General features: G+C 40.3%; 1 protein-coding gene across 1 annotated transcript; it reads left to right on the top strand.

Moving 5' to 3' along the window:
• LOC109837223 (B-cell receptor-associated protein 31-like) lies at positions 16330-42570 on the top strand. Its single transcript, XM_020405374.1, has 2 exons — positions 16330-16977; positions 41917-42570. Exons 1-2 carry the CDS (start codon positions 16692-16694, stop codon positions 42285-42287), a joined length of 657 nt encoding a protein of 218 aa, XP_020260963.1. The 5' UTR covers positions 16330-16691; the 3' UTR covers positions 42288-42570.

Raw genomic sequence — 63098 nt, 5'->3', positions numbered from 1 at the left:
GGGGTATGTCTCAAAAGACCTCTCTCAACTATTTTAATTTGAGAAATCCATTTAAGTTTGAGGTTACCGCAGCCCTCCCAAAAAAACCCTCCAAGTTTAGAAATTTAAGAAATTCTCATGAACTCTTTTCACTTTACTCCCAGAAAACTGACATTGGTAGGTCTTGCATGTCACATGACAAGTAGATGAATGAGAAAAAACCAAAATACCCCTCAATCATAAAAATTAGTTTTTTTTATATATATAAGAGAAAAGAGGAGAAAGAGGGCAAAAAGTATCGTAAATTAAAAATACCTCTTTTTTACCGGTTGGGGGTTTCTTTCAAATTGAATAGGTTGATTTTTAAAAAGGTATTTCAATTAATTCAATTATTTTACATTTTGAAATGACATCAGGGGGAAAATATCTTTCAATTATTTTACATTTTGAAATAATTTCATGGGATTTGGTTTGGTGAGTAAAATGTGAAAGATTAGTGGGTTTTGTGAGACACCCCATAGTTAAGGGTGTTTTCTCAAATTCCAAGGCTGCGTGGGCTTATTTGTAATATGCCCAAACTTTAGGTTTTCTTCTCAAATTAAAAAGTAGAGAATGATTTTCTTGAACATCCATCATAGTTGAGGGGGGTCTTCCAAAATTAACCCTAAAATCATATGTGCAAAATTATATTTGTGTCAAACTATTTAAAGTTGATGAATAAATCTTCCTCTTAACATATTATTGATGAATTTATCAATTTCTTATTATTTATTGATTTGATATAGTGTCTTTATTGATTTTTGTAAAGAGGGCTTATTGGTTTCACCCGTGTCTCTCTGTAATATATTAATAGAGCAGAAGACACTATAAAAACATATAACATGTATATGTTTTCGGAGAAAGTTACCTTCATTGTAGAATTCATTATAATATGGATTGCTTACAAAGAATTCAAAATATTCAATAAAAAAATAATCATTATAATATGGATTGCTTACAAAGAATTCAAAATATTCAATAAAAAAATAAAAGATTACAACTTTTCAAAAATAACGCAAGATCCGTTCCAAAGAATTCAAAATATTCAATAAAAAAATAAAAGATTACAACTTTTCAAAAATAACGCAAGATCCGTTCATCGTTTCTTGCTTGTGTGTGTCTTTAACCAGTGACGGGGATGTCGATATCCGTGGACTACCTGACAGTCAGATCAGATCCAGAACTCCGTTGATTCGCGAGGGAATCTAGAAGCAGAAGCGCTTATCTCGACAACGGCGAGATAATTACTCTTCTTAGAATTATCACAACGGGATAATCCTAAGGATCGGATGCGGGCGGTGTAGATCTGAATAAGCTTTCTCTCATGTGTTGAAGAACTCGATCAATCTTCGATCCGGCAGGGCTTCGCCAATTCTCCAAAAATCTAGATCTGAAAAAATGAGGGCCTGAGGCCTGTATTTATAGTCTCTGGGCGGTTAAAACAACATAACAACCTCTTTTTGGGCCTGGAGACACCCCAGGGTGTCTCGTTTGGGCCGAGACACCTCAGGGTGTCTCAATTCAGGCTGAGACGCTGTTTTTGCACATTCGTCCGTTTTCACCGTAACTTCTTCATCCGAACTCGGATTTGAGCGATTCAAAGTGCGTTGGAAAGCTGACAAGGAGTTCTATAAGCTCCAATGATTATATAATCAGTTGAACAAAATGAGACACAGAGGGTATTTCGCCGTTTGTGAACGATACGAGGTTCCCGATCAATTCATGCCTTTGTTATTCTGAAATTCCGTTGGTTTACGCGGTTCGTCGACACACTTCAAGTGTTCACTGATATCAGTCAAACTTCTGTGAACCGGATAGTGATGTTCATCGTCGTTTCTTAACACTGAGCTGTTCGTGGAGACCTATAGGCAATTTTCGATGGCTACAGTATAAATTAATAAAATTAAAAATATTTCTATTGGAAAAGTATTCTCTACGACCCAAAAAAATAAATATATTATTTACATAAATTATCCAAAAATTATCTCAAATTCTTCTCACTCTATCTTATTTTTCCTGAAAAAGGGTATTCTAATATGCTTAGTCCATGTCAAATGCCAAAAGTTTTTGTAATAAAATGTTAACATTAGATGACCTTGCCAGCTAGTGCAATCTCTGCAATTCCTATAACAAAGAGATCTTTTTGGTGTTCACACATGAAGCGTTGGCTTTTTGTTATATCCTTTTTTATTTTTTTAATTATTGTTAAAGAGGAGAGATATTATAAATAAGACTTTGATGGTTAAAATATCTAATTTAAAATTTAAATTTTAAAAATTTGTAATAAAAAATACTCATGCACTCATTTCACTAGCCAACTTTTAAATTCTCTTTTTGTCATAGAATATTATGAACAAAGAGAAATACTGTAAAGAGGAGGTTGGTGATTAAATTATCTAACTCTGAATTTTAAGTTTTTTAAATGAAAACATCTACCTCCTTATTCTGAATTTCTTTTAAGTTTCAAACTATTAAAAAAAGCTTCAATTCAAATTATCTAATTTTCTATAATCTATAAACTATAAGTCATTGCTATAAGTCATTAATATGCTCATATCCATTAAAGGATGGAGTAAGTATAAAAGATAGAAACGAAAAAACAGTAGTTAAAAAACTTTCTTTTCAATTAAATTTAGGAGGTGATGCATGACTAAAGAAGAAATCTCGAGAGATCAAACATCAGATATTAAGAAAAACCAGACTTCTACTATCCTGAACTAATAATGTGAGTTTTGTTTCCGCTACCCGCTCCATATCACTTATTTTATATATAATACTCACCCGTACAAGCAAAGGCAAATTACTTGTATATGTTAGAATAAGTAATCACATACCCTCATCGATGACGTTCTCAATATTTATAAATAATCTTATTAATTTTGAACTAAATTGAGCTACTGATAGTATATACCATTGGTTTAAATGTAGTTCACAATTAATTACTACTATCACTATAACAAAAGTTGTGAATTATGATACATTATTTGTCTCTACGCAACATATTTTTGTGTCACACAAATAGAGCACGACACATACGAAAAGTATGATTAGAGCATGTGTGGAGAGCATCTTTCTACACATGTGAGAATGTGCCACAAAACTCATCATATATATGTCAAGAGTAGTGACACATATATGTGTCACAAAACTCGCGACACATATATGTGTCAAGAATAGTGACACATAGTTGTGTCTATAAAAATATAAAGAGTAGCAACATTCAAGATTATAACTTTCCAGAAGGTCACCCATCGTAAGATTACTCTCACCAAAGCACACTTAACTATAGAGTTTTTTTAGCTTATATACTATCATAAACGTTTAATCATCATTATAATTAAAATTTAAGCCCATTAATAGATCATCTTACAACCTATGTTAGACTATTAGCCTTTTTCAATTATATTATCTAATGACACACATATTGTTGTGATTTGTTACACTTTTTATTCGTGTCACTATCGTTTAACTCTTTGCAAATAAAACGATAATTTTATATGTGTCATAAAATAAGTGTGGATAGGTACAACTTTTGTTGTAGTGTGTATCAAGTTAATTTGTAATGAATCAGGTTCCATTTTTAAAATTGTGCATCCCAACAACACGACGCACCTAGGAGACTCTTTTCTCTCGTGCTTTCTATTACCGTTGAATGATTATGCACGATAGAGGAGTTTAATTTGCGAGAGGTACTGCTCCAAAGAAAAATAAAATAAAAATTAAGTCATGGAATCAGCGCTCGCAATTCATGAAGGTGCTATTGAATTTCCCTATACCAGCTGCTTTGAAGTGTGAAAGGACTTGGAATCTGATCAGTGGGGTTGCCCGGGGCTTTGTGAGTTTGAATATGTGAAGGATAAAATTTGATTTTGTTAATTTTGGATGATTAATTTCCCCATCAGAAGATCGAATTAACCGGCACGTCCATCGGCAGATCTAGAAATTTTATCCTGAGATGGACAATAGGTATTAATTTATTTAAACATAAACAAATGATATTGCAAATTAAACTATATCACCTGATGCTTTTTTGGGTTTCTAGTGTTGTAGTTTTGGGCTTTTAGTATTAAGTCCATTTAGCTTGATTATTATGAATTTGGTTAACTTAACTTGTTATTAATTAGTGTTTTGAGATAGGTGCGGTGAAATTTTTGTTGGGATTTTGTCTTTGATTCTTTGTGTAACTTCATGAGAATTAGATAGGGTTAGACTTCTATAATGATTAGGAGTTTAGGTTCTATCATGATTAGGAGTTTGAGTTCTATCATGATTAGGAGTTTGGGTTTTATCATGATTAGGAGTTTGGGTTTTATCATAATTAGGAGTTTGAGTCCTATTCTAATTAGGAAGTTAGGCTAGAGATAGAGTTTTGGTTTCCCTATATATATTCTTCTATTGGTGGAGGAAAAACATGAAGAAAAAGTAGAGATGTAGTAGATGAGAGAGAGAGGGTTTCGTAGTCTTTATCCGTACAAAAGATTATAAGGAGTGGGCTTTGGAGAAAATATGAGAGTTGATTATGTATGTGAGGTTGAGAGATTAAGAGACGAGAGTTGAGTAGTTCCTCTTATAGTTCTCCCTGATACATAGTGAATTTCTCGTATTGTTGCCCGTGGACGTAGGTCGAAGTTGATCGACCGAACCACGTAAATCTCGGTGTTCTTTTCTTCTTGATTGTAGTTGTTCTATCTTGTTGATTGATGTTGGCTTTCGAGTTACGCATATCGTGGTAAGTGGGAAGATTGAAATTCCCCAACAAGTGGTATCAGAGCGAAGATGATGGATCCGGGAGCGAGTTTGCAAGATAGAAGACAACGCCCTGCAAGATTGAAAATCGACGTTACAAGAATCAAGATGAAAAAAATGGGAAAAAAAAGAGAAAGGTTACTGTAGCAGAATACTATAGAGTGACGGGCACTGTTCACATGGGGATCCAACGGTCCATATTGATTTGTTAGCCGATTGAGGATTTGGAGGCGGATTTTGGTGATCCAAGAGTCGTTCCTAGGGTTTTTCAACGTGCTAAGTTTGTTTTTGGCATCGGTTTCATCAAATTCAAACTCTACGGTGACTGATTTGAATTTTGATTAGAGAATAATGACTTCTTCGGGTTCGAAGTTTGATATTTCGCTATTTAATGGCAAGACAAATCTGATGGTAGATAAGGAGCAGAAGTTGGTTGGTGTGTATACTTGAGGAGGACAATGCCATATTAGGTGGAGCTTGCAAGCAGACACGACCGAGTGACATACATGAAGATGAAGATGGTGGCGTTGGACTTGAAGATGGTGAGTGCCCATATTCAATCCAAGCCAAGTGATGGAGGAGATAAAGACATCCAGCTCGTAGTGTGGAGTAGGAGAGGTGCACCGATATGATTTAAGACGAGCGATGCAGGTGGAGCACAAGGACAACAAGAGAGGTGGAGGCGTCACGGCGAAGCAGAAGATAGTGAGGATCATAAAGGCATCCAATTGGAAGTGCAGGTATTCTGATTTGAAGTGCGAAAGAAATAGAAGACTCTAGCGGGAGAGACAAAGTTTCAAGACGACGATGATATATCTTCAAGGGAGTTTGGGAATCAAATCCAAGGTGGAGATTATTAGGTTGTCTTTGATTTTTTGTGTAACTTCATGAGAATTAGATAGGGTTAGAGTTCTATTATGATTAGGAGCTTGAGTTCTATCATAATTAGGAGTTTGGGTTTTATCATGATTAGGAGTTTGAATCCTATTCTAATTAGGAAGTTAAGCTAGAGATAGGGTTTTGGTTTCCCTATATATATTCTTCTATTGGTGGAGAAAAAACCATGAAGAAAAAGTAGAGATGTAGTAGATGTGAGAGAGAGAGGGTTTCATAGTCTTTATCCGTGTAAAAGATTACAAGGAGTGGGCTTTGGAGAGAACGAGAGTTGATTATGTATGTGAGGTTGAGAGATTGAGAGACGAGAGTTGAGTGGTTCCTCTTGTAGTTCTCCCTGATACATAGTGAATTTCTCGTATTGTTGCCCGTGAACGTAGGTCGAAGTTGGTCGACCGAACCACGTAAATCTCGGTATTCTTTTCTTCTTGATTGTAGTTGTTCTATCTTGTTGATTGATGTTGGCTTCCGAGTTGCGTATATCATGGTAAGCGGGAAGATTGAAATTCCCCAACAAGTGGTATCAGAGCGAAGATGATGGATCCGGGAGCGAGTTTGCAAGATAGAAGACGACACGCTACAAGATTGAAAATCGACGTTACAAGAATCAAGATGAAAAAGGGAAAAAAAGAGAAAGGTTACTGTAGCAGAATACTGTAGCATGGCGGGCACTGTCCACATGGGGATCCAACGGTCCAGATTGATTTGTTAGCCGATTGAGGATTTGAAGGCGGATTTTGGTGATCCAAGAGTCGTTCCTAGGGTTTTTCAACGTGCTGAGTTCGTTTTTGGCATCGGTTTCATCAAATTCAAACTCTACAAGAGAGAGAGGGTTTCGTAGTCTTTATCCGTGTAAAAGATTACAAGGAGTGGGCTTTGGAAAGAATATGAGAGTTGATTATGTATGTGAGGTTGAGAGATTGAGAGACGAAAGTTGAGTAGTTCCTCTTGTAGTTCTCACTGATACATAGTGAATTTCTCGTATTGTTGCCCGTAGACATAGGTCGAAGTTGGTCGACCGAACCACGTAAATCTCGGTGTTCTTTTCTTCTTGATTGTATTTGTTCTATCTTGTTGATTGATGTTGGCTTCCGAGTTGCGCATATCGTGGTAGGCGGGGAGATTAAAATTCCCCAACAATTTTTAATATTTATTGGGGAACAAGATTGTAAACTTTTTTTTGGTCAATGAAGAACTTTATTTCATGTACCAAAGTATGTAAGTTTTGTACATCAAGATACTCATCAAAATAGATAACAAAACAAAAAGACTAACACTAGGGTATATCCCCATGAACTTCCATCTTGATCTTTACAGCGAGATCATCCAGTCTTTGATTTCAATTGGCAGAGAACTGTTGAGAGTAATGATCATAATATCAATTTTTATCTCTTTAACCAATCTTGTCAAGATTGTAAACATTACAAAGGCTTAGTGCAATTTGTAAAATTTTAGGAAAGCAATGCACTACTACACATGTATCCACATCCGCCTATGATATATATCCAGATAAACATTGATGAGGTGGAACACACAGAGATCAGAGTCCCTTTCACATAGATTCAGGCGAACATTAAGTGATGAGAAGGAATACAAGAGATCAAGCTCGAGTCACTTTCACAAAAAAGTACTTTCTTTTGTTTTAAAACAATACCAAGAGGAAAATCTGATGGTACTATTTTGTTGGTTTCGACTGACTCGCGTGACTACAGGTTGAAGCTAGTAGAGGTTCAAATGGAAGTTTTGATCTGGTCCTCTTGATGATCACTACACCAAAAGCACAGATCGCACGTATAGAGAATCCTACAACAATGTGTTTTTTTTTTTCCTTTTTCGAAGAAATGCAACAATGTGAATTCAACGAAAGTATTTAGACATGTTCAATTTTTCTTAACTAAGCAATGTGGGGCTAAAGAACAAGTCCATCTAGTTCAAGTGTAATGTCATGGGAGCATAACTGAAATGATACAACTCATTCTCATATGAGCAAACGGTACAAATCCTAGAAATTCTACGACTAGAAAACCTTCTAAATAATAACCAAAATTAAAGTCTGCATGAAAATTTGCCCCCCTAGTAGGATATAAAAATAAAACATTACTTAACTAGCCTTCCAAAAATTAAGAGATAATGCATAACATTAGAAACTAAAAGTAACTAGAATTGGTTCAAATTTTGCCTTTTTCGCTTCAATCGCGCTGCCTTCGCACAATCCAACTACTCCCAAAAAATATCGGTTGTTGCCTTGGCACGACCTGATTTCTTCCAAAAATCACCACTTGCTCTACACAAATATTGATCCCATTTGTTAAGTTAAATATTGGGTATTGGGTTAATGGGCTGTTACCCGTTAACCTTAACCCTATTTGTATGGCTATATATATTTCTCTTGTTATTCTCAATAAATAATTAGGGTTTTCTCTATTCTCTACATGGTATCAGAGCATGAAACCCTAGCCGTCACAAATCTTCATTCAAAAACCCTAGACGATTGTATCCCTTAACATTTCAGTCATAGAACTGATAAGAGGAAGCCTTGACATTTCAGTCGTAGAACTGATGAGAGGAAGAGTGTCTATCTCACGTTGTTGAGATATTTCACTTTTATTCTTGTTTCCTTCGAGAAACAAGAATATAGAAATTGAGCCTTTGTGCAAACAAAAACCAGGGTTCTCTCCCTCAGGTGATCTCGCCTACGCAGCGTGAGGGCATGACTATCTACCACTCTGTCTCTAATCCTGCTCCTGATCTGCTCTTAGTTTATGTTTCGAAAACGGATCTCTACTACTAATCTGCCTATTTGACTACTATTTGTCTCCTATTGTTGCTCAAAAATAAAAATGACTACTACTTCGATGTCGGACATCTCCTCCTTTACTACTCCTTCTATTGTTGCTGGTGAGACCTCTGCGCCCAAGGTAGTCTTGGGGACTACTATTAAATTGAATGGTGCAAACTATCTGTTCTGGACACAAGCTTTCCGCATCTTCATTGGCGCTCAGAGCAAACTACCACATCTTCTTGCATCTCCACCACTAACCTCAGATCCCACCTACAATTCATGGCTCTCATCTGATTATTGTGTTATGACTTGGCTTCTCAACAGTATGGAAGCACAGATCAGTAGCAGCGTTATGTTTTTAACCACTGCGAAGGAGATGTGGGACAGCCTAAAGATTATGTACGGGAACGAGAAGAATGTTTCTCGTGTATTTGAAATTTATGAACGACTGTTTGCGCTCAAACAAGGAGATAAGTCAGTTCCGGAATTCTTTGGTGAATTGAAGGGACTGATAGACGAACTAGAGATGCATCAGCCTGTAGTAGCTGATGCAGCGATGCTATTAGGGTATCGTCGTGATCTGACAGTATCCAAATTTCTTTCTGGGTTGAACCCTAATTTACAGTCCCAGGTGAGAGGACAGATATTGGGTGGAGATACAATTCCCTCACTGACTGCTACATTCTCTAGAGTCATGCAGGTCTCTACTGGTGTTACTTCTGATACTACTACACCATCTTCACCTACGATGGATCAGTCTGCCATGTTCTCTAATCGAGGCAAAGGCCGCGATCGTGGTCGTGGTCGTGGCCGTGATTCAGGGGGAGGACGTGGTTCCTTTGGTGGGAGGCAAGGTGAATCTGATAAGGGCTCACGACAGTGTGGTCATTGTGGGAGAACCAATCATATTTCTGAGAAGTGCTGGGAGAAGTTTGGTCGTCCTCAGTGGGCCCAGGTAGCTGATACAGAGTCGACTAACTCATCTATTTCTGCTACTACTTCTGGTGGTCCAGCTGTTACTGCTCCTACTGTTCAGATTTCTCAGGCAGATTATGAGAGGTTGCGCCAGCTAGAACTCTCTCAGAATATTCATTCTGCTACTCATGCATCCTCTTCAGGTATGGATGCTTACATAGCTTCTTCTCACAAACCCTGGGTACTAGATTCTGGAGCCTCATCTCATATGACAAGTATAAAGGATCACTTTGTATCTTTACATCTTTCTGATAAGTTTCCTTCTATCCGCATTGCTGATGGTACTCTTTCTCCAGTTCGTAGTGATGGAGTAGTTCATGCTACTTCCTCTTTAAAACTAATTGATGTGTTATATGTTCCCAAATTCCCTGTTAGCCTATTATCCATTAGCAAGTTTACAAAACAAAATAATTGTAAAGTCACATTCTTTCCATCTTATTGTGTTTTTCAGGACCTAGCAACTGGGATGAAGATTGGTTCGGGGCATGAGAGAGGAGGTATGTACTATTTGGACGACAGTGTGCCAGAAGCTGGCCTTGTTGCATCACAGTCCGACTCTACTTTATTGTGGCACTGGCGTCTGGGTCATCCTTCACTATAAAAACTTAGATCGGTAGTTTCTGTTCAGCCATCTATTTCCTATTTAGGTTGTGAGTCGTGTGAACTGGGTAAGCACCATCGTGCTACTTTTCAGAGTCGAGTCGATAAACGTAGTAGTTTTGCTTTTGAGTTGGTTCATTCCGATGTCTGGGGTCCTTATCGTGTTCCCTCTGTGCAAGATTTTCGATATTTTATTATCCTTGTTGATGATTTCTCTCGCATGACGTGACTTTATCTGTTAAAAGAGAGGTCAGAGGTCTCGCACGTTATTGAACTCTTTTATAATGAAATAAAAACTCAGTTCTCTACTTCTGTTCGTATTCTTCATACTGATAATGCTTTGGAATATATGAAAAGTGATGTTTCAAAATTTTGTGCTCTTAATAGCATTATTCATCAGACTTCTTGCTCTCACACTTCACAACAAAATAGAGTTGCTGAGAGGAAGCATATGCATATTCTAGATGTTGCTAGAACACTTATGATACATATGAATATTCCAAAGTATTTGTGGTCTGATGCTGTTCTCACTGCAAATTATTTGATTAATCGCATGCCTTCCTCTGTCCTTGATGGTTTAATACCATTCAATTGTCTTTATCCTGATAAAAAACAATTCTCTGTGATTCCCCGTGTCTTTGGTTCTACGTGTTTTGTTCAGGATTTAACTGCTGGTTTGGATAAGTTGTCATCTAGATCCATCAAATGTGTTTTTGTTGGATACTCGTACTCAAAAAGGATATAGATGTTATCATCCGTCCATCAGGAAATATTTTGTGTCTGCCGGTCTATCTCATATTGAGACCTCTATTTCTTCTGACTTGGATATCCCTATTGCTCTTCGAAAAGGTAAACGGTCTTGCCCGAAATATCCTATATCTCTTTTTGTCTCTTATGACCGTCTCAACCCATCTTTTCGTCAGTTTGCCTTGTCCTTGTCCACTGTATCTATACCTAGGTCATATGAGGAAGCTATGTTAGTACCAGCTTGGAAGCAGGCCATGGATGAGGAAATGAATGCACTACTTTCTAGAGGGACTTGGGACTTGGTTTCTCTTCCTACTAGAGCGACTGTGGTTGGTTGCAGATGGGTGTATACCCTAAAATATCACCCTAATGGGTCTATTGACCGTTATAAAGCTCGCCGGTTGCGAAAGGCTATACCCAGACATATGGCGTCGACTATTTTGAAACCTTTTCTCCCGTTGCTCGTCTCAACTCCATCAGAATTCTTCTCTCTCTGGCTGTTAATATGGATTGGGCGATGCACCAACTAGATGTGAAGAATGCTTTCCTTTATGGTGATTTGGACGAGGAGGTTTATATGGAGCAACCTCCTGGGTATGTTGCTCAGGGGGAGAATATTATCTGCAGGCTGAGAAAGGCCATCTATGGGTTAAAGCAGAGTCCTCGAGCTTGGTTTGATAAGTTCAGCAAGGTTATTTCTAATGTTGGTTTCCAACGTTGTCAGTCTGATCACTCTGTCTTTCTTCGACGCACAATAACTGGTTTGGTTATTTTAGCCGTATATGTTGATGATATTCTGCTGACTGGGAGTGACTCTATTACCTTAACTGAGACTAAGGAGTATCTAAACCGTCATTTTATCACTAAGGACATGGGAAAGCCAAAGTATTTTCTTGGGATTGAAGTTGCAAATCAAAAACATGGCCTGTTGTTATCCCAAAGGAAGTATGTGCTAGATTTACTAGAAGAAGCAGGTCTCTTGGAATGCAAACCTACAAGCACTCCAATGGAGGCAAATGTTGATTTGTGGTGTGATGATACCTCTCTCCTAGATGATGCTGGATGATATAGGAGACTAATTGGGAAACTAATATATTTGACAGTTACCAGACCTCATATTACTTTTGCAGTAGGTGTATTGAGCAGGTTTATGCACAAACCTAGAGAGGTTCATTGGACAGCAGCTCTGAAGATTTTGGCATATGTCAAGAGTTGCCCTGGCAAAGGATTGTTATATAAGAAGCATGTGCATACTCACATTTCGGCTTTCTCTGATGCTGGCTACGCATGAGACATGGGAGATCGAAAGTTAACCTCAGGATTTTGTACTTTTGTTGGAGGTAATCTTGTGACTTGGAGAAGCAAGAAACAAGATGCAGTATCACGATCTAGTGCAGAGGCCGAATATAGAGCAATGGCTCACACTGCTTGTGAGATGGTGTGACTAAGAAAGTTTATGACAGAGCTTGGTTTTGTTCAGCCTGGACCCATGCTAATGCATTGTGACAACCAGTCTGCTATTTATATTGCACAGAATCCTGTGTTTCATGAGAGGACAAAACATATTGAAGTTGACTGCAATTTTGTCAGAGATGCTTGGGAAAAGAAGATAGTATCTCTCATATTCACTTTGTCCTCACAACAACTTGCTGATATTCTTACCAAGGCTACTTCTTCAAAGGTGTCCTCTACTATATGTGACAAGCTGGGCATGGTAGACATCTATGCTCCAGCTTGAGGGGGAGTGTTAAGTTAAATATTAGGTATTGGGTTAATGGGCTGTTACCCGTTAACCTTAACCCTATTTGTATGGCTATATATCTCTCTTGTTATTCTCAATAAATAATTAGGGTTTTCTCTATTCTCTACACCATTATTATTTGAGTTTTTCACTTCTGTTGGATTCATATCCTTCATCGTCAATCTCATACACTATGGTGCCTTTTCCATTCATATGAATTGATTATTTCTCTAATACAAAGTAGCAGGGAAGCCACTATTTTTTATTGTTAGGGAATTTTAGTCTCCCCGCCTACTACAATCTGCGCAACTTGGAAGCCAACCACAATCAATAAGATATAAGATAATCACAATCAAGAAGAAAGAACATCGAGATTTACGTGGTTCATTCGACCAACTACGACCTATGTCCACGGGCAATAATACAAGAAATCCACTATGTATCAGGGAGAATTACAAGAGGAATCACTCAACTCTCGTCTCTTAATCTCTCAACCTCACATACATAATCAACTCTCATATTCTCTCCAAAGTCCTCTCCTTACAATCTTTTGAACGACCAAAGACTACGAAACCCTCTCCCAATGATGTAATCTTTTGTACGGACAAAGACTACGAAACCCTCGCCTCTTGCACAATATTCTTGAATCAGGCTACGCCATCTGCTAACCTTAGATTACAAGAATATTGACTATCTCTCTTCTCCTTGGTTTTTTTTCTCCAACAATAGAAGTATATATATAGGGAAACCAAAACTCTATCTCTACCCTACCTTCCTAATTAGAATAGGATTCAAACTCCTAATCATGATGAGACCCAATCTCCTAACCATGATAGATCTCTAACACTATCTAATTCTCATGAAGTTCCCAACAAACTCCACATTGGATTTGATTCCCAAACTCCATTGAAGATATATCATCACCGTCTTAAAACTTTGACTCTCCTGCTAGAGTCTTATGTTCTTTTATACTTCAAATCGAATCACCTACACTCTAACTGGGACATCTCGTGACCCTGATCACTATCTTATGCTTCGCCCTGGCGCCTCCACCTCTCTTGTGTGCACCAAGAGATCTTTGTCACCTCTGACATTAGAAGTAAATCAACCATGTTTCTCCTCACAAACTAAAATTGACAGTAGCCTTCCCCCACTTGCCTGTCCTCGTACTCCACCTGCATCGCTCGTCTCGAATCATATCGGTGCACCTCTCCTACTCCACACTACGAGCCAGATGTCTCCATCTCGTCCATCACTTGGCTTGGACCGAATATGAGCGCTCATCATCTTCAAGTCCAATGCCACCATCTTCATCTCCTTGTGTGTCACTCGGTCGTGCCTGCTTGCAAGCTCCACTTGATCTAGCACTGTCCTCCTCGAGTCTACACACCAACCAACTCATGCTTCCGCGATGGCTCTGAATAATTATATGCTGACAACTCTACTACTAGAATCACGTCTGATTCTCTATATCAGTCTCATCCGTCGCATACTCGTTTTCCTTATCTACCATACTACAAAATTTATCTTGCCGTTGAATAGCGAAATATCAAACTTCGGATCCGAAGAAGTCATCATCCTCTAACCACAATCAAAATTCAAACCAGTCATTGTAGGGATTGAATTTGATAAAACCGACATAAAAAACAAACTCAGCACGTTGAAAATCCTAGGAACGACTCATTGATCACCAAAATATGCCTCTAAATCCTCGATTAAAAGATAAATCAATCTCAACCGTCGGATCTGTGTGAACAATATCGCTATGCTGCTACAATATTTGCTGCAATAACTTTCATTCTTTTTTTCTCTCTTCATCTTGATTCTTGTAACGCCGCCGATCTTCACTTTCGTATGACGCCTATCTTGTGAACACGCTCCCGAATCCATAATCGTCGCTCTGATACCACTTATTGGGGAATTTTAGTCTCTCCGCCTACTATGATCTGCGCAACTCAGAAGATAACCACAATCAACAAGATTTAAAATAACCACAATCAAGAAGAAAGAACATCGAGATTTACGTGGTTCGGTCGACCGAATCACGTAAATCTTAGTGTTCTTTCTTTTTAATTGTGGTTATTTTCTATCTTGTTGATTTTGGTTGGCTTCCGAGTTGCGCAAATCGTAGTAGGCGGGGAGACTAAAATTCCCCAACATTTATCAAAATCGTTGACTATCTAGTGAGTGAATGTAATTCATTCTAAATCTACCCCCTCACCATATCCCCATGAATTGTAATCATTTCTAATTGTCACTTAAGGGGCTGTTTGGTTCGTTTCCTAGATATAGGGAAATACATTTCCATGTACAAAAACATAAGTTTTGAGTTTTCCAAACTTTTCCAAGAAATAGATTGTTTCGCTTTGGTTCGCACAAAAAAATAGTGGGAAACCAATGTATTTATTTTTCTTGTGTTTGGTTCGCATGGAAAAAAAAAAAGGGAAAATTTTTGTATGTATGGCAAAAAGCTGACGTGGCTGCAGTTTTCGTCGATTTCACAAGGTTGAGGAAGGAATTGGGGGAAAGAAAAAAATCTGATGTGACGGCTATTTTCACCGAGTTTCTCTTCTTCAACCCTAGCGAACCAAAGATGGGAAAAAAAAAAACAACGGAAAACTTATATCCTACGTGGCCACGAAAAATCTGATGTGGAGGCGATGTAAAACTTTTCCACCGAGTTAAAAAACGAACCAAACAGACCCTAAAAGACAAAACATACGATCCACTTAATAACACGATCCACTTAATAACCAATAATCGTAATAAAGTAGGGATCCTCAAATGTATTTTTTATAGTGGGATAATCCGAAGTATACTAGTTAATCGATGCCAATCCGTCATCAATTTCGAGGTGTCTGTCAAGAGAGAAAATTCTCATTTGTAGTCGTAAATTGCTTGTTTACGTCAACTCAATTTAAGCTACATTAAGAAATAATTAATCAAGATATACAAGAAATATTATTACATGCCTACATTTTAGGTATGCACTAAAATGATTTGGCTAATGTTTGTAAAGGAAAGGCATAATTGGAGTCGGTATCAGCTAGCTTACGACTATTGAAGATGTGCAAAAGTGCAAATGTGGACACGAAATTGTAATCAGCTGCAAGTATTCTTTCATAATTAGAGAAGAACAATGAACCTGCAAGTAGGGGTTACGACTCATTTCGATTGGTTCGGGTTGAATTTTTTTTTTTCCAAACCGAACTGATTGAAACATCTACTTTTCTATATTGATAGAATGATTCAAAAAATCACTATTTATGCTACAATAAATGCTAGATTAATTATGAACCGTGGATCGACCCCAAGTCCATCTGCTCACAAATCCTTGTACCGCGAACAATAAAACAAATCTCCCACTATTTTTTGAAGTTATTGTTTATACTACAGTTTTTTTACTGCATCATAAACTGTAAATCAAATCAAGTGTATTAAAACTTAAATCCTCCTTTAGATATAAATGAGTATATATGATTTCATAACTAAAAATATTAAAACTTAGATCCTCTTTTAAGTATAGAGGAGTAAATATAATTTCTAATTTTAAGCATACAATAATCGAATTAAATACATTAAAACTTAGAAGGAGATACGTTTAAAACGCAATACTTAAAAAAAATAGAGGATCATGCTTTGAACGTGATGCACACTAGCATATTCTACAAGGGAATCCGACCATTCAAATTTGGTTGCTCTGATACATTGAAGCAGTTTACACCGAGTAATCACGCATCGGATCACTTAAGAATAGTGAAAACCCCGATATACCCCTGCATTTAATCGGGAGGTTGCGGTAAGCCCACCGGAGGAGTATGGGATCCACCGATCCAACTAGGAAACTGAGCTCTCTCCATCCCCTCTTCCCCTTTGGATTTCTCCCTCCCCCCAACTTTTGGCCTGCAAAGGAGTCATCTTTACGATACCAAGTCAGTTCTTTTAGAAATCTCTTTAGGCCACCCTCTTCTTTGAGAAATTTTTGAGCTTCGGGGGGCTTTTCTGTAGATTCAGGAAGTGGGTTCCTCTAAAATTTTGATTTTTGGCAAAATTCACCAAGAAAGATTCGATCTTGGCCAAGAAGGAACGCGCCTTACTGAGAGTTCCAATTATTTCAGTTCAGAGGACGGCTTGAGGTCCTCCTATCTCAAAGAGTTAGGGTTTTTGTGAAATTTTACGGTTGGGGAGATGATCCAATTGCTGTTTCTTGTGCTATTTGCCGAGGGGGCAGTGGCATTGCTGCTTATGGTGAAAATTGGGCCCCTGAGGGAGTTGGCAATGAGAATGCTGGATCAGCTTAAGACTGGGAAGGGGCCGGCGACAGTGAAAACATTGGCATGCACTCTGTCTGTGATTTTACTGTCGAGCGTTGCGAGCATTGTGAAGATCCAGAATAGAGGGGCGAAGCTGGGGACTGTCAGTCCCATGGACCAAGTCCTGTGGAGGACTCACCTTCTCGAGGCTTCTCTTATTGGTAATGCTCTCAAATTGAATTTTGATGAATTATAGTGATTTGATTTGACTGATTCTCTTGATAATATGTTATAAGTAGGAATCTTGAAATTCTGATAGATTGTTGTTTAGACTAGAGCTATGTATTGTTTTTATATTTTGTTACTATTGTATCATGAGAATTACTAAAAGTGTGTTTGGCAATATCTCAAAACTGGGCGAAGTTCAAACATGGCTCAGTTTTGAAAGATTTTTTGTTTGGCAAACAACATGGCCAGATCTGGCCCTGTTTTTATAGGCTAAATAGTGGCCTTAAACTGGTTTTTATTTGGACCAATTCATTTGGACCAGGGGTGTGCTGGTCCAAATGAAAACCAGTTTAGCACAAAACTGGGCCAGGACTGGTCCTAGCCCAGTTTTGTGTAGTTTGCCAAACTGACCCTAAGTCTAATGAACTCTTGAGACTCCGCCACGTCTCATGATTAACTGGCCGCGTCCTATAAATTTAAAAACCCGACGTGGTTTTAGGAACATAGGCGACTTCTCTAACATCCAAAGTCACAGGCGAAAGGCATTTTTAACCTGGGATCCGCCGATGAACCCGAATCTAAGACGAAAGACGTCTTCTACTAAGGGCCTCACTAAGGAATGTCTCGAATGACTCCTTGGATTATGCTAGCACTTTAACTGTTCTATCACTGTCACATTAAACCCAAAGATGATTAATTCAACTAGCTGTCGACACATATAAAGTGTTGTCTGATCAGCTGACTGCATTGACCCGATCAAATTACTATGTCCTTGCTGACTCTCTGCAAACAGTGGGCAATCTCCACCGGTCTTAAGGTACACAAAAATTATTGAATAACACCATGAGACTAGATTCTGCAAATTTGCTTAATCTATTACTAACTAGAATGTTGGAGGGCTTGTCGAAGGAACTGTTAGAATTGAGAAGTTAGAGAGTTCATCTATTCCATTCATCAACATGAGTTTATATAGGGTTACATATGAGTAATAGGCTAATGGGTTAATGGGTCCTGACCCGATAACCCAAATACTAATTCTAACACTGTACATATGAGTAATAGGCTAATGGGTTAATGGGTCCTGACCCGATAACCCAAATACTAATTCTAACACTCCCCCTCAAGCTGGAGCATATATATCAACATGGGTCCTGACCCGATAACCCAAATACTAATTCTAACACTCCCCCTCAAGCTGGAGCATATATATCAACTATGCCTAGCTTGTTACATAAAATATAAAACACCTTAGGAGATGTAGCTTTAGGTACCGTTTGGCAAAGGGTTAAGTGAAAGGTTAATGAGACTTAACCCCTTCTTAACCTGCCAAACACAACAAATCTATATAAGGGTTAAAGTGAGTTAATGAGACTTAACCCCTTCTTAACCTGCCAAACACAACAAATCTATATAAGGGTTAAAGTGAGTTAACCTTTCATAATTTGTCAAACATAAAAAATATAGAAGGGTTAAGTTAACCCCTCTAGAGGGGTTAAAATGAGTTAACCCCTCAAAATGAGGGGTTTACTAATACTCCTATTTAGATGGAATAAGAGTTAACCCTTCTAATTATAAAGAAAATAGTCAAAATCATTGTTATTCCCAAACACTAAAACTGATCATAAGGGCTAAAATAAAACTTATTTAACGGGTTAATAATTTAGTCCTTTGGATTATCAAATGAGATAAGTACATTAATCCTTCTCTTTAACCCCTCTTTATTAACCCTTTGTCAAACGGGGCCTTAGTGAGAAAGTCAGCTAATTGTTCTGAAGATGGAGTGAACTGAAGAGAGATCACTTTCTTTTCCCAAGCATCTCTAATAAAGTTATAATCAACTTCAATGTGTTTAGTTCTCTCATGAAATACTGGAATCTTTGCAATATAGATAGCGGACTGGTTGTCACAATGCATAGGCATAGGACCAGGCTGAGTAAAACCAAGCTCTGTCAACAGCTTTTGCAACCATATCATCTCACATGCAGTGTGAGCCATAGCCCTGTATTCTGCCTTTGCACTAGATCGAGAAACAATATATTGTTTCTTGTTCTTCCAAGTAACAAGATTTCTTCCAATAAAGGTGCAAAATCCAGAAGTAGACTTCCTATCTCCTATGTCTCCCGCATACCCAGCATAAGAAAAGGCAGAGATGTGTAAATGTCCATGTTTCTTATACAATAATCCTTTTCCAGGCTAACTTTTGACATAAGCCAAAATCCTCAGAGCAGCAGTCCAGTGAACCTCTCTAGGTTTATGCATAAACCTGCTCAATACTCGCACTACAAATGTAATATCAGGTCTAGTCACAGTAAGATATATCAACTTGCCAATCAATCTCTTGTATCGGGCCTATCGGCCTGCATCATCTAGCATTGTTTTAAATATCCCCGACATGGCTCGATATATCCCCCGATATATCATTTTACAGGGTTTGCCGCAACCGATATGGTCTTTAAATATCCTTTACCGCTTTTTGGCTATTTTGAGTGATAAATCCCCGATATGGCCGATATATTAGCTGATATGTGGACCAATATATCTTTTTATATAGCTTGCTGCAAAATAATATACCGTGTTTGGAATTTTTGGGTGAGATATCAAGATTTCCCCATTATATCAAATGACATTTTGCCCTAAAAAAAGCAGATCGAATGTTGCAACGTTGCTTTGCACTTTTGTTTGTTTTAGAAGGTTGATTAGTGATCCTAAACATATATTATTCATATTTTGTATGCTTAAATTTCATTACATATGTTGTGATTACATTTTAATGCATTATAGTATGTATACAAACATTCATTATGACATTCCGATATTTACCACATATCCCCGATATTTCCCCGATATCCGCAATCTGATATGAATTTTGGTCATCCGATATTTCCCCGATATCCGATATTTAAAACCTTGTCATCTAGGAGAGGACTATTATCACGTCACAAATCCACATTTACTTCCATGAGAGTGTTTGCTGGCTTACACCCCAAAAGGCCCATTTCTTCTAATAAGTCCAATACATATTTTTTTTGAGATAGAAACAAACGGTCCTTTTGATATGCAATCTTAATCCTAAGAAAGTATTTAGGTTTTTCCATATCTTTGGTCACAAAGTGACGTGAAAGGTACTCCTTAGTCTCAGCTAAGGTAGCAAAGTCATTCCCAGTTAGCAGGATGCCATCAACATATACTATCAGAATTATCAGACCTGTTGTAGTGCGTCGGATAAAGACCGGAGTGATCAGACTGACATCGTTTGAAATTGACACCAGATATAGCAATACTAAATTTCTCAAACCATGTCCGTGGACTCTGTTTGAGATCATAAATCGCATTTTTAAGCTTGCAGACAGTATTCTCCCCCTGAGCAACATACCCTGGAGGTTGCACCATATAGACTTCTTCCTGCAAGTCACCATACAGAAAAACATTTTTATCATCCAGCTAAAACATTGTCCAGTCTAGATTAACAACCATAGAGAAAAACAAGCAAATGGAATTGAGACGGGCTACGGGAGAGAACGTCTCAAGATAGTCGACCCCATAGGTTTGAGTATATCCATTATCAACAAGAGCTTTATAACGATCAATCGAATCATCTGTGCGATACTTCAAGGTATAAACCCACCGACAGCCAACTACAGTAGCGCTCGTTAGATAAGATACAAGATCTCAAGTCCTTCTAGAAACAAGGACATCCATCTCCTCATCCATGGCCTGTTTCCAAGCAGGAACTAACACGGTCTCCTCATATGACCTGGGTAGAGATATAGAGGATAAAGACAAAAAACTGACAAGAAGAGGGAGTGAGACGGTCATAGAAAACAAAATCAGATATAGGATGATTAGTACAAAACCGTTTACCTTTCTGATGAGCAATTAGAATATCTAGATCAGAAGGATTAGAAGGAGGCAAACCTGCAACGGGAGATGACTGTTCGGTTGGAGCAGAGAGAGGGACATAAACTTTTGGACGACGACAATACGTCAGTAATAGCTGTGGTGCAGGTGGCACAGTAGAGGCATCCTGTAATCCTGGAGAAGATCCATCAGCAGAAGGAACAGAAGCAGGAAATGGAACAATAGTAGGATCACTAGACGGAAGAGGCACAGATGGATTGATGGGTGGAAATGAACCAGCCGAAGAGAAGTATGAAACTGACTCAAAAAAGGTAACATATGCGGACACAAAATACCTCCTGAAAGATGGATTATAACACCGATAATCTTTTTGAGTGCGCGAGTATCCTACAAAGACACACTTAATAGATCGGGGAGACAATTTATCCAGTCCTGGAGACAAATCCTGAACAAAACAGGTACATCCAAAAACACAAGGAACCACAGGAAATGTCTGTTTATCAGGATAAAGACAGGTGAATGGTATTTTACCATTAAGAACAGAAGAGGGCATCCTATTGATCAGGAAACATGCACTGAGAACAACATCAGATCACAAATACTTTGGAACATTCATATATATCATTAACATTCGAGCAACATCTAATATGTGTCTATGCTTCCTCTCAGCAACTCCATTTTATTGTGAAGTGTGAGAGTATGAAGTTTGATGGAGAATACCCATATTTGCGAAAACGAGAGATATCATTTTTCATGTATACCAAGGCATTATCGGTACAAAGGATGCGAATAGAGGTGGAAAATTGATTTTTGATTTCATTGTAAAATATTTTGAAAACAGATGAAACCTCAGATCTCTTTTTTAAAAGATAAAGCCAAGTCATGCGAGAGAAGTCATTAACAAAGATAATGAAATATCTATAACCTCTCACAGAAGGTATACGATAAGGACCCCAAACATCAGAATAGATTAACTCAAACGCAGAACTGCTGTATTTATCAACACGACTCTGATAGGTAGCACGATGGTGCTTACCCAGTTCACAAGACTCACAACCTAAAGAAGAGACAGAAGACTCGATAGAAATGACTGGTCGAAGCTTCGATAACGATGGATGACCAATACGTTGATGCCATAGTAAAGAATGATGAGACTTTTCTGCAACAAGACCAGTAGTGGGCGTATTGTCATCCAAATAGTACATGCCTCCTCACTCATGCCCCGAACCAATCTTCATCCCAGTTGCTAGGTCCTGAAAAACACAATGAGAATGAAAAAGATGACTTTACAGTTGTGTTTTGTGAACTGGCTGATGGACGGTAAACTAACAGGAAACTTGGGAAGATATAAAACATCAGTATGAGTCAGTGATAAAGTAGCATGGACTACTCCATCACCAAAAATTAGAGAGTAGGTCCCATCATCGATCTGAACCGATGGAAACTTGTTAGAAAAGTTTAAGGAAACAAAGTGGTCATTTATACCTGTCATATGAGAAGTGGCGTCAGAATCTAATACCTATGGTCTGTGAGGAGAGGCAATGTATGCATCCATACCTGAAGAGGATGCATGAGTAGCATAATAATTATTCCGAGAGATCAAGTTGACGCAACTGGTCAAACTCAGCCTGAGAAATTTGAATTGTGGAGGAAGAAGTAGTAGTAGTGAAAGAAGCAACTGAGATAGTATCAGCTATCTGGGCCTATGTAGGACGACCAAACTTTTTACAGCACTTCTCAGATATATGGTTAGTTCTTTCACAATGGTAGCATTGATGCAGATTCCTATCTGAGTCAATTTGTCTCCCACCAAAAGAGCCTCGTCCTCCCCCTATGTCGCGACCACATCCACGACCATGACCTTGACCTCTGTCGCGTCCGGAGAACATAGCAGACTGGTCAAAAGACGGAGTAGACGGAGTAGACAGTGAGGTAGCAGTATCTCCAGTAGTTACCTGCATAACTCTTGGAAAAATAGCAGTCAAAGAAGGAATAATATCTCCTACTAATATCTGGCCCCGCACTTGAGATTGTAAAGTGAGACTCAGTCCCGACAAGAACTTGGACACTGCAAGATCCCTACGATATCCCATCAGTGTTGGTGCATCTGTAACCGCGAGCTGATGCATCTCTAACTCACCGATCAGACTTTTCAGCTCACCAAATTACTCAGGTACAGAGCGATCGCTCTGCTGAAGAGAGAAGAGGCGTTCATACATCTCGAACACCTGGGATGCATTTTTCTCATTCCTGTACATAAATTTTAAATTATCCCACATCTCCTTAGCAGTGTTTGAGAACATGACATTGCTACTGATATGGGCTTCCATGCTGTTTAGGAGCCAAGTCATCACACAACAGTCAGCAGAGATCCATGCGAGATACTAGGATCTGTAGATGCAGGAGGTGGAGCCAGAAGATGAGCCAATTTGTTCTGAGCACCAATGAAGATGCGGAAGGTTTGTGCCTAATGTAGATAGTTGGTACTATTGAACTTCACCGTGGTCCCCAATACAACTTTGGGGGCAGAGATCTCAGCAGTAGTAGGGATAGTAGTAATAGCAGCAGAAGAGATCAGATCCTGCCATTGTTACAGAACAGGATAGTACAGAAGCAGGAGGATCACAATCTCCTTGTATAAAACCCGAAGGTTTACAAAACAGAAACCCGAAGGTTAGAATAGAAAACCCAAAGTGTTAGAATTCATAAACCCGAAGGTTAGAGATGTCATCCAAGAGATTTTTTTTAATAAAATTGAGAAGTCAGAGAGTTCATCTATTCCATTCATCAACATGAGTTTACATAGGGTTACATATGGGTAATAGGCTAATGGGCACTGACCCGATAACCCAAATACTAATTCTAACAGGAACAAACTCCGGTCCTCTAGCAGGTGTTTCCTGTGTAGGAATCTACTCCTTTTAATTGATTAACTATCACAAAAGATTAAGGGACTCTAAACTCCTCTAAATATTCACATACTCATATAATTAACTTTTTGGCATAAATAATTTGCGCTCACCGTAGGGCCTTTTCTTCTTCCATTGAGAAAATTGTTGATCCTAACTGTTCTACGATTCCAAATTCACACCCTTCGGGAGAATCTTTCAGGTCCTGCTATATCACCCAGGCCTAGTTGGATGAATCTATCCAAAAGGGATAGCTCAGTCTCTACAACAACAGTTCGATTCATTTGCCAATGAACTCCTCAGTCGTGTTCTTCCCTCTCAGCATCCTCCAGCTCCCATCACCCTCTCTGTGAATGGTAGCACCGACGATGGAGCAAGAGGAGCAAGTCAGCGAAAACACCACTAAGACCACCACCACAATAAAGACCCGGCTTTGTTGATTGCATCCACGACAACCTCAGCGTTTAGCTTGGCACGGCAATAGGCTAGGAGCTCAAGCCCAGGCCTAACCCTAGGCCACATGGCGGGGGACGGCCTCCCCCCCCAATAACCTAGGCCAATGCGACGACATCTCGAGGCTGTAAGACACCTATACGACCTTAAACCTGGTAATGGTGGGCCAATCCCCTATGGTTTATTGTCTTCTAGCTATGATCGAATGTTTGGCACAGTGGCTGACGTCATTAGGGGGAATACTCACCTTAGAAGATATCATGAACGCCTCCTGCCCTAGGTTCAAGATGCCCCACATCGAGAAATACAAGAGCGAAGGCGACTCGGTCGAACATGCACAAATTTTTTGGTGCACATGCAACATGTAATCGATCCGATCATTTGTAGAGCTTTTTCTGTCACCCTTAGTGGTGGTACAAAGATGTGGAATTCTCTATAGAAGAGATCCATCCACAGGTTTGAACAATTTAGTTAGAAATTTGTGCATCACTTTCTAGCAAATATAAAATAGAAGGCACCCTCCGCTCTCTTGCTGCTAGTGTTTTAAAGGTGATGCGCCTTAGCGCCTGAGGCGCTAAGGGGAGATGATTTGTAATTTAGAGCCTTGCATATTGCCAGATGATGAAGTTTACTAAGGTGATCGTTTTTTGGCATCTCAAGAGCTTGCCTTGGCGTCTCGTTACTTTGCCTTGGATCCGCAGGCACTCGTCTAAGGCATGTGATGCAAGACGCAAGGTGTTTGTCTCTATTTCAAAATTTTGAGGGTGCGAAAGGGGTTTGATAAAGTAAAGTTTGTTTTTATTTTTGAATTTTTGTGTTTCTTTTTTCATTGTTAGTTTTTTTCTTTTTTTGTTGAAAAATGTACTTTATGACCTATATCATTTTGAGCACATGCCACAATTTGAACCTAATGTTCAAAGTTTGTTGCTTAATTATCTGCGTTAGCAGTTACTAATTAATATTACTATTTAATATTTGTTAATTACTATTTCATTTCGATGGTTTTTGACTTATCAGATTTGTGACTTTGAAAATTTAGCTGTAATTAATTTGTCTTATTGCTATTTATTGATATTTGCATATTATTTGCAATGTTTGTAAATTTTTTAATATTTATTGGCTTGGTTCACTCAGGCAATCTCCTTTTTTGGCGCCTCTCGCCTCAAGCAAAATAGGACCTCATCGCCTTAATCTTGTCTTTTGCTTTTAGATCACTGCCTGCTGCTGATTAAGCAAAGAAGCGGAGAAAGCTGAAGAGAACACTTCAAGAAATTTCAAGCCGAGCTGCTAGAAGTGGAAGACCATATCAACATGATAGCTATGGCAGCAATCATTGTGGGTTTGGAAGATGAGAAATTGTCTGATTCTTATTATGCATCCCGTGGCTAACTTTGCCAGCTCATGGCCAGATACTGGTCATACATCGACGCGGAAGATAGTCGCTCCCACAAGAAGATGGCCTGACAAGAAGTCGTAGAAGCTAAGTCATTTGAGGGCAAGAAGGCTAAAGTTGGCCGGCTTGAATCTAAACCCAGATTTGACTGAGGCGACTGAAGAGACCAGAGAAAGGAGACAATGAGGAGACCGACGCTTGCGCTCCTCAACGCTCTCCTTTCGCAAGTGTTGCATTTGATCCATAAGGAGTGACATCTTACTACGACTCCACCTCGCATGAAGTCGAACCCTCAGGCGAGGGATATCCTACAATACTGTCGATACTATCGGGATCATGGTCACAACACTGATGAGGGCAGAATCTTACAGAGATATCGAGGACCTCATCCAAAGGGGTTTGTTGAAGAAGTTCCTTGCTAACCGTGACAAGATGCCAGCTCAAGAGAAATTGGAGAGGAGAAGGTCTAGGTCAAGATCACCTTGTTCGCATCGACAAAACAATCAACTAATTGAAGCTAGTGACAAGGGCACCATTAACACTTATCAGTGGGTGAATCTCTCTGAGGAAAAGCTCAATGCAGATCATCCCATTTCTAGCAATGCTGACCTTCCGCGCAAATTAATGGATTTTGGATCAAGAGCATTCTGGTGGACACATGAAGTTTTGCAGTCATCGTGTTCATGGATGCATTCAATCATATGGGGGTCGACAAATCAAAACCATGACCTTTCCTGAGTCCCCTTGTAGGCTTCTCGGGGCATTCAGTTCGGCCAGAAGGGTTCGGCCAGAAGGATTGATCACCCTATTCATGATAGTCGGTGACTACCCTCGCCATTCTATGATTTGGGTCCAATTTATTATGATGGATGTTAAATCAGGCCTATAACATCATTCTTATGATTTTCTTGAACGACCTCCAAGTTCCCTTCACCTACCACAAATGATAAAGTTCAAAAGGAGTTATCCTTGTGCGGAGCAATCAGTGGGAAGCAATATCATGCTATCTACTCTCTATGAAGGGTAATGGGACTTCCGAAACTCTACCAATCAAGAAGTCCCAAGGTTACTTGTAGAAAGATGAAGAGGGAGCAAACCACTCTCGCAGAAGCACTAGAAGAAATTCAGCTCGGTCGCAATGAAACCAAGAAAGTTAAGATCGGGTCGGAGCTAACTAAGGTGCAACAAGGAGCAATCATTGGGTTCCTTTGCGCCAAAGCGGATGTTTTTGCATGGGGACATGAGGATAAGCTAGAGATTACCCTAGAAGTAATAACTCATGAGTTATCCGTCAACCAACATAGCAAGGTGGTTCGACAGAAGAAGAGGCATTCGGATTCGAAAGACAACAGACGTCCGTGGAAGAAGTCAACCGACTGCTAAAAGCCGGTTTCATCACGGAAGTTCAATACCCGAGTGGCTATCCTAAGTAGTGTTAAGCAAGAAAGTCAGTGGCAAATGGATAATGTGCATGGTCTTCACCAACCTCAACAAAGTTTGTCCTAAAGATAACTACCCCTCCCTCGAATTGACTAGCTAGTTGACGAGAGTGCCGACCACGAAATGCTCAGCTTCATGGACACCTTAGGTCCTTAGGTTACAATCAGATTAAGATGGTGGAAGATGACGTAGAGAAGACTTCTTTTATTTCTGATCAGGGTACCTTTTGTTACAAGGTGATGCCATTTGGTCTCAAGGATGCAGGAGCAACCTATTAGATGTTGATCAACAAGATCTTTAAAGATCAATCTGGTTGCAATTTAGAGGCCTATGTGGATGACATCCTGGTGAAGTCTAAACAGACTAACTTTCACATTGCGTATCTCGAAGAAACTTTCTTCGTTCTCCGTCGATACCAGATGAAGCTCAGCCCTGCGAAGTGTGCCTTCGGGATTCAATCGGGAAAATCGGTTGCATGATAACTTAATGAAGAATCGAAGTCAACCCAAAGAAGGATAACTACTATTGAAGGGATGTCTGAGCCTTGCACAATCACGGACATCCAAAGGTTGAATGGAAGAATAGCGACATTGAGCCGTTTTCTCTCTAAGTAGGTTGAAAGAAGTTTTCTCTTCTTCAAGGTCTTGAGGGGGCTAAAGGATCCAGAGGACAAGTGGACGACAGAGTGTAGTAATGCCTTCACAGAGCGCAAGAAATATCTGACCTCTAAACCCTTACTGAGTAGACCCATAGAAGGAGAATCACTCTACCTTTATTTAGTGTCCGTAAAGAAGAGAATGTTTAGAAGCCAGTGTAATATGTCAGCCGCATCCTGAAGGTAATCGAACTCACCTACATCATTGAGACAGCTTCCTTTGCGCTCATCACCACCAGCCAAAAGAGTCCGTCCGTACTTTTAAGCTCACACAGTGATAGTGAGGACAATCTACCTCTGAAGAAGGCATTCCATAGTCCCATTACTACCGGGCGAATGATCAACTGGTCCACTAAACTTAGTGAGCATGATGTTCAACTCTAGTTAAGGACAACCATAAAGGCCTAGGTCCTAGATAACTTCTTGATCAAGTCATCCGATCTAAAAGACGGGCAACCCACTTAGAGACTAGCTCCTCCTCTTGGCTCTCCATGCTCGATCCAAAAGCTGGTGAAAAGGACCTCGTCTCGGAAGAACAGTTCTTCCGAGTATGATTTGCCCGAATTTGCATCATGGTGGTTGCTAAAGTCGACAGATCTTTAGGAGAAAGTGGTAGTGGAATAGTAGTTCTGCGTGGCCTAGAGGGACACATCCTTGAGTCTTCGATCGCCTTCGATTTTTCATCATCGAACAAGAAGTTGAATATGAAGCTCTCTTGGTTGGACTCAGAGCCACCATGGTAGTTAAAGCAGAGTGTTTTTATTGTTGTCGACTCTCAGCTTATTGCTTACATAGTGCAGGGAGAATATTAAGCAAAAGACCATATGATGGCAAAATACCAAGAGAAAGTCAAAGTGTTGCTAGGGTCCTAAGAGCTCACAACACTTGCGCGAATGCCTTGTTCAAACTAGGCTCCTCGAGCTTAGGGGCGGATCAGGGGCCTATGTATACAGACACCATCAAACAACCCAACATTGCTAAGCAACGGTAGACTCGATCATATGGATAGATCATCCAATATCTGACATGTTGGATGGATGGATCCACTCATCTAATATCTGACAAATGAGACTTTACCATAGAACCGAGCGAAAGCTAAAAGTCTGCAGAGGAATGCCTTGAAGTATCTCATGATCGAAGACTAACTCTACCGTCTTTTTTATACAAGTAGCAGCATCGAGCCCTTATCTTCGCTGCCTCCAACCTGAAGAAGCGGACTATATCCTGAGGGATATCCACAAGGGGATATGCGAGAACTACATAGCGGCTAGAACCCTAGCATAGAAGGTCAACAGACATGGTTATTATTGGCCGACCATTTTGGTCGAGCCTAAAATACTCACAACCCAATGCAAAGCTTGTCAACTCTTTTCAACATTCCGCGAGTTCCAACAACTGTACTTCTCTTATCAACTCGGTCTCATTCGCCTAGTAAGGGTTAGACATGTTGGGACCACTTCTAATGGCAAGCCGGATAGCGAAAATTCCTCATTGTAGTCATAGACTTTCATGTGGATAGAAGCCGAGCCGTTGGCCAAAATCAGCTAAAGCAATATCTGCAATTTCATGTTAAAGTCTGATCATTAGCAGATTCAGGGTGTTGATAGCTCTCATAACGGATAACACTCAATTTGATGGTAAGGAATTCCACTGACTTTTGTGAAGAATGGAAAATCTAACTCAAATTCGCCTGGTGGCACACCCCCAATGCAACGGCCTAGCAAAAATGACAAATAAGTGCCTACTACAAGCACTAAAGAAGAGGGTGGACAAAACAGTAGGAGAGGGAAATAAGTGCTTACTGCAAGCACTAAAGAAGAGGGTGGAAGTAGTAAGACTTTGGGTCGAAGAACTCCCTGGTATTTTGTAGTCATACAGAACGACTCACAAAAATTCCACAGGAGAAACTCCATTTAGGCTAACGTACGGAGCGGAAGTGGCCCTCCTAATAGAGGTATGAATCCCTACTTTGCGACTACAACATTTTGATGAAGAGACCAATCAAATTGGTATGCGAAGCGAACTCGACCTCATCGACGAAGTTAGATAACAAATGCTTCGATTACAAGTCATTAGTCATTAGCGTATCGTCCAATGCTACAATAGTCGAGTAAACCCAAGGCATGCAGAAAGTTCTTGCTACTCGGTCCTCACTAACTCGTGCAAGACATCCAAAGACATTAGTATCATTCTCATGAGTAAGACCAAGGCACGATGTAAAATCCCTTGCGACTTGGTCCTCATCGGCTCATTTAAGGCATCTAAAGACCTTGGTATCGTTCTCACAAGTAAGACCAAGACACGACACAAAATCCTTACGTCTCGATCTTCACTGACTCGTCCAAGGTACGTAAAGACCTTGGTTTCGGTTTTCAAAGAGTAAACCCAAAGCACAATGAAAGCCCTTATGACTCGACCCTCACCAACTCGTCCACGGTATCCCAAAGACTTTACGTATAAAATACTATGACATCACTCAGTCCTTATCGACTTGCTTAAAATAGAAATACTTACGATATTTCAGAATAAAAGCAAATGATAAGCAACTCAGAACAAAGTGCAAAAAGCTTTGAATCAACAAAATTAAGTCTTTCATTTATTTAAAAGAATTGTACAATACTTTTTACATGACTCGGCAAAAAAAAAGTTCTTTATAGAGTCAGAGCGGAACCTAGGGAAGAAATTGGAATAGGACCTGGGACAGGAGTCAGAGCTTATCCAGCTTTCTCCCCTTAATAGCGGTCAAAGCTTTGAGCTTGAAAAAGGTCCCATGATTGCTCGTATTGACTGAACAACTCAGTCTCCATGAGTTCCACTCTGATAAGATAGCTCTGAAGAGCTTGATGAAGGCCGATGTCTAGCACCCCTCTCAATAGAGTCTAATCTTCATGGAGGAGGAACTGCTTGACTGCTTTGGCCTGATTAGACATGAATTCTAGTACCGACCCCCTCGATACTAGCCGACGATCCAGTACAAAAACATTCTTGTTTGACAGCTCCATGTCGTTGCGAGGGAGTCTTTAGCGCCCCTATCAAAGTCGCCATCATCTTGTCCCACTCGGGATGGGTGAGCACTCCGATATGATGAAGGCCATTTGTATTGACCCTCTTGCGGAGCATCCCGAGAAGCTAACCCGTCTCCTGCAGTCGCCCCCCCCTTCGCAACTGGTTCCTCCTCCATGACAACTAGCACTTATCTGGTGGTCAGTTCCTCTATAATCGGCTCTTTCCCGGCTCTCCTGGAAGGCCTGTGACCCTCTCTTAGCTAAACCTCTGCACTAGCACCATCCTCATCCCCAGTTAGGGCCTCAACTCTTGTCGGTTCTAATATAGGAAGATCCCCTTCAAATACTTCATGCCCGACAGCTAGCTGCGGGGACTCGCCATCCACATCAATGACTTCGGGTTTGGGAACTGGTGGTGCCTCTGAGTCTTGGACCCTACTCGTCTGCCCCAGTGCTGCCTCATCCGCCTCATCTAGAGCAAAGAGGCGTTGCATGTCACCTTTAGCTTGGCGAAGACCTTTCGAGACTGTCTTCTTTCTCTTCTCAGACCTCTCAGCCCGAGCTGTGGAGGAACCCGAGCTAAGGCCTAGTCGGGCCACAAGTTCTGCAGGGTCCTAGAGCAAAGCCTGGACCTACTCTTCTAGCAACTCAGCACGAAGACTCTTCCAAGGCTCCGTAGAGGGACCGATATGAGGACCTCCACAGGCTGCTCTTTAAGGGCCCAAAGAGCAGCCCAAACCAAATCCTCTTCGATGACGAGTGTGTGCGAAATGCTGGCGGCTCGAAGCACGACGTTGAAGATGTTCTCACAGCGGCTAGACCCTTTATAGGCTCGGATCTTTCTTAGACCTAGCCTCTCTGCCTCTAAGAGCTTCACCGCCTTCAAGCCCTCTTTCTTTATCTCTGGCTATGTGGGGCAAGCTAGAATCGAGTCAGTGATGATGAGAAAAAAGATTTCTTCCACCCCTTATTTGTGTCAGGGATGTTGGAGACTAGTTAGAACCTGCTGACCATCTGCAGATACGTCGCCTTTATTGGCTTTGGCGCATAGCAGAGTCCCAAAATGCCTCACGTTGGTTCGACATTCATCCGATGGCAGATGACGAGGAAGGCAACTGAAAAAGCGATGGACTTAGGCTTCAATTACGCTTGCGATGCCTCCAAAGCCTTGAAAACCCGTTGGATGAATGGGTACAACACAAATAGAGGCCGAAGTTGAAGTGGTGCCAATACGTCGGCACCAAATTAGCGCTGTGATGATAGTTAGCGTGATCCTTCATCGAAACTGACAAAGTGAAGGCGCTGGAGATATTAAAGTCTTTGGCGTACTGCTCGAGATGAGTCAGGAGTACCGTCGACTTGTACTTGCGGAGCAGTGCAATTTTGGCCTCATTATGAATGAGGGATGGCTGAGCGCTGGAGGCCATCAAAGTAGTTGAAGAAGATGATCACAAGTAGTACAAGTCTAAGAAAAAAGGGCCAAAATTCTTGCTGACAAAGCTCAGAAAATTTCTAGGGTTTGGAAAGTGAGACAAGGCATTGGAAGGGGTGGATATATATATAGGTGTGGGCAGATGACACGCGACGCAATCTGAACGGTTGACTCGGTTCCCTAAAGAGTTGCTGACGATTTTCAAAATCGAAGCAACTCGTTGTCAATCAAAGCATCCACTTGTCAATTGAAGAGCCACATCTTCAAACTGCTGACATGATCTGCATCGAAATGTCACATCATAGTTGTCTTCCAAAAAAGGCGTTTCAAATCCTAGAGGTGGCGAAAAGGTGGAACGGTTCAATTTCTCTCAAACTTAGCTTCCCGAGTTTGAGTAAAAGGGGTCAATGTTGTACCAGAGAATTACTTTGTCTAAAAACTCTTAAGACTCGACCAAAAAGTGTCATAATTAACTGGTTGAATCCTATAAATCTGAAGACCCGAGCAGAGAGTGAGTATCGCAGACTTCTCTGACATCCAAAGTTAAAGGCGAAAGGCGTCTTTAAGCTGGGATATGCCAGAGTAACCCGAATCTGAGACGAAAGACATCTTCTACTCGGCCTCACTGAGGAATGTCTCGAATAACGAGACAACCTATCAGCGTCAATAGTCATACACCGCCGCCCAATCACCATCGCATTTAATGCTGGGTTAGAGTCATTATGACTCTTCAGGCCGAAGTTATGACTCATTGGATGATGCCAACACTTCAGTCGTTGTGTCACTATCGCATTAAACACAAGTGTGACTTATTCAACCAGCTGCCGACACATGTAAAGTGCGGTCTAATTAGCCTATTGCACCGACTTGATCAAATTATTAATGTGCCCTTGCCAACACTTTATATAGTGGGCAATCTCCACTATTCTATGGTATGCAAAAATTACTGAATAACACGCTTAAACTAGATTCTACAAACTTGGAACGTCAGGGGTCATACCGGAGCAACAAACTTCGTCCCTCTAACGGGCGTTTCTTGTGTAGGAATCTACTTCTTTCTAATTGATCAGCTATCAAGAAAGATTAAAGGACTCTAAACTCCTCTAAACAGTTGCATAATAGTTAGACTCCAATTTCATCTATGTTCTTATAGATTAGTCTTCAGCACACCTCACCAACGTGTATTAGTAATGTTGAAGGCTGTAAATTTGATATAATTACTAGCAATTGTTGGAACTGAATAGGATTTACGTGGATGATGTACTTCGTAAAGTCTAGATCCATGTGGATTTGAACATGATGATCTTGGGGGAAGAGAATGTTGTTCATTATTTGATTCAACATTGCAATTAGAAAACCTTAAGTTGTTATAGCATCATGATTTACTCTTTTACTGGATGATTCTACCTTCTGTTTATTGCAGTCACATTTATTATCTTAGACTGAAATGAGCTGAGAGGCGGTTCTTGGGTGGTGTTGAGAAAGCACTATTATGTTTTAATTTACTGTTGTATAGTTTATTGGCTTGCTGGAGCATGTCACACACATGAACTTTGACATGGGAGTAAACAATACTAAACAGAGACTATCTGTATTCTATGCATAATCGCATATTGTGCCAGAATGCACATTAGTTCTATTTCATTTGACATTGTAGATTGGCCTGCATTCTACTATACACATGTCTGAGTTTTTAGGCCTGATGGTGGATCATATCTTGATTTCAAATTTAACAGACTTTCTTATATTTTGCATAGGAATAAATTCTTGAAATCCCCCTTTTATATGTTTATTACTTGCAAGATTGTTTCATCCCTTGTCAGTCTCCATACAAATCTCTAGCTGTTACTGAACACCTCATTTTGTATTTGACAACTTTCAAACTATAAAAAAATCTATGCATCATGAAATTAGTTGAAGTTTCTAATCAGTTAGCTGTAGGGCTTTGTTTGTTGATGTTTGGGCATCCCATCCATGACTCATTTGTATTCTAACTGACTCGTGTTTAATATGAGCCACTGGATCGCGTTATGATCTAACTGTTGTCATTTGTTAAGGGTCCTTTACTTAAGGGAATGGAGTGAGTCAGTGAGATTGAGAGAAAACAAGAGAGGTAAGGGAGACAGAAGAAAGAAAGAAGAAGCTTGGAGGAGAGCTTGGGGTTTCTTGAGGCTTGCCGGGGTTGAAGAAGAGGAGTTCTCTCTTGAGGGTTTGTGTAGAGCTCATCTTCCTCAAAAGGTTAGCGTTGTTAGACACCCTTGTTAAGTTTCTTGAGCTTGTGTGAGCGCCTACTGGAGGGAGATCTCTCTTGTCGTAATCTCGACATTTATAGTGAATGAAGAAGTCTGGAATTGTTCTCCCGTGGATGTACACTTGTATTTACCGAACCAGGTAAAACCTGCGTCCATTGTAGTTGTTGCTTGTTCTTGCTGTTATTTCCTTGTTTGTGAGAACACAAATGTGTGGATTCTTGCGCCTCCATACTTCCAAATTCCAACATTGTTTTGATTTTCATGCACATTATTTTCCAGTTTGTCGTCAAAACCACTATTTCCTGTAGGGTTCCTTGGTTTTTGTGGACTCCTTTATTATTCATTTTAGCTACCCCTTCGACATCTTCATTTTGTTTCTAATAAGATCATCAGATTGCCTTGAGTTTGTGAACTTTTGTGATGCAGGGATCACACGGAGCATATTCATGTTGACATTTCTATTGAATTATTTAATATTCCCTTTCTTCTGGACTTGTTGCACCGTCTTTTGTTTTGTCATGTTACAGAAGGCTTATTTCTTTTTGGTCTCAGATTAAGTCTTCTTATTTTCTTGAGGAATGAATATGTGGGTGTTTGGGAGAGGTTATTTTTTGGTCAAAGTGGCTTATAACTAGCTTATGCATATCTATAAGTTTGGTGATATCTCAAATAAGCTAGCTTTTAAGCCACATTTAAAAGTGGGTTCCACAACTTTTTAAAAACTAGCTTATAAGCTTATCTAAATAAACTATGTTTGACCAAACAAATGACTTTTCTATCCATACAAGTTTTTATCATAAAAGTCAAAAAACTATCAAAAGCCAACATGACTTGTAAGCTCAAAAAAATAAGTCCTCATAAACACCCTGTGTCTTTTCTTACTACATTGAATTGTACAAATTAGCTGATTTTCATCTGTTTTTCTTTGATTGTTACAGACCTTTCTGTGTTTGTGGACTTATCTTTTTTACTTATAAGTGATAGCGACCTATTATTTTTCCCATTTCAAGTGGCTTATTAGTGATTTCATATAGGCATGACCTATGCCTATTCCTTTTTTTTAGTGCATGACTTCTTTTCTCATCACAATCTTTCTGAGTAAGCGGTCATCTTCATTGAGAAATATTTCATGCTTTTGGTATTTATCCTTTTTTGCTCCAATAGGTCCTTGTAATGTGTCGTCACTGTTTATTGAGTCCTTTTTGTACAATTGTTGAAGTTATTGCACTCTGATAAAGAAAATTCTTTTTCCTCGAGGCATTTATATGTCTTAGCGTTTTGTATAACCACATGGGATGTACTGGAGAATAAGTCAATTTTGGAAGGATGTTAATCAAAAACATCTTTATGTATTTCTTAAGTTTTATTTTTTTCCTATTAAACGTGCTACTTGTAGTGGGTTATCCAAGCTCGACGTTTGGCACTATGTCTTACAGTTTCACATCTCTCTTCCCCTCATGTCTGTCTTGTCACCCGATACTTTGTTTTGTCTTGCCTATTGTTTCATGTCTGTCTTGTCACCCGATACTTGTAGTGGCCTATTTTTTCCCCCTTTTCATCAATCTCTTTTCCTTTTGTAAAAAAAATTACATCAATTTCATTACTTGGGCTCAAGGTTACAAAAAGCACTAGGCGGGCTAGGCGTTGGATCCAATGCCTAGAGCTTAGACGCCTAGGCAGTGACTAGGCGTTTTCCTGATTTTTAGTTTTTAACTACAATTACTAATAGTAAAAGGCCTCTGTTATAGAAAGTTTAGTTTAGGTGCTGGAGTGACACCTAGACAGATTTCTTAAGTGGTGGTGGTGGAAGTTTTGCTGAAGGTCGGTAGAGATAGAAAGGTGTTCATAGTTAGAGTTTGGAGGAGGTCGAAGGACGTGGAGGTTACAACGAAGGAAATCACGAACAGTGCCTAAAGGGTATAATCCATGTAGGCAGACCATGCTCCCCTAGGCACTCCCAAAGCCTAGATGGGCAACTTAGGTATTGCCTAGGCGCTAGCTAGGTGACCAAGGTACGGTTTAGGCCTACGCCTATGCCTAGGCAGGATAGGCAGAGGCTTTTTAAAACTTTGCTTGGGCGGCTCTACTTTAACATTTTGTGGTGTCATACCTAACTTTGTAACTGATTACTTGTTTCTTTCTGGTGGTCGTTCTTAGGAGATTATTGAAGTTAGAAACCTATTTATTTTATTTGAATGCATTGAACAAGTAAGCAATGTTAGAGGTAAATATCATGTGTACTTCAGATAGATTGATGCCTCAAGCATCATTTAAGATTTTAGGATTATGATCTTGGTGAAGTTTTTGAAACAGTTAATTTCCTTTAGAATAGTGAAGCGCAACTAAGATTTTCTAAAATGATGCCTCGTACAAGCTTTTTCTAGGTTTAGAAGAACTTATACAATCTAGAATTACTGACGAAACAAGACATGAAAAATCTACCTTAATGCAGACTCATTTGGTTTGTGGATCTGTAGTGTATGGGCTGTATTTGATAAGAAAAATGAGATTTTGTTGTTGTCCTTGTTAATGCTTTTGTTGATATAATAGAATTACTAACATTGTTATATATGTATGTCTCATTCCTGATGTCTTGTTGGAATGATGTTCTAGTTTAGTTTCGATTTGACTCCATCTTCATGTCTTTGTAGCTATAGTTCATCAAGGATTGCAATCATGACATAAAAATTGATCAATCCACAGGTCCAGTTTTGCAGTTCACTGTGCAACAATTCATGAAATTAAAGCTTCAAAGGGTCTTTGTGTATGTTGATTGATAGCCAATATATGGAAAAAGAATGCTTTTCAAAAGGGAATATAAAGTTTTTTTTCCTGTTTGAGGCTCAATAAACATGGCCTACAGAGGGTTCTTATTGATTGCACAACTTCCCTTATCGTTGGATTTTCCACCTATCTCCCTGCCTAAAAGGAACATCCAAAATACCAGGAACATGGCAAAATATTAATTTTGTGTCTTGGGTAAGTAAGCGATAAGTAAGGTTGTGCTCTCATTTACCAAAAGCAATAGAGTGTAAAACTCTCTGTACACTCACGGACTCTGGTAACAACTTTAGAGTCTCAACTCAAACAAAAAGACACTACACAAGTCACAACTAGATAGAAGGACCTCTATGACACTGTGCATAGCAAAAAATCAACAGAACTAACCCATCATTTGGACACAAATTGAGGGTATATCTTCATGCTTGAGCTCCATACTCTGTTTTTCGAACTGCCTTTAATTTTATTAACCTTGTTGCATTGGATCTTGATTTCAAACTTCAGCAGCTGCAAGCACTCCTCCACACTTCTCAATAATTTTTGTTGAAAGACAAGGAGATTCCACACACCATATGTGGTAGATACAAGAGGCCACAGTTGCACGCTTAATACCTCTTGCAACCATATCCCCTCTCCATTAAGTACGAACCCAATATATCATGCCAGCTTGATGAGATATGATATTCCTGTACACATGCCATAGCTCTTCTCCATAAGTGAGTACTAAAATCAAAGAAAAGATGCATTCATCTCCAAAAGAGCCCAGTGTATTTCTAGTGGACTTCCTCTTGTAGGCATCAGGTATGGATGACAATTTTTGCCCATGCCCGTTTCTCCACCTTGCCCGTATGCTATCTTTGCTATTGCATCTTTGCCCATACACTATCTTTGCCTACCGATTTAACTCATAGGCCTTGGGGGGGGGGGGGGGGGGGGGGGGGGTGGGGGGGGGGGGGGTTATTGCAATATGAGATAAATGAGCCATCAATGGGCAGGCGTGTAGCTGCCCATTTGCACATTTAGGTGGGTGTTATTTCAAAAAGATCTCGTGGGTAGAGTGGGAAACAAACTACAATGAGATTGCATTTAATCCAAGAAATTAATTTGAAATTCTAGAATGTGAACTCCCATCGATTGTGAATAATTAGAATTTAGAATTTCAATTCTATAATTTTAAATTCCAAAGTTCATTGTTTTTGTAATTTTAAGGTTCTTTGGTCTTTTAGGGGCTGCATTTATAACTTTTGGAATTTTTAGGTGGTGTTTGTTGTTTTCCGATTTTTGGGGGCTGTTTGTAATTTTTTGATTTTTGGGGGCTGATTATTAAATAGGCGACTCATATGCTCATTTAAGTACAATACTTTTATGATGCAATCCTTTTCTAGTGTTCATAATTGCATTTATGCCTAGACTTTAATGCTATACTGTTCCTAATTTTTTTAGATTCTTAAAATTACAATTCCATAAAGAATCTAAAAATTACATACAACCCTCCGAAGATTCAGAAACAGACAAACATCTCCCAAAAAATCTAAAATTTACAAGCATGCCCTTGAAGAATATAAAAATTACAAACAACTCCCTAAAATCTAAAAATTTAAATACAACCACCTGGAATAATCTGAAGACAATCCCTGAAAAAAAATTCAAACATAACAGACCCGTGAAGAAACTGAAAATTACAATCAGCCCTCCAAAAAATATGAAAATTACAAGGGGAAATTGTGTCAATGCCCCAAATTCCAACTTTCAATGTGGCACAGCCCCCAATATTTTTTTTAATGCCTATTTTTTTTGAAAAAATTATGTCCAGACCCCTCCATTATGATTCCAGCTCATGCTAGCGGATGATTAGACATGACAGCTGGCTTAAATCCCAAATTTACCCTCCTCTTTCTCATGCCAACGAATACTAACTCTTACAGTTAACATGCTAACTCTTACAGTTAACATGCTAACTCTTACAGTTAGCATGCTAACTTTAATAGTTAACATGTTATCTGTAAGAGTTAACATGTTAACTCTTACCGTTAATAACATGTTAACTGGGGAAGGAGAGGCGAGCGGGGGAGGGAGGAGGCGGCAGTGGTTGCTGAGGGGAGGCTGGCGGTCGAATCTGGAGGAGGTTGGCGCGGGTCTGAGCAGGAGGCGACTGAGGTGAGCGGAGGAGGCGAGGAGTGTGGGATGGAGGTTGGCGGCGGGTGTAGGCGGGAGGACAAGGTGGTGGTTACGGCGGCGGTTGTAGGGGCTGGCGTTGAGTTGGAGAGGAGGTGGTAGAGCGGGGATGAGAGCTGGCGGAGGAAGGAGGAGTTGAGGGCGGAGAGGAGGCGACGAGGAGACGGGAAGGAGTTGGGCGGTGTGGTTAAGATGGAGGTGGTTGAGCTGGGATTGAGGTGGCTGGCGGCGACGAGATGGAGGGGAAGCTAGAGGTGGCTGTTTGAGGAGGGGGTGAGCGGCGCGGAGAAGTACTGGTGGCTGGCGGCGTCGGGCTGAGGGGATGAGCGGCGATGTAAGGAGCTAGCGGCGGTGTTGGGGGCGGTGTTGGGCTGAGGGAGAGGAGGCATGAAGGGTAAAACCGGATTTTTGGGAATAAATTGCATTGGAACTTGGGGAGAGGGCCCGAACATAATTTTTCCAAAAAAATGGGGTTGCAGCACATTAGTAAAAGTAAGGGGGGCTCGGGCACAATGAAACTTGGTTCTTGGGGCCTAGAAGCAATTTTCCCAAATTACAAATAACCCCCTGCAAATCCAAAAAATATAAAAATAGCCCCTCAAAATTATAAAAATAGTGAATTTGAAGTTAAAATTTCTAGAACTTCTTATTCCCAAACAATGGAATTGGAATTAAATTACAAATTTCACATTCTAGAATTGAATTCTAAATTTCAAATCAATTCCTTACATCAAGCAATCATATGTTAGTTCGTTATCAACTCTACCTGATAGCCCTTTTTGAAACGACACCAACATAAAATGGGCAAATGGACTGGTACAATCCCATCCATTGTTGATCCACTTGTCTCCTATTGCAATAAAACCCTCCTATTCATGGCCCATTTAATTAAATGGGTGGGTATGAGTTGGCAAGATAGTGGGCGGACAAGGTGGGCATACAAGCAGGTGCAAAAATTGCCATTCACAGATATATAGGATCCGAAATACAGCTTGTTGTGTTAAGGTAATATGATTTACAGTCAGGACCTTTACGAGGTCTTTTCAATTTGAATCAAACCAAGGAAGAAGATCCTTTTGAATCTTGCAATTGAATCATTGCTTCTTCTACAATCAGGCAACTCTTAGGATCTTATTAACTACAGCAGTTATGCTAGTACCAAAATGAGAAAACTAATATTCTGTTGAACCCATCATAGATTTATCTGTCCTATTTTAGTGATCAAATCCTCCTTGTACGAGGTCTTTTCAATTTGAATCAAACATAGGAAGAAGATCCTTTTGAATCTTGCAATTGAATCATTGCTTCTTCTACAATTGGGCAAATCTTATGATCTTATTAACTACAGCAGTTACGCTAATACCAAAATGAGAAAACTAATATTCTGTTGAACATAGATTTATCTGTCCTGTTTTAGTGGTGCATAGAGATACTCAATGTTTATGTAGATAAACGTAAAACCTTGTCTTTGCTTTTTTTTCCTCCTGTTTTTTAGGTCTTGGTTGGGAAAGATGTAGATGTTTTATTTTCCAAATTGTGAATATTGCAGATAGATAAGATAAAACTATGGGTCAGAACTGACTACTAATGCAATGTTTCTCCACTGTTATTTCATTTACATGGATTGATCTTTTTTTCTGTGTATTCCTATTAGTTATTATTATTATTGTACATAAACAGAGAAACTTTGAGGAGATTCAACCAATGGGTTTATTATGGTCCAATCTGCCTTTGTACCCATGGCGTTCTTGATGCAATTTTGATACTGATGACAGTGTTCAAGAAATATGTAATTATCTTGCATATAGTCAGCATTTCATATATAAATTTTTTATGTAGTTAGCACGTTTCCTTTGAAGAAAATCCTAAAACTTGACGCATCTAAATACCTTGATCAAATCTCATAGCAATCCTGACGGCAATTAAATACTTTTGGATCCACTATATTTATGTATCTATGTACGTATCACGCAAGCATTCACCCACAAAAAATCTATATACGTGCATATGCATGTATGTATCTATGTGTATGTGTATGTGTATCTATATGTATATGTGTACATACGGAGATGTATATGTACACATAAATGACTGTGTGTGTATACATAGATCATCTACACACACACACATACTTCTTGAAACTTCAGATAATAATACTCCAGGTTAATTCCTAAAAAAAATGACTACATGTTAGTTTCTTTCTGGCAGGACGTGGGTCCTGTTGATAGGGCAGTGATAATCTGATTGATATTGTTTCAAAATTTTTTGCTCATACTCCACATTGGAATTAAATTATTCCAAAGCATACTTCTCATCTTCCCCCTTTTTATCGATATTATCTGTATCAAGATCGAAGGGGTTAGCTGATCAGAGCTTGTTTCTGCATAATCCCCGACAACCTTCAGCCACACCCAAAAAAAGGCCCATCTATACCATTTTGTCCTGTTATTCTGCAAATTAAGTCGGATAAGTTGCCTTCATACAATGTGAAACTTAGCCAATGTAGTTAAATAACATGTCTCTCATCCTATTCCTTCTGAGTTTTCTGATGGATGCTGAGATTGAGTTGCATTTTGCAGGTTACACACTTTTCCTTGCACTTGTCATTGATCGGTTGCACCATTACCTCAACAAAATGATCACTCTTAGAAAAACAGCCTCCGCTTCAAGAGAAGAAGTCGAAAGACTTCGAAAAGATCACCTCAGTTCCAAAGAGGAGGATGATAAATCCTCAAATGAGGTAAAGAAGCTCCAAGATGAAATTTCTAGCTTAAACGAAAAGCTTCGAAAGCTAAGTTTGGAGAACAAAGAGCAAGAGAAACGAGCAAGAGATGCTGAAGCCCATGTTTACTCCCTCCAAAAGCAGTCTGAAGAATTGCTCCTCGAGTATGATCGACTTCTAGAGGACAATCAAATCCTTCAAAGTCAAGCTTTGTCTTTGAGAGGCTAAGATCCAGTGGAAGCTCTTTATTTTTGAGATGCATGAAGTAATAGAGATAGAAAAGTCTAAGTTTTATAATTATGTGAGTTTTGTTTGATTTTGTAATTTTATTTTGTGGAGATGATGCTTGAGAGTATAAAGAATAGACTAGCTGAAAATAGGACTAGTTTTAACATAGACCAACTTCTGAAGTGTTTCAGGACTTTGTAATGACCTTTTGGATTAGTGGTTGTACTTAATTACCTCTCCTTAGTTCTTTTTTTAAATATGCCCACTTTCCTACCTTTTCTTTTATGTGTTGTTATCTGTTTTTCGGTTTTATTCATGGAAGTATGTGTAAAATTATTGGTCATTATTCAAATGTCTCGTGCACCTGTCCATTGCCTTTGGATGCAGGTTTCTGCGTAACGGTCTTAACCGTTGCATTTAGGTACCTATGGGAGCGGTTTTGCAGCGGTTCTAACCGTGACAACAAGTCTAATGTCGCGGTTTGTGAAAAAAACAATATGTTCGGCCCAATCATTGTTCCGGAGGTTTTGGGCTGACACGTAACTATTGGACTTTTATTTGATGACAATGGAGTTAAGTCTTTCATAAATTAACTTTTTTGTTATAAACTGATCTCTCGCATCTCGCCGCTCTCGAAATTCCCAAAATTGAAAACCCTCACTCTAAATTAACCATCGTCAAAAACCCTAGTTCTCACTTCGCCATCGCCCAAAACATTAGTTCTCAATCTCCATCGCAAATTCTCATCACCGTTAGCAATTCTACCTCATCATCGCCGGCGGCATGGTCGTCTTCATCAATTGTTAGCTCAATCTCGTCGGCTAGCAGCACCATCTCAAGTTCAGTAGGGTATTGGAAAATGACTCGATCTCGGTGATTTTTTAAGTTCTTTCATCTCGTGCATGTCGTTGTAGTTGTTGATGTAGATTTAGGGTTTAAATCAAAGCTTTGAGGATCATTGCTCTGGAAATTCATTTCATTAATTGCTTCAGTTTCTGGTTATATCTAGGTTTTTACAGTAAATTGGAAACTATATACTCAGATTCAGAACTCTAAAAGATCATCTTTTAGTGGTCAGTTCCTCAACTATGTGATGCTAAAATTGTATATGGCAATCATGATCACTTTATTTATATGATATGATTTTTTTTGCTCCATGTGTCTTGGTAAAATTCTATAAGGTGATCACTTTATTTATACGTGTAAGCAACTCTTCAATTTTTTTGCACAACTTGGTGAATAGTTTTAGTAACTGGCCCAGCTATTTGAGGCTTCTGTATTTATCCAGAATTAGCGTAAACAGACACAAATTAGAAGGAAAAGGTCATGCTGATTTAGTGTAATCTTTTTCCTAATTTTGAATTTTGAGCTGGTTTGGACCTAATTTAGATGGTGTTAATGCAAGATAAAAACTTTCCCTAATTTTGTTTCATTATATAATCGTTACTATATTTTACTTCAAAAAGTGTCTTTCGGCGATACTGATGGATACTGATGGATGCAGGTTAAATCCAAAAGTGACCTTACATAACCTTATAAAAGAGAAGCTTCTATGATCAATAATAGAAATATTTTCAAGTACATTGAGCATATTGGCATATGTTTTTAATTAAAAAGAAGAGCAAAAGTGATGTTATAGTTAGTAAAAAAATGGACATAACTATAGCTGTATGTTTTTAAGGTTACACGCTGTACTTATTTAAGAAGCAACTAGTTGACGGTCACGTAAGATGGATAAGATTGTTGCTATCTTACGTAAAATGGATAAGATTGCTGTACTTTTAGAGTGGCTAATTCAACTTTCGAGAGTGACAATTCTCCATAAGGAACTAATTTATTCATTTGTATGTTGGCCTTAGCTTTAATACTTAGTTGGTCTTTCAATCTTCTTTTTACTGTGAAAAGGATATTATGATTATTTGGACTACGCTTATTCTGTGAATGTGGCATGAGTGAGGAGCACAGTTTGCATTATGCTGCCTGTAGAGGGAGTCTCAAGGGCTACCAGGAAATATTACTTGCATTATACTTCTTTTGATTTCAGAAACTAGCTAACTTTTTTGTAAATTTCCACCATAATTAGTAGTAATACATGTTTGAATCTTCTTGTTTATGTTAGAATAGTTTCTAAGAGTGTCTCACTTTAGGGATTCTTATTTTCAAGTGGTTTCCAATTGATGATTACTAAAATGTGAGGTCGCCATTGTCTCAAAACTTTTCTCGTGCCAAATTATTAATATCGCAAGGTATTTTATCTCAAAATATTTCTTCTAACATCACATTGACTAAATTTTAACCTTGAAGGATAGATCGGTTTTCTAATGCTAGTGTGCTGGGGAATTTGTTTGAAGAGGAGAATAAGTAATCAGCTTAATTTACTTGTAATCACTTATTCTATTTGGAGAATAGTTATTGAAGTTTAATCTATGCATAAACGATTGATACACTAGAAAACTACCATGATGTTAAAACAGATAGACATGCATATGAATAAATATTCATTTAAAAAAACTCAATTGTTTGTGTTTGATATTATCTCACTTGCACAGTTGCAGTTAGAAGCTTATTGCCAAATCAAATTGTTGCCATTTTAGTTTTAATCTATTCAAATATTTTTAGAAAGAAAGATGTAACTAACATCATACTATCTTTTGTGAATCTGAAGTAACATCCTTGATGTTATTGAATTTTTTTGTTTTGATGATTTCAATCATAAGCTGATAAAAATTTTAGAATCATTATTAGGTTCGTATACTCATTTGTTTCTTCCGTTTAGTTTAAGAGAACGTTTAAGTGTATTCTAGTGTAACAACTGTATCACATTTCTTTTGTGTAACAGGCCAAGGAGGTTCACTATCTGAAAATATGCTATATAATTGTTCCCGATAAAATTGTAAGTCCTAAATTTTATATTTCATAATCATATATTTTTCTCAATTTTGTTTACTTTTATAAACATGTGCATCTTTGTAATATCATTACCAATTTAGTTCTAGATTAGTTTTCACTTTCCTTGTATTGTTCCATTTTTTTTTTCTAATTCAAGATTAAGAATTAATCTTCCACCAAACATTAAATGGTTGTAAGTTATTTATAATACAATATGTTCATGTTTGAAATGAACATTGGTCTACGACATGCAAACTATGACTTTGGTAGTTGATCTTTGAGTGCCATTGCTTCTTATGAGTAATCTTATATTTAAATTTTGTAAGTGATTTTTTTGAAAGATTTAATCTCCTTCATATTGTGCAGGGACATGAGCAGCAATGGCCTTGCAAATGGAGGCCAAATTCCTTATAATCTTCCTCCGAACCTTAATCCATTGTAAGCTATGATTCAAAAAAAAATTATGGTCTTGATTGTTTGTTTCTAAATTAAGTGTTATGTGACTGCATTTGTTGAAATCTAGCCAGTAATGATTTCTTGCACTGTCATGTTTGACATAGGTGATAAAACTAACCTTGGTAACCCTTATTTGTTTGCCAGTAATGATTTCTTGGAACTGTATCAGTTTATTAACTGGAACTGTTTTTTTTCCCCTTGTCGTAACTTGAAGAATCTTTGTTGTCGCTAAAGGCTTGGTGAATATCATATAATAGACATGAATAATCAATAGCATTAGTGCATATGCATGTGTGACATAGGTGTCAAAGGTCTGGGGCTATCAGCCATAGGAAACCATGTGATGCTCTCATGGCAATGATATTGTCATAATCAACATGAAAATACCGTTGATGTGTCCAATAAATGTTCTAAGATCCAAATGCTCATGGACACACCAGGAACCTAGAATTTGAAAGACGAGATTAATTAGAAAGCACGATTTCTTGCATCGTATGACTTTTCTTGTGATTTGGCTTTTAAAATGTGTGTCTAATGACTAAATCATGTAAGCGCAGCCTACGGAATTGTCTACTAACAAATGTTATGACTTCCAAAAAACCTAGTTAACGATGTTATGACTTCCAACCTTTCCAGTTTGTTGCTAACATGATATTTGATACGTTTCTTTATTTTTTGCAGGGGATATAAAGACTTAAATAGGAGAATACGGCCAAGATGGCTATGATATATGAATCTTTTGGAACAGATTTGTACTTGTGAATTGATCATATTTTGATGGTTGTGAATTGATCATATTTTGATGAGTTGAAGTTATCTTGTAACTACTTATTTTTGAATGATGGGCTTAAAACATATGAATGCTTCATTATTTTTTATTTTGATGATATCTTATTGTAGTTTGTTCTTATTCCATTTTTATTTTGGTTTACGTAACTGTGTTTGCTTATTGGTCAAATTTCTTGAAAAGTGCTGATATAGCCCTATAAAACTGTTGCCGTAGCCTTATAAAACTGTTGTCATAGCAAAGCAAAACGTCACATTAGCTACAAAAAAAACTGTTGCCTTTGGTCCTTGATTTTGGAAAAACCGCTGCCCTTGTGTACAAAACCGCGACATTAGGTATCAAGAAACTATCGCTGAAACCTGTTGCATTTGCAATAACTGTTGCCTTTGTGTATGTAACCGTTACATTAGGCATCAGTAAACCGCTACAGAAAACGTTGCATTTTGTGAAAAACGTTGCGTTAGCCTTGTCTTAGAAACTGTTGCGTTAGGTTTTGCAACCGCTGCCTTATGGCTAAGGCAACGGCAGCAATGAAGACAGTTTGCTGACCGTTACGTTTGTGCAACTGCAACGGTTTAGATGTTAACGCGACAGTTTTAAACCGTTGCGTTAGAGCAAATATGTGGTAGTGAAAATAGATGGAACGAAGGTAATGGGTAGAGAGGTGCACTTTTCTTAAACTTTGCACTTTGACTCTTGAAGTTTTAGTTGTCATACTTTTATGATTTCAAATATCAAGAAAGAAAACAAGTTGGTTCCAAGAGGCTCCTTTTTGACTTCTTTAGCTTATTCTTGAAGTTCTGAAATCGATACTGCATGTACAATCATCAAACAGAATATGTTCAAGTGGAAAAAGTGCATATTAACATAAAGGGGTTGCATAATTTCATCTATTAAAAAGGCATTGTTCTTTATTCGCTTTCCTTGATGTCACTAACAATGTTCCTTCCTAATGGATTTTCTAGAGCTAAGCCTTTGAGCACTCACGCTAAGCTAACAACTTGCCTCTATGTTTGTTCTCATCAAATTTGGAGAGGGCCCTTGGAACTCAGCATATGCTTTCATATGCCGAAGACACTTCTACATGGACCCCAAATAGAGGACCCAAGGAGAGGACATGTGAGCTGTTAGATGATGCACTGTTTATGAACAGTGCATCATCCAACAAGAGGGGGACAACTCATCTGTCTCCCCTTAGGTCCCCGGGGGATTAATCTATGCCGAAGGATGGAGAGCTCACTTGTCCCCCCCTTGGGTCCCCGGGGCATTAATCTATGCCGAAGGATGGAGAGAGATTCCTTCGTAAAACCAAAGCCAAAGCGCATCACTTTCTAGAAACCTTGAAAGTAGATGACAAATCTTGCGCATATTTATACTATCCTGCACCGGGAACTGCTTTCATCTTTTCAAGGCAGATTCTGGTATATGCTCATTTTTCTGACTATTATTGACAGTATATAGTACAGGCCATGCTCCTTTCTCTCTGTGTTTCCACTTTCTTTATCAAGTGCTCATCACTAATTAAGCTACCAAGTGCTCAGAATCTTGTTTTTATGCGCAGGTGTTCTTTGTGATAACTAGTTTGGTAGTTGTCATTCTCAGAATCAGCCTCCGTCAACATGAATCTAACTAGTGATCAGATTAGTCTTGTATGATCACAATCTTCAGCCAGCTTTCACTTTTCTGCTTGCTCCCAAGCCGACTCAATGTTGCATAAACTAGTTAAAAGACATCGGTTTGAGTAAAGTTAAATGGACCATCAGTTCATTGAAACATAATTATCTCCTTGGTGGAGGGAGCATAGAAAATGAGTAATGTTTTAGAATTCCAATTTCATTTTTTTGGTTTTTTTTTTTTTGCTCTGAATTTAAATATTCGTTTAAATGTCTCGTATCATAGGAAATATAGTCCAGTGAACATGATTATCTACTTCATATATATATGTGTGTGTTTTTCCATTTCTTTTCTTCTTTTTGCTCTGAATTTTAATTTTCATTTAAATGTCTCATAGGAAATAGTGAAAAAGTGAAAACTGCCCCCATCTAGATTACTATCTATCAACTGATAATTGTGACATTCATGATGTAGGGTTCAATGACCTGAATATCGCTAGTTATTTTTTACTAAGTTTTTCTTAAAGACAATATCTTTACTCTTTTCTTTTTCAATCAATCAACCAACCATAGAAAGCACAACACTTTTGCAAGGAAAAATCACTTATTTTTCTTTGGATTTTTTGTTGTTTTGTTTTCAAGAATATCCCTCAATACTTCAATTGATGCCTTTTAATTATTCAAGTATAGGTGAAAGGCAATACTATTTATCTTACCCGATTTCAGCACATCCCTACAAGGGAGGTGTATGTCAACCCCATGCATTAGCTGAGATAAGCCAAACAACTCATATGCACACTTTTGTCCAAAAGTGCAACCCTTTGCTTGTCTGATGACTCTGACCCTACTGCTGGGTCCCACAAATTATAACTTTTGGGCACATCGTGAAGGAAAAACCAATAGACGGGTGACCCTCAATATTAACGACATATTGCTCTCTGTATAGATATTAAAATTGGTGACTGCACCTATACAATGTTCTGAATATACTAATACATTGTCGGCTACTGGATTAATACAATATTTCCATCGTTCTTGTTGTAAATCGATTCGGCTAATCTAGAATTGACACTAGAAGTTATGCCATGTTAACCTCTCTTGTATTATTTTCATACATAGTGTCCTACAAGGGGCATCTCTTCTTTTTCTTTTCTTTTATTCTCCCCCTATTTAAGGCAAAGTGGACAAAAGCATACTAACAAGATATATATTGGTTGATGGTGGTTATTGGAAGTGGGGAAGAGGTTGGCTACCGCATACGTAAGTATCAAATAAGTGAGGGTAGAACCTCTCTCTCTCTCCCTCCCTCTCTCTCTCTCTCTCTCTCTCTCTCTCTCTCTCTCATGGCATATTCCTCTTTTTTTGAGACTGGAAAATTAAAAATAAAAATCTGCGCTATTTATCATTATCTTCTTTGCAAGGCTAGCAAGCATGGATGCCTGTTGTCCATAGGCATGTTGACACTCGGTGCGGTGCTTACGGGATGAAGTGATTTGACATAATACGATATTAAGATAGTCTTAATTAATCCTCCAGAAAAAAAGAATAAAAAAAATCTTATCAGATTTAGACTGAGGCCATGTAAGACAACAAGAATCCTGATATTTGTAAAAAAAAGTTTACAAAACTGAAAAGGCTACTAATAGGACAGATTACTTTATTTAAAGGTACGTAACATCTAAAATATCAAGTTTATTAGCTGTAAGCAGAGACCTGTATCAGTTTGAAATGACATTATATATGAGCTATTTAGATTTCCGCAGAAAATTGTGATCTGAATGCCTACTAATTACTTAACAAGCCGAAGTGATTATCTAAGCTTCATTCAATCATGTGGTTGGCTAAAATTAATACGTTGCATATGAATCTTTGTGAATGTAGCTAATCTCTGTTGTAGACACATGGAAATTGGGTAGATGATCCTAAAGGGCAAGACATGAGCATGTAACATGTTGAGTCACCAATCACCAATCCGAGAATAGTAGAAACAAAACCAAAGAAGGCTATAACATAAAATTTAGGGCGCCCTAACTTTCAGATTTTGTTAGAATGCCCCCTTTAACTTTGAGATTTATTTGAAAAAACCCCCAAAACATCAAAGTTAAAGGGGTTCTATGAAAACCTTAAAACTTAAGGGGGATTTTCTGATGATCGTCCAAAGTTAAGGGGTTTTTTTATGATATTTAGCCAAAAATAAATTTAATACCTCTCTTTCTTTCTCTCCTTCCCCTCTCTATCAATCATTCATGGCATTTTTCTCTTTTCGTAAGGATGGGAGAACTATATGAGCTGAAATACGTTTGTTTGGTGTGAAAATTGTTTTCATTGATGAATTCATTATAACTTTGGGCATTACAATAAATTCAAAAGAAATGATCTTTTTTATAAGACCTTTACACAATGAAAATTTAAGGGCTACAATTTCCTCAAACAAACGCAATAGACGTTTATCTCCCGCTGCTTGCGTGAGATCTTTGCCTGTGACAGGGAGGTTGATATCCGTGGACTACCAAACGATCAGATCGATCCGGAGCTTCGTTGATTCGCGAAGGAATCGAGAAACCGAAGCGATTATCTCGGCAACAGCGAGATAACCATCGCAGCTAGGTACGATCTCAAGGGAAGGAACCGGGAACTGTAGATCTGACGAGCTCTTCTTCTTTATGCCTAAGAACCCGATCCGATCTCCTCCTCTCTTCTGAAATTCATGCTTCTTCAGTCTTCAATTCAGCAGGGCTTCGCCGACGCTCGAGAATTCCAGATCTGTGCAAATGAAGGCCCTAGGGCTGTATTTATAGGCTTTGAGACCTCCGTTTTCAGATAAGAATGACCGATTCACTCTTATCTTCAGTTGTAACCATTTTATCACGTTCTTGGATGATATTTAGATCACTTAGAACAAATATGGGTGAAAACAGCTTCAAAACAACGAAAACTGACTTTTCTGGGCTGTAGACACCCGCGGTGTCTCGGCCAAGGCCGAGACACCGTGGGTGTCTCAGCCTTGGCCCGGCCAAGGCCGAGACACCGTGGGTGTCTCAGCCTTGGCCGAGACACTTGCGGTGTCTTAGCTTTGGCTCTGGGCTTTGTTTTGTACGTTCCGTCCATTTTCGCCGTATCTTTGTCGTACGAACTCAGAATCACGTGATTCAAAGTGCGTAGGAAAGCCGACGATGAGATCTACAAGCTCTCATGGTTGAATCACATATGAAGTAAATGTTAGCCCTTATGTTTTGATGATGTTTTACAACCACCATTATCGGTACTAATGGCTTATTGAGTGCAAATGTAGTAAATTCTTTTATCAAGCTCGTTAGTACCATTAATGGAGGATGGATGGAATATATGGTACAACGATGATATCCAAAGGAGGAGGAGGCCAAGAGATGAAGCAACGTTATTTCAAGAACGACAAATTCGAATAAAAGCTTCATCCGATTCAAGCTATATCAAAGCTCAAGTATTGCTCTCTATATGAGGATATTAGCTTTCTTTTGTTTTTCTCACTAGTGCTAGAATGTAGGCAAAGAGTTACTGAGTTTACTTGAAGCTATTGGGAATCACACACACGTTTTCATACTTGTGTTTTTAAGCGTTTTTCATAAAATACTATTTTTCACAAGTATGAGGACCTATCTACAAAATTCCTTTTCCAAGCAGTTTGTTTTTAGTATTAAAAACTTTTTACAAAGTTTCAGAATTTTCAGAGGTCAAATAAATATTTTGCAAATATTTTAAGTTGAGTCAAAATCTGTTTTCTGTAATATATCAGAAAGCGGTCGACCGATCCGGTCGACCGCTCCTATGATCTTTCGTCAGAAGTTTCCAGAGAGTTCATCGGTCGACCGGCGCGGTCGACCGAAAGCTCAAATCTTTGGTCGGTCGACCGTACCGGTCGACCGATAAAGTCTCTGCTCGTTTTCTAATTTTTCAAAGCGGCTAGCGGTCGACCCCAGAGAGCTCTGTTTTCCTGAGAAAATTTTCAAATCTGTTTTTCTCTGTGTTTTTGTGTGTGATTCACTTCCCAGCTTCAGTAACCTTTCTCTTTGTCATAGGGGCTGTGTAAAGAGAGAGTCTTTCACTTTTTTCTTCTGCTGTGAGGGTGAGATCTTGTGTAAGATCTACTGTGAGGGTGTGATCTGTTGAGATCAAACTGTGTAGTGAGAGAGATCGTGTGGGATCGCTGTGTAGACGAAGTTCCGGCTTCCAAACCGGGTGTGTAGTGGATTTCTCCTCGAGAGTGGGGAGCGGGGACGTAGGCCAGAGGGCCGAACCTCGTTAACACATCGCGCGTCAAGGATAACGAACTCCTAACCATATCTCTCTTACTTTAATTGCTTTACTGTTTTGTGGTTTGCTTGTATTTGATTTTTATTGCATATTAGAACCTCTTGACCCTAATCCCCCCCCCCCCCTCTAGGGTCCAACAGTAAATGGGACACGAGGGGTGCTTTGTGTTTCGTAAAAGAAGCGTAGCTCCTGATCAGTTCGTGTTTTCATTATTCTGAAGTTTCGTTGCTTCACACGGTTTGTCGACTCACTTCATACGCTTGTCGATATCAAATAAGCTTCTGTGACTCGAATAGTGACGTTCATCATCTTCTCTCTGTCTCGAGCCGTGTGCGGGAACCTATAGGTATTTTTAGATGCCTACAAATACCCCTCCAAAGTGTTTTAGTCTCGTTTCTTTTATAGAAGAGCCTGGAATACTTTGAATGTGATCGGTCCAACCTTTAGTCGGTGTGAAAGGACCTATAGTTGGCATCAATCCTTGGTTTCTTCGATTTTCAATCTATTTTGATAAATAGCTAAAGTTCTTCCGGTACTGTGTTTATCGTCTGTCTGTCGTCGAAGTTTTGAATCAAAATTGGTGAGTTGGTTTTGGCTCGTGTTAATGAGTTAACTTTGAATTGATTATTTTCATTACAATGCGTTGACCAGTGTTGACTCAGAACCACACGTTGAGCTAGGGCTACGCGTTGATCGGCGTTGACCTTAGGGTTTTGCATCGATCGACGTTGACTTTTATCACAACGCGTTGACTGATGTTAACCTAAGGCTACGCGTTGATCGGCGTTGACCTCAGCGTTTCGCATCGGTCAATGTTGACTTTAACCGTAACGCATTGACTGGCGTTGACCTAATGCTACGTGTTGATCAGCGATGACCTTAGTGTTTCACATTGATCGGCGTTGACTTTCATCACAACACGTTGACTGGCATTGACCTAAGGCTACGCGTTGACCGGCGTTGACCTCAGGGTTTCGCATCGATCACCGTTGACTTTCATCGTAGCGCGTTGGCTGGCATTGACCCAGGGCTACGCATTGACCGGTGTTGACCTTAGGGTTTCACATCGATCGATATTGATTTTTTATCACAACCCGTTGACTGACGTTGACTTTCGTCGCAACGCATTGACCGGTGTCTACACAGTTTATGCTCTTAAGGCGTTGAAACGTGGCGATCCCAAATGTTGGGACTGCAGGACCAACTGTTAAAGCTGATTCATCTATATGAATGGATCTTATCCTGAAGTTGTTAGATCCTTGAGTCACGAGACCAATTAATAGAGCTGGTTGTAGGTGTAAATTTTGATCTCCCGAAAACAGGGAGCTTCGTTTGTATTGATAAGAAGGCTTATTACAAACTAATAAATCAAATGTTTACAACAGAAGCGGAGGGAAGGCCCTCCTTGTTTAACGTGGGTTCCTCGGTGGCGATAGGATGCCTCGCTCGGTGCTCGTGCCGAGTCTGCTTCCCTTGGACGATCCGATCGAAGTTGCTGCCGAAGCTCAGTACGCAGTAGAAGCTCGAATCGATGGAGTTCGGGTCTTCTAGTTCACCGGCGATCGGGGCTCAGAACTAGGAAGTGGCGCTGCAATGCAAAAGTGATGCAGAGAGCTTGTCGTCGACTCCGTTGGGAGTCGAGAGCCAGTGGTTCAGTTAACTGATTGAATTAATCAATTAACTATGTGTGAACCCCTTTCCTGTAGCCGGGCGAGGTTCTTAAATAGAGGAGAGATGGCGTGGCCGCTCCTTGAATCATGGGATGTGACCATACACTGTTGAGAGACATCTTATCGCTCCTCTGTACTACGAACCGTCACTCGACGGGTTGTGCTGCACGTCCTGTCGCCTAGGAGTGGGAAGGTCCACCCTCGTATGTGAGACAACGGCTGTCCATTACTCGAGTGGATTGGGCCAGCTCACTATGCGCTGGCGGTTCCGGCTCTTGACTCAGACAGCCGAGGTGAGCTGCATTTATGAATGTTCAGGTCGAACTGACACCTGCCCAATCATTCGTACTATGAGCGGCGACTTGGGTCTGCAGGCGAGCTAGCAGGCGAACTGGGTTTGCAGGCGAGCTCAGGTGCGCAGGCAGACTTGGGTCTGCAGGCGGATTTGCAACTGCAGGTGAAGCTGGGGACTGCAAACGAACCTGGGTCTGCAGGCGATCTTCAAGCCGTTAGGCGAGCTCTATAGAATGGATCGAAGAATAGGCCGTAACTTTCAAACCGTAAGTCGGAATTGGACGAATTATATATGAAAATCGCCTATCTCGACGAGATGGGGCCATCCGAACCTAGCCGAAGGCTTCGGTTCGCTTCCTCCGTTTCGCCAAATTCCTTATGGTTTGGGAGATATCTGCGTTTTTCCCTTTTTCTGCTATTTCGGGCGAGGTTTTAGCAATTTTGTTCTGAACTTCTCTGATAAGGATTAAAGGAAATTTTTATTGCCTACAAAACCCCCTCCAAAGTTTTCAGACCTGAATCGGGCCGCATGGGGTCTGGAACACTTTGGATATGAAGACCCGTAAAGTGATCCCCGTTCAGATGGAGTGAGCAGCCCTCCAACAAGCTCGGTGAAGCTGACCTCTTCGCTCGCATTTGTCTTTACCAACTGCCGTTTGAGTTGGATTAGCCATGCTCTTGCCCTTAGCATGATAAGTTGTCGAGGAGTTTCTCTTAGGCTTAATGCTAAAATTTCTCCTCTATCCTTAACCTTTCAAGGCGTTTGGATTAAGAGAGCAGTTTAACCTCGTATACCAGTCGGAGGGTAGGAGCAGTTTAGACTCATGCACCAGTTGGAGTGAAGGGGCAGTTTAGACTCTTGTGTCTTGGGGCAGAAACTTGTCTTCTCTTAGGGCAAAGATGAAGACGAACCCTGATTTGTCTTCTCTTGGGGCAAAGACGAACCCTGAAATAGCAGCACATCGCATAGTAGGCCACTATCAAACAACAACGCCTTTTATGGGAAAGACGGTGCTGGGAGAATCAAATCGTTCAGGGACGTATGAGTATGACGACTGATCGGACAACGTCATTTGCGGGAATGACGGTGTCGGCTATCAGAGGTAATCGTTAACATGATAGGAATTGCCGCGATCGGAGCGACTTTGAGGACCTACCATCCTTTTGAAGAGGATTGTCATGACCATTGACCAAATATCTAAGTCCACAATGGATACCGGCAACCATCGCCGGAAGCAGAGAAAGTTCCCTCCCGTAAGCTAATTGAACGGCAGGGAAGAGCACCTCGAGAGGTAAAGCGTCAGAAAACTGATATGGAACGACGCACTTCTTCAGCCAAATAGCCAGATAGCCTGCTAACAGAGTCTTGGGCTGAATAGACTTCTGCGCATGACAAAGGAATGTCCGAAACTTGGTCCCTGCAGGAAAAGTCCCCTCAACACCGGCAGTAGTATAAGAATAAGTCTCGGCCTTTTCCATCAACTCATTAATGGCAGAAGGCGTCAAAATGTCTAACTCACGAATAGCCTCGCTGGGTCCACCCTCCAAATGCTGGAATAAATAAACAGCGAACTGCTTCAAGCTGATCTGTCTCTTCCTCTTCGCTTGAGTGGCAACCTTGATTAGAGAGGTATGATAATGGCATGTGAGATCCCAAAGAGTATCGTACACATCGGGAGTGTCCTTCTTCAGCCACTCCAATTGCAGATTCGAGGGAAAGTACTCCTGATACGGAACATCCCCCATCGAAAGACCAGAAACTTGGTGCATCTCATGTAAAGCCAACCCTAACTCTCCACCGCAAGTCAGGAAGGTGTTACTATCAGGGACATATGTTTCCAATAATGCTAGAAAATGGCGACAGCTGACTGGGAATCCATACATGGTAGCTCGAATGGGCGCATACAACCCGCTGCTTCTCAGATCACCCTCCCAACGTCCAAGACGTAACTAGTCATACGGGTTCACCATCCCTTGGGTTGTGAGTAAACCCAACCAAAACATCTGAAATTTGGTGGAGGTAACTTCCTCCTGAGCTTAGCCAAACGGTTCCTCACAGTAGGAGCAGCTGCGAATTATTCCTAATATGTTATTTTCCGATTTCAATTAACTATTAAAACTATTCTTAATCCGCATTTCATGATAATTACAGTCTAAACAGCAAATTATTCCTAACAGAGGACATCTACGAATCATTCCCCCCCTTCAGCATAAAAAACCTTCTCTGTGCATCTTGTTCTAGAGATATTAGTCCCTCAAATCTTTAAATCTTCTCATTAGTTCCTCGAAGGGGTGCTGCAATTTTGTCCCTCAATGATCAATATTCCCCTCGGTTATGAATTCTCTCTTAAAACCCATACTGTTCAAAAAAGAGTTCTTTGCAATTTGATACCCTAAAGTGTACACTTTTTCAAGTTTAAATGCCCCAAACTCTTTTTTGGACACATCAATACCCTAAAGTTACACATTTTTTTAACTTTTATACTTAAGTTTTTTCTAAGACTTTCGTTATGACGAAGTTTATATCTTTCTGACTTTGATACCTAAACTTTTATTTTTGACACTTTGATATCCTAAAAGTTACAAATTTTGAAACTTTGAGTTATCAAAGTAAAAAATGCGTAAATTTTGGGGTATGAAAGTTAGAAATGGGGTAAATTACACTAGACACCTATGAACTTTTAGTCTTTGCACTAAATCCCCATAAACTTTCAAAATCACACTAAACCCCCAATAACTTTTGCATAAAACTCCCAAACATAACACAATTACATTTGACATGGCACGAGCACCTCAAATGACTTAGAAAGGTACCCCTTAACTCAATTAAAATTCCATTTATGACATTTTTTTATATTTTCCACCCTTTAAACAAAATTCTCTTATTTTTTCATTCGCTCTTCTCTAATCTACGCTCGCACCCCAGGTTGGGTTTCAAATCCTTTTTTCTTTTTACCTGAAAATTTCATGCAAAACTTAAGATTTGTGCTTCTTTATGTTGTTTTCCGTTCTAATATTAGAAAAGTAGTTTTCTTTCATAGTTTTTTGGGGAGATGGTTTCTTCCTTAAGCATGTTTAGCAACAGGAAAGTAAATTGAAAGTAGAAAGTGAAGAGAAAGTACCTTCTTAAGAAAATACTTTTTTATTTATTTTTGGTTGTAAATTTTGCTTGGATGATAGAAAGTGAAATAATGCAAAGTTGACATGGCAGTTGACGTGGTATCCACTATGTACATGGTTTAAAAGGAAATTATAAATACAAAGTTATTTAGTTGTTTATATACTCAAATTTAAAATTGAACAATTTTCTATTCACCATGACATATTCCACCAGCATTCTAGTGCAATCTAGTCCTAAGTAGTTTGTATAAGGATAATCAAGTTGTAAATTATCAAGTTATTAACTGTATATAGTTAAAACAATTTTATTATTCATCAAGTTTATCAAATTATATAGTCCTAAGTTTGTATAATGTTTATCACATTCTTAATTGTATATAATTAAAAGAAGTTTATTATTCATCAATATTACCAAATTATTATAAGCATGGATGTATTACTTACAAAATGGATGGAAGAAGGCTCAAGATGTGACTGACTAGAAAACATTATAAAATTTGATTGGAAAGTGAATTAGTTGTAAAAAATAATAATTAATAATTATTTTCTCCAGGTGCCCTTGGTTCGCCAAAATTGAACACCTTGCTCACAGAGTGGGACTCGCCTAAACTGCTAGGCTCGCCCGATTTGAGCGGTTCGCCAAAACTGGGAACCTGGCTCAAGAGATTGGGCTTGCCTAAGCCGTTAGGCTCGCCTGATTTGAGCGGTTCGCCGAAGCTGGGAACCTGGCTCAAAGAGATGGGTTCGCCTAAACTGCTAGGCTCGCCCGATTCGAGCGGTTCGCCAAAAATGGGAACCTGGCTCAAGAGGTTGATTCGCCTCAAGCCTGAATAATAATTCAGGCTGTCGTGGGGGATGAGGGATTGCGCCTCGAGACGAGCGAGAGCTTTTCGTCGCCGCTGTTTGGATCTTTTTGAACGAGGAGCGTTCATGTCGACGACGGAGGCGTATTCTGCGTCGACACAAATGGTTGATTCCTCTTGCACAGGGGTCTGCGAGGATCGTTCATCGACCCATTCAGCAGCCCCTAGACCTGCATTCTCGAATCTCGGCTCGGCCTCAACTGGTTCGGGGGGAAAAGAACCCCCTGCCTCGGCTTGGGTAGATCCCTCAGGCTTGGTTGCCTCAGCCTCTTGGGGCTGGGCCACCCGCACGACTCTGCAACCATCGCGAGATGTATTGCTGCGAGAAGAGGACGATTGTAAGTACCCTTCGAATTTGATCACAAGGGACTCAACAGTAGTCCCTGCAGCAACTTCGTCAGACTGCGCCACCACCAATTCATCTGAATGAACGGATTCTCCCACTGTGGTCGCCATCTTCTGTAGGGTGAAAATTTGATTCTTCCGAAGAAAGGAGTTTCGTTTGTATTTATAAGAAAGCTTATTACAAACTAACAAATCAAATGTTTACAACAGAAGCAGAGGGAAGGCCCTCTTTGTTTTGTGTGGGGACTTTAGGTGGCGATAGGATGCCTCGCTCGGTGCTCGTGCCGAGTCTGCTTCCCTTGGACGATCCGATCGAAGTTGATGCCGGAGCCGGAGCTTCGGTTCTCAAATGAGGGAGCCTTTGGCAAAGGTCCAGGTTCAACCTTTGGGAGATTAGCCAGCAGAATATGCAACGGCCAATCCCCCTTCTTCATGCTGCTGAAGATGGGTTTTAACAGGCAAGGGATGGCATGGGCTATCCCTTGATTCATGGGATTTGACCACTAATAGAGGTGAGGGAGATAGCTTGACTGCTCCTTGAATTATGGGATGTGACCACACGTTGTTCGGAGACGTCCTGCTGTTCATTCGTACCGTCAATGGTCATTCGAAGAGCTGTGCTCTGCATCACGCTACATAGGAGTGGGAAAGCCCCTCCTCGTATGCGTGACAACGGCTGTCAGATGCTTGCGTGGATCTGACCAACCACCGAGCGTTGGCGGCTCTCGTCCCTTCACCTGGACAACTGAGGTGAGCCGCATTTATGAGGGTGCAGGCTGTTTCGGCGCCTGTCCGCTCATTCGTACTGTGGACGGCCATCTGACGGGCCTGGAGTATTGTGCCCTCTCCCTTGATTTGTGGGATTTGACCACTGATGTAACTGTTCCCATACTCCAAGTGGGCAGTTGACAGTGAGCTGGCGAGTCTGCAGCTTGGGTCTGCAGGCGAGCTTGCAGGCGAACTGGGTCTGCAGGTGAGTTTGGGACTGCAGGCGGACTTGGGTCTGCAGGCGAGCTAGCAGGCGAACTGGGTTTGCAGGCGAGCTCAGGTGCGCAGGCAGACTTGGGTCTGCAGGCGGATTTGGGACTGCAGGCGAATTTGAGTTGCAGGCGAGCTCCTGAGCATGGATTGAAGAATAGGCCGTAACTTTCAAACCGTAAGTCGGAATTGGACGAATTATATATGAAAATCGCCTATCTCGACGAGATGGAGCCATCCGAACCGAGCCGAAGGCTTCGGTTCGCTTCCTCCGTTTTGCCAAATTCCTTACGGTTTGGGAGATATCTGCGTTTTCCCCTTTTTCTGCTATTTCGGGCGAGGTTTTAGCAGTTTTGTTCTGAACTTCTCTGATAAGGATTTAAAGGCAATTTTTATTGCCTACAAAACCCCCTCCAAAGTTTTCAGACCTGAATCAGGCCGCATGGGGTCTGGAACACTTTGGATATGAAGTCCCGTAAAGTGATCCCTGCTCTTCACTCGCAGCTGATGATCGCCTTCTAGGATTTTGAGCAAACCCTCAGCTATCAACGGACTTGATTTGTCTTTACCAACTGCCGTTTGAGTTGGACTAGCCATGCTCTTGCCCTTAGCATGGTAAGTTGTTGAGGAGTTTCTTTTAGGCTCAATGCTAAAATTTCTCCTCTATCCTTAGCCTTTCGAGGCATTTGGATTAAGAGTGTAGGGAGCAGTTTAGACTCATGCACCAGTTGGAGTATAAGGGGGCAGTTTAGACTCATGCACCAGTCGGAGTATAAGGGGGCAGTTTAAACTCATGCACCAGTTGGAGTGTAAGGGGGAAACTTGTCTTCTCTTAGGGCAAAGATGAAGACGAACCCTGATTTGTCTTCTCTTGGGGCAAAGACGAACCCTGAAATAGCAGCACATCGCATAGTAGGCCACTATCAAACAACAACGCCTTTTATGGGAAAGACGGTGCTGGGAGAATCAAATCGTTCAGGGACGTATGAGTATGACGACTGATCGGACAACGTCATTTGCGGGAATGACGGTGTCGGCTATCAGAGGTAATCGTTAACGTGATAGGAATTGCCGCGATCGGAGCGACTTTGAGGACCTACCATCCTTTTGAAGAGGATTGGTAAGTTGATTTTGTCAGAGGTGTAGTGTTAACATGACAGTGGGAGTTTATTGCGATTTGAGCAACTCTATGGACCTACCATCCTATTGAAGAGGACTGGTAAGTTGATTTGTCAGAGGTAACTGTTAACGTGACAGTGGGGGTCCCGCCATCCTATTGAAGAGGATTGGCGGGGGATTGTGGCTTTGGTCCTAACTATCTGAAGGTTTGACCAAGTGGGAGTTTGATGCAGCCCACCTGAACTGCTAGTCTCGCCTGTTTTGAGCGGTTCGCCATAAATGAAAACCAGGCTCAAGAAGTGGGGCTCACCTAACTGTTAGGCTCGCCTGATTTGAGCGGTTCGCCCGTACTGGGAACCTGGCTCAAGAAGTGGAAGTGTGGGGAATAGTTTAACCTCTTATACCAGTTGGAGGATCAGAAGAAGCAGTTTATACTCGTGTACTTGTCGGAGTGTTAAGGGAGCAGTTTAAACTCATGCACCAGTTGGAGTGTCAGAAGAAGCAGTTTATACTCGTGTACTTGTCGGAGTGTTAAGGGAGCAGTTTAAACTCATGCACCAGTTGGAGTGTCAGAAGAAGCAGTTTATACTCGTGTACTTGTCGGAGTGTTAAGGGAGCAGTTTAAACTCATGCACCAGTTGGAGTGTCAGAAGAAGCAGTTTATACTCGTGTACTTGTCGGAGTGTTAAGGGAGCAGTTTAAACTCATGCACCAGTTGGAGTGTCGAAGAACTATCAGAGGTGATTGTTAACGTGATAGCTTTGTAGGCCCGTCGTCCTATTGAAGAGGATCGACGGGAGATTGTCAGAGGTGTAGTGTTAACTTGACAAGATTGTCGCGATTAGAGCGACTATGTGGGCCCGCCGTCCTGTTGAAGAGGATCAACGGGGGAAATTTGGAGGATATGAGGGATCGGTCTCCACTACCAAGGCATCTTGGTCATCATCCCCTCGAAATTCATGCGGGTCTTCGTCACCCATATGCTTGAGCATGCTCTCGACTTGTTCTCCTTGGCGGAGTAAGTCTTTCCATGAGCGAGCTTCAACAGCGCCCATATTGGACAGAACGCTGATGGAGAGATTGTTCCGGCACATCTCGATGAGCGTGGCCTCGGAAACTCGATCGCGGGAATGCAACGATCGGTTTCTGAATCTCTTGACAAAGCTGCTTACAGACTCTGTCTTCCTCTGCTTCACAGTTAGCAGGGTGGCCATAGATACTTCTGTGTCATCGTCGAAGAATCTGGCCACGAAGAGCCTTTCCATGTCCTTCCAGCAGGTGATGGACCCGGGCTTCAATCTGCGAAACCATTCAAAAGCGACCCCCTTGAGGGTACCAATGAACAGTCGAGTCATAATGGGATCGTTTCCCACTATGTGTCCAGTTTGCGCCTGGAAGTAGTAGATGTGCTGGGTAGGAGAACCCTTTCCATTGAACTGCAGGAGGTCCAGCGGCTCGAACTTTGCCGGGTAGGAGACCGCATCCCATTCAATTGGATACGGTCTGACAACCCCCAGCTTGTTCACATGCTTCTGGAGCTTCAAGGCATCGAGTTGACTTTGGAGATCGTCAAACCTCTTGTCTCTTGGGTTATGGCCCGAAGATGACGCTCCTCTAGATGACTCGGATGAGGAGTGAGAAGGAGTAGGCACCCGCTCTTTGTGCTTCAAGGATTTATGCGAAGCCCGTGAAGTTCTCTCTCTCTTCCTCTTCTTCTCGCTCAGGAGCTGCTCCAACATCTCCTTCAGGGAGTCGATGGTTGCTTGTTGCTCGTCGAGCCTCCTAGACATCTCCTCAGGGATGTCAGTCATGTGCACACTCACGTGCCTGCCTCGAATTGAGCTTGAAGTCTGCGACGTTGCCGTTGCCGAACAATCGTCGTTGTCGTTGTCAGAGACGGATGTCAGACCCGTGCCGGCAAACGGGGTGGCCACCCCCATTTGAGCGTGAGCGTGTTGGCGAGGTTCAGGCTGGCGAGGTTCATCCGTCAGGCGAGATTGGTACAGTGTGCCTGCGCCTGTCTGGCGAGATGTTGCTTCGCCTTTCTGGCGAACTTGGGCCGTCAGGCGAGATTGGTACAGTGTGCCTGCGCCTGTCTGGCGAGATGTTGCTTCGCCTTTCTGGCGAACTTGGGCCGTCAGGCGAGATTGGTGAAGTGTGCCTGCGCCTGTCTGGCGAGATGTTGCTTCGCCTTTCTGGCGAACTTGGGCCGTCAGGCGAGATTGGTGAAGTTCGCTTGTTTGACGAAGACCTCTTGAACTACAGAGTTCGCCAGGTGCCCTTGGTTCGCCAAAATTGAACACCTTGCTCACAGAGTAGGGCTCGCCTAAATTGCTAGGCTCGCCCGATTTGAGCGGTTCGCCAAAACTGGAAACCTGGCTCAAGAG

The sequence above is a fragment of the Asparagus officinalis genome, chromosome 4 (assembly GCF_001876935.1).
Source record: "Asparagus officinalis chromosome 4, Aspof.V1, whole genome shotgun sequence".
NCBI classification, from domain to species: domain Eukaryota; kingdom Viridiplantae; phylum Streptophyta; class Magnoliopsida; order Asparagales; family Asparagaceae; genus Asparagus; species Asparagus officinalis.
This window is presented reverse-complemented; position numbering and strand designations above follow the sequence as displayed.

Bases quoted from the DNA above. Each gene is read 5' to 3' on its own strand.
- LOC109837223 (XM_020405374.1), top strand. From the start codon at position 16,692: ATGATCCAATTGCTGTTTCTTGTGCTATTTGCCGAGGGGGCAGTGGCA. The intron at 16,978-41,916 runs GTAATGCTCTCA...TGCATTTTGCAG, and splicing joins TCTCGAGGCTTCTCTTATTG to GTTACACACTTTTCCTTGCA.